Source organism: Aristolochia californica, unplaced genomic scaffold, assembly GCF_029961685.1.
Source record: "Aristolochia californica isolate CCGP_79_NKW_82.1479 unplaced genomic scaffold, dmAriCali1.0.hap1 SCAF_12, whole genome shotgun sequence".
Classification (NCBI taxonomy): Eukaryota; Viridiplantae; Streptophyta; class Magnoliopsida; order Piperales; family Aristolochiaceae; genus Aristolochia; species Aristolochia californica.
Genome location: NW_027181793.1, coordinates 18,703,220 through 18,773,168, shown reverse-complemented (window position 1 = coordinate 18,773,168; position 69,949 = coordinate 18,703,220). Strand labels below are relative to the sequence as shown.

Genomic DNA, 69,949 nt, shown 5'->3' with positions numbered 1-69,949 from the left:
CCTGCAACTTAAAATCACTTCAAAACAAAAATAAATTTAAAGAGTATCAAGAAACTTTGATGCATGAAAGCAGTTTTAGTGATGAGGTTTGTTGATAGGTTGGTGACAAGTTTTCTCACAGGAGATAATGGAGTCTCTTTCTTATGCTTTGTAATTGTTAATGCAAATCTTAAAATATTAAAAACAGAGATAGAAGTGGAACAGTTAAAAACAAAATGGAAAGCATTCTATCTTGTATAGAACTAGACTTTGCCTATTAAAAATAAACAAGATTCAAAATGGATGCCTATCTGAGGAGGAGGGAATTCAAAGGAGACATGGATTGGGAAGAAAGAGTTAATCTGGGGAGAGGTAGGGAAATAGGTTTCCTATTGCTATTGACAAAAAGATGGTGGTTGGGTGAGGAGTGAAGGAATTTGAGGGAGAGGAAATCCACAGAGGAGGGGTAGAGGGTTTTGGGTTGCCAATGACAAAGGGTGGTGATTGTATTGAGTGAAGGTTTCTGGTAACTGCTGATAGAGAAGGGAGCTGGGTGTGTAGGGGAGGGAACTGTTTCATTTTATAACCTTTTAGTGATGAAATCCAAGTTTTATTCCTAAATCCTTTTAGCATCAAAATTTGAGTTTTCTTGTGCCACTGTTGAAAGAAACAGTTCACAAGAAGCCACTTACCGTATCAGATGCAAGCACAAGGAAACTGATCCTGCTCAGTGAGAGAATTCAGGAATTGATATCACCCCATAGTCCTTTTAAACAAAAATCTCCGAAGGCCTTTGCCATTGCTAGTCCAGGGGCATCACTAATTCCCTTTTTTTGGGCTGAAAATTGAATTTTGCCATTAATTCCCCAAACCTTTTAGAAATGACATTCTGGTTTTATTGCTAATTTGTAATCTTTTAGTGATGAATATACGGAATTTGTCGTTCTAAGCGTGTTAAAATTAAACTTTGCAACAAAACAGTAATTCATCATTAACAAATTTCTTTGTTCTTCTTTTCCGGCCAATCATGAGTGAGACCCCGGAAGTTTTCTTCTAAAAAGAAAATAAAAAATTTCATGCATCAGGAGCCAGGAAGTTTTTGGGAGACCTGGGACCACGACTGCTGGTGATTGAAGACGACCTCTCTAGCAGCAGTTGCAGCTGCTGTAACTGTAACATTATAATGGCGAGAAATGACAGCAAGGTCTCGAAAATTCTTCATTCATTACCTCGTTTATGGAGACATGAAAAATCTTCATTTCAGACAGGTCCCAAAGGGCAGGGGCAACCATACAGGATGATCATTCAAACAGTCACTGAAGAAAAACAAATCGTCATATAACCACAAACGGGTTCAGAGGTTATCCCAAATTAAATCGTACATCGACAAGTCAGGACTTGTTTCAAACTTTTCTTTATATGGTTACACACTGGGATTACAAGAATTCAAAATACTTCAAAGGCTATCAAGTATGGTCCATCAAAAGGGAAAGAGGTCCACGAGAAGCTCCTTCTCAATACTCAATGGGCGTTGAATCAGGCCATCCTACTTTTCCTTCCATATTTTCCCAACATTCCAAGTCTTTGCACAGAGAGAAAGTGAAAGAGAAAGAGAGCAAACGAGGGAGAGGGAGGGAGAGAGGGTGAGAGAGATCCTACCTGCTCGTTCTGAATGCTTGGCTCTAATTTGGTTTAGGTGGAGGGGAGCTGCTGCGACTACTGTTGCTACTGCTTCTTCCCCTCCCTGGCCTAGACCGAAAAATATAACAAAAAATGAAAAAAAACAGTAAACAAAATGGAGTGTAAAATAAACTGGGAAGACAGGTAATTTATTTTTGGTATTCTACAGAAGTTTAAAAAAAAATAAAAAGTTAATATATGCAACAACAGAATTTCTGTGGTTACTGAAAAACAAGGTGAACTTGAAGTACCTTCTTGGACTACGGCTTTTAGAGAACTTCCTTGGCCCCTGCATGTAGAGTGTCAGATAGCGTGTAACAATATCATTCTAGCACCCACCCACCCACACAAACAACTGTACTGACCCTGCGAGTTGGTGATCCAGAATAAGAAGAGCTGGACCTCGCACGTCTTGGGGGTGGTAATCGGCCCCTGCAATACACAATTTATAGGTTAAAAGACCAACTAAATACAATTTTTATGCACAATTTAGCCACACCTACCATCATTTTATATGTATCTGTTCACTTGTCACAAAAAAATAGCCACAAGAAGCACCTTCGAGGAAGGAAAAATTAAAAAGCCCACATCGATTATTTAAGACCATCACTTTTTAGTTGAAGAGAATATACCTTTCTGTGATGCTTCTACTTGTTATGGTGGATTGCAGATGTTACTTTTGCACATTTTTATCATGTTTTAAGGTCTTGTCTCGCCATATAAAAAAAAGCTTAAATCATCCAGTTGTCTTAAACATCAATCCTTCCACTTGACTGAAGCTCAAAATTTCAATTCAAGCATTCTTTAAGCACCCAAAATATACTAAATGCAAACAAGGTCTCTTAAAAGATACACTAAGACTTCCGCAAAGGTATCATATTTATGCATGCATAAATTGTACAAGAAAGGGTTGCCAAAGCTGTAAGACTAGACTTCAGTATAGACAAAGGTGTTGCTAAAAAGAAGGGGCTGAACTGTTGGTCAGCCAAAGGCCAGCAAAGATTCCTAAAGGGTAAAGAAACAAGAAAATATCCTGCATTATTTTATCAGTCTTATGCATACATACGCTAACTTGCACAAGCAGTAAATTTGTAAAGAGCATTTTGAATAATTTGAACAAAATAGAACATTTCTCGTCACTTTTTTTTAACACTTTCTCATTATTATCTCCTAATCTGAGATCATGTAACAAATTGTAGTTAACATGTATATTCTCAAATGACCATTGAGACAGTTCCCAAAGAAATTATTTACTTCTTCATGAGACCTTACTATACCCTGTGCTTTCCTTTTGAAAACATCTGAGTAAGACTTTGAAAAAGACTGCACATCTGAGTACTTTAATGAGAATACAAAGCTGGCAGTAAAAATTCATACTGAACAAACCAGGGTAACAAAATATTTTCATGAAACTACAAACTAAAGAAGAATTGTGTAAAAAATGACCAAAAGCAAAAGCTAGAGGAAAGAGGAAACTTCAGGCTGCTGTAATAACATGGATTCAGAAAGCAACAAACACAATTTAGATACCAAAAAGCATATGTTCAGCATTGCTGGAGAACACACAACGCTTTTCTTTCATGTTTTTTATAAGCACAGGAAAGCATCAATACACAATTAACTTAGTATTACCAAACAGAAGCCAGTGCCAAGAACTATAAAACTAAAACTGAAGCAAAAATTGAAAATTTTAATTTGGCAAAAACTAATCATGAGCATTTTAACAAAAATATAGAAAGTATAAATCTTTATTTTTCTTTTTCTAAGAAGAACTCTAACTTTCTTATGTTGTCCAAATAACTCAAATTTAAATGTTAATACTTCCTTGTTAATCAGGATGTGAGAGAAAGAAAGGAAATAAATGAAACAATTTCTGTAAAACATTCAACTAAGGACAAAGAAGAAAGGAATGGCAACCACGTCAATGCATGCTATATCACCACGAACACTGAAAAACATTGAAAGTTACCTGCGAGGAGAGATTGATCTGGAACGTGAACGAAGGGGCCTACGAATAGGAGAGCGGCTACGTCTACGAGAGATCGGTGACCTCCTGGGAGGGCTACGAGCTCGTCTGGGAGGTGAACTGCACATAATGCAAACATATCAAGGTAAGATACATCAAGGAGAGAACCATATTCAGGCAGCTAATGAATGAGCTTGCTAACCACAAGCAGCCACATCATTCATCACTGAAGCACACAGCTGAAACATGTGTCAGATGCATTTCACATAAAATGGCTGCCCGTGATTGGCATTCCCACATTATGGAGCCACATGTACTTCATGACAACATACATTAGATTAGTCTATACAATACCTGCCTACTATCATAAAAAAAAAAATTCTCATATTTCCAAAGGGAACCACATGCTGCAATTTGCCCAGAAATGATGAAAATAAAACATGTAGGACTTTTGCATGAAAATTTGAACTCCAATAAAAAAATTTGACAGCTTTTACATGCAACTCCATATGACAGAGTTTAAAACTATGAAAAGCTAGTTCCACAGAGAACCAGACAACCAGCCAAACACCAGTAGGTAGCAAAAAAGAAGAAACTTCTTTTTTTGTTCTGAATGGATACAAAAGAGAAGAAACTTCAACCTATCAAACACACTTGATGAAAACTAAAGAAACAGAAATGGTTCGTCAGCAGTAAAATTAAAGCCCACAAAATGAATACTCCATGTTTCAATACACAACCATATAAGCCCAAGTGCCATAATTTGATAAGGTAAACAAATCAAATGGAAAAGAGTAGCAACAAGGATGACATTTCCCCCAACCTATCAAGAATAAAGACAAACAAGACTCTTCATTTAAAATAAATGATACTATTCAATCAAAAGAATAATTAGACACAAGGAAGTCCAAAATCTACTGTTAAATTAGAAATAAACAGAGAGAGAAAGAGATCAAGAGAGACTCTTCATTTAAAAAATTATACTATTCAATCAAAAGAAAAATTAGACACAACGAAGTCCAAAATCTACTGTTAAATTAGAAATAAACAGAGAGAGAAAGCGATGAAGAGAGACCGTCGCCTTGCAGGAATTGGTGAACGCTTGCGGATTGGGCTTCCACGTACCCTTCTTGGTGATACCCTGGTATACGTAAGACCATTAGCAAGAGAAAACAATGAGAAATGAGATAAAACTAACACATAAAAATGTGAAACCAACCGTGCTGGTGACCTATGCCTTCGGGGAGGAGGAGAGGGAGAACGCCTTCTAACTGGTGATCCTGGTCTCCTCCGGGGAGGTGAATCACCACGACGATAGGGTGATTCCCCTCGACGACGAACAGGGGACTCGACACGTCGCCGTGGTGGTGGAGAATTTGGCCGACGCATAGGGGATTCACCTCTCCGATGAACAAGAGGGGATCGCCTTCGTGGAGATGAAGGGGCAGCTTTTCTTCGTGGTGCTAATAAAGATAAAGGAAGAGATAAGATAAATTTACAACATAGAAAATCAAACTGCAAAAATATAGAAATTTTCCTGCCAAAAATATTTTCATTTCTGAAACCTTACTAAGAGGGTTAGAAAACCTTCAAAGAACAGTCTTCCTTTTCAACCTAGAAGTACAAAATACTTGTCTGGCCTTTCAAGCAACATCAATTACTGGAAATAGACGACCTTAAAATCCAAATACAGAAAAAACATACATTCTCTTTGTCGTGGTGGTCCATCCTTTTCACCGTCTGCACCAGCATTATCCCTCGGTGGAGCTTCTTTTTTCTGAGCAGCAAGAAGTGGCTTGGGAGGTGGAGAAGCTTTCTGACGGGCTGGTAGAGTGAACCTTGCTTGGACAACAGCACCATCAATTTGACCCTGCAGCAATACAGCCACTTAGACTAGTGAACAGGAGATATCAGTGTACATAATTAAGTTACACATGGAAGTTGTTGCTTACACCATCCATGTAAACAAGTGCTTTCTCTGCATCTGCTCTCGTCTTAAACTCAACATAACCATATCCTCTTGGAAGGTTAACCTGCAAAACATGAGAATACATTTTAGTGGTGTTTAAGCCAGATGTTTCTTCTTTAAGGTCATAGAGAGAAATAACAGCAAAAAAGTCAAACTTACACTACGATCCATTGTCAGCTCAACATTAACAACTTCTCCAAAGTTGCCTGAAAATTGCAAAATAAATTGCATTGTTAAGTAAGATAGGATCAAGCAAAAGAGTCAGCATTAAGCTGCAACTCATCTAAAACTAACTTTAAAAGCTTTATTATTTAGGGAATACTTATCCAAACAAAAGGAAAACCCTTACTAAAGATTTCTTTTAGGTGGCCTTCGTTGACATTCCTCGTGAGCTGGTCAATATGAAGAACAACGGACTCAGGGATTGGTGATGCTTTTCTGCAGAAATAGATTAAGAACAATATTATGGCACACAAAAAAGATGATAAAACTGCAACTACCAAAAGAATATTCAAACTGGACCAAAAGGTTGAAAGACAGATCAATTTTGTTACAAAAATTGACAAGAGCTCAGCTATTCAAGAATCAAAGTGGAACTAAAATTCCTAATTCCTAATTCCTACTCAAGTAACAGCTAGATATCCTCTAAATGCAATCCACTTCACAATTGATTTCATCATTGTTGTTACTAACTTTGACTATTGTTGGTGCTCTTTTCTACATCAATACTCTTAAGTACCAATGAAATGCACAGTGAATTATTGTTAAAAAAAATGCAGTGTCATATAGGGCTTATTCAGTTACCCATACCCATACTGCTTAGATCCTTAACTCTTTCTATACTTACCACTCCATTACCCACTAAATACAGATGAATAAAAGGTAGCCTACTATTTATCAGGTTTAAGTAAAACAAGGAAATTATTAAAAATCATAAAAAACTTGAAATAATATAAAATCACAAAATACTAAAACCTAGTAAAACCATTAAAAATGTTCACTAGGCCAAGAATTTAGTCATCTTTAACAAATTTGGCGTTCTTCAAATAGATTTGTGGTTTTTCTATGAACAATAAGAAGATAAGAAAATTACCTCCATATCCTGGTATACTTAATCAGGTTTGAGATGACCTTCACCCATATCTTTTCAATCCAGTAAAAGGTATGGGAACCCATTGGTAATCTTACCAAGTCCTTACACAGACACAGATAGAGAGGTAACATGGACTTGCCCCAATCCCACCCACTCCGCAATGGGACGGGGATCAGCCTCTCCCCCTTGTGCCAAGGTAGAGGTCTTTTACTCACAACGTCTTGGGGTGGGGATGGGTTTTGTTCCAATCGGCTAAAACCATAAAGCCCCATAATGTTTTTGAAAAGATAGGAAATTGTAATGTTTTAAAAAAACTTTAACAAGGTAAAAAAAAAAATAACAATTTTGGCCTAAAAATTGAGTGGCACTTCTACCCTTGTCTTTCAATGAAAAGTATGGAATAACACAGAAAAAAAAGAAGATAATTTAAAAAAAATTGGGATTTCAAAAAGGCCAAGGACCATCAAGGTAAAGGGCTGGGGACACCCAACCTTCATGGTTTTTCATGAGGGCAGGTTTCAATGTCAAGTTTGCATGGTGGGTTCCAGTTTCAAAAAAAGATCTCGAACCCTATAAGTGTACCCTAGTAGGTAACTGTAGTTTGGTAATACAGCCAACCATTATTAAACCATGAAGTACATGAAATGCGTTAATAAAGTGAACAGCCCAAATATGACCAAAAATGATTGCACTCACCTTGGAGGTGGAGAAGAACGTTTCGCTGGTGGTGGTGAGCGGCCTCGCCTGGCTGGCGCGGGAGGACTGTCAAGAGAGGATTTTATCTTAGAAATGCAATTGAATATACGATACCACCAACAGACAAATAAAACATGCCATGCATTTCAGTGAAAACGAAACTTTGGTAACAATGAAATAATTTTGAGTCCAGAACGTTCTCTCGCTTCCTTTTTTTTCCTTATTAAAAGGAGACTAGAACATTTTAGAATCATTCAAAGAGCACATTCCAATCATTTAGCTCAAATGTCCAGAAAGCCTGCTCGTACGTCCCAAGAGCGGGAAAAGAAAAGGCACATCAATTACTAAAAGAATTCCAAAAAAAAAAAAAAAGTTCCAAATTGTATGTCACAAAGCAATTAGTTGAAAGCAAAGCAACTGGATCGAACAAAAAAACTATCGCATAATAAAACGATAGTTTTAGAAGAATTATCAAAAATTAGTCAGAAACTTCGCAACCCCGCCCAAAAAGCCACTCAGAGAAAGAATGGTACAAAATCTCGAGAACAACAGCCAATCTCAAATCTAATGCGCATATATGAAAATGCAGATTAGGAGAACAAAGTTCCTTAAACAAAAAACCACCCATAGTACAAGCAGTGCACGCACAGGGGAAAAACACTGACGAAAGCTAACAGAGACGCATAGAAGCACAAACCTTCTCCTCGAGGGGGGTGGGCTGCGACTTCGGGAGCTGTCAGTCGCGGAAGGAGACGAAGAGGACGTGAAAGACTTGGAGCGCGAACGAGATCGAGAACGTGACCGAGACCTTGAGCGGGAGCGAGAGTCAGAGCCAGAGGTTGAACGTGACGGCGAAGAGGAAGCCGACCCTGAGCCAGACGGCGTGGCCGGTCGCCCGCGGCCAGGTTTCGGCATGGCTGAGCAGAAAGCGGACGAAGTAAAACCCTAGAAAAAACCCCGTGTGCGTCCCGGAGGAAAGCAGGAAGTAAAAAAAGCTTGGGTCGAGAAAGAGTTGTAGGCATCTGAAGGGACAGATATCTGTCGTTGTAAAGACAATATCACCCTTCATATTTTTTTGTAATTTTTCAAAAATATGTTTTTGGAAAATTCCACTTGGCATGTGTTATGGCTTCCAATAATAATGTAGGGTTACACATGGTCCCCTTCTAAGACAAAAAGTAAACTGCATATCAAATTAAGTCACATACAACTAATGTATTCTAGGTCACATGGTCTTTCTACCCTAATATGAACATATAGATGAGCTGGTCCACGAAATGGTGCAACCATTTACAGTAGAGATTACAAGCGATGTTCTGGGTCCTATCTCCACGACAAGTTTAGAACACTTTTGTAAAGGATGTCAGCTAGTTCGAATTTGATTCTTTAAGTAAAAATTTTTGCTTGATGTTTGGGCGAGAACTATCAGTTTTCCAACCAACCATTATATCTTCCAATATCAATACTATCACCTAGACTCAACACAAAGCCTAACATTGGGATCCATAGGTGTGTCAAATGGTTTACCACTAAGCATTCCAGTTTCTTTTAATAGATCAAAAACATACTTCATTTGAGATAAAATTATATTTAACTGGATTTAAGAACTTTTATACCTAAGAAATATTTGAGTAGTCCTAAGTCTTTGGTTTGAAACTCCTTATTCAAATCTTTCTTCACTTGTTGAATCCCCTCAGTGTTACTCCATGTGAAAATAATACCATCAATGTAGATAGTCATAAGAATCATACCTTTTGTAGTTGTTTTTATAAACACCGGGTGATCACTTTTACACCTTGATAACCAAGGTTAATAACAACTGTTGTAAACTTATCAAACTAACTTGTCATCTCTGAGGGTTGACCGTGTCAACTCACAAAACCTACTCCGATAGTATGTTAATTTTTTTATAACAGAGAAATATTTCGCTAACTTGATGTAATTTGAGAACAATGAGCCACTATTTATAATAGAGAAAACAACTAGAATCCAATTACAATTAGACTACCTTTATTTTAATTACACCCAAGTTAAACACTACAAGATAAGTCTTAGAATAATTGAACAACTGAACATAAATAGTAGACTAATATAACTAAAACAACTTTAATCAAGACTCTTCTATGAGACCTCCTCTTGTGAGATTCTTGTAAGACTCCACCATATTAATCTTGGCTTTGTGAAACTTCTTAATGAGAGAGTTATATAAGACTCTTTTTATATCTACTCTTCAACATTACCCAAATCGCACTCCAAGCAGGTAACAGGAGCTTCAAAATCTCCTTCATTTCTCCATCATGTCAACCTTCGACATCGCCAACTAATCCTTCGGTCTTACCAACATCTTTTTTTTTAACTAGGATTGACCTTTCTTTTGTATTACTTGTATATTTTTTTAGGTCTTATTTTTTTGCTTAGTGTACACATCTGATATATGAAATGAAACAGCCTTGAGCCATTCTTTTGTGTGCATCTCAAAATTGACTTATGAAAAGAAAAAGGGGAGAAAGAACAAAACTAAACTTAAAATTTAAAATTCCATGCATAAATTTGGGGGGAGTAATCATTCATGCCTTTAGGATAGTACTTTAGTTTTATGAAGTTCAGATTTATCGTCATATAAAAGGGATAGATTGTTGACCTAGGTTGACCTCCATCTGATAACAAAACTTAACTATGTGTCTACTAATATTTTTTATCAAGCATTTCAATGCAATTCCTTCAAGAGACACAATCATAAGGTTTGTATAAAGAGCCGACAAACTCAAGAGAAGACCTAGAACTTCATGACTTGTCGAGTTTTCTTGAAGAGGCACCCACAAATAAAGATTGAAAATTTGAGGACTAGAGTCTATGCTAGATAGAAATATCTCAAAAACTCTAGCCATGTAAGAGGACAACACCAAACTCTGATTTTAAAGTACACAAGAGCTTTGAAGCTTTCGAGTCTCAAAATCATGTCTAACTGATGCACTATAATGTTTTGAACTTGTAAAACCCCTTAACTACATCATCATCATGCTTAAAAACAATTTTCTAAATCTGACATAAAGCATTATTGAGCAAGACCTCATACAAAATGTAGTTTGGTAGAAGCACATCAAGCATAATCGATCTATGTAACGATTGATCAATCATACCAAGAACTGCCATATTGAACTATAAAGCCTGGTCAATTACACCTTGTTCTATGATCAATCATCTATAACACTACTTAATCAGTCTCATAAAGCATGATCAATTGACCTACTTGGATTGATTGATCAATCAACCATTTTTGAAAAGTTGAGAATTCGACTGATCGATGGCATGTTCGATCAACAAGCCTAGGGAACAAAAAAATATACCCTTACACATAGTTAATCAATCATAACTTTCCAATGATTGAGCAACACTTATTGCAGTTTTTTGAAAACGGGCAAAAAATGAGAGCCAACATCTCTTTTATGTAAAGTTTCAGCAAATAGAGAAATTACTGAAATTTTCTCGAGTGAAAGTTCTTGGACAATGACCACCAATAGGGAAACATTGATAACAATAATTCTTTGTTTTCTAATGTGGTTTGTGCTTCATTGGCTTTTAACTTTTCATATAACTACCTAGCATTTAATTATAAAATCTCAATTTACCCCCCTCTTGAGAGCCACCCGAGCCAACATCACGAAATGTAGAGCTACGATGGTGGAAACATTCTAGGTCATGGATAGGGGTGGGCACAACTCGGGTTAGGGTCAAGTTTTCGAAAACTCGAACTCAACCCCAACCTCAAAACCCGGACGCAAAAAATTAGAATTTGACCCATCTCTAACCCATCCCTACCCCATTTTATATCCTAGTCTCAACCTTGTTGGTCGGGTATGGGAAAACCCATCCTTGACCTGAAACCCAACAAGTTTTTTTCCTCGCTCCATGCCCGACCCACAGTGTGAAACTTGAACCCAAACCTGAGGTTTTCGGGTCAGATCAGGTTGGGTTCCATATGAAACCCGATCTCATGCCCACCCCTAGTCATGGATGAAGAGGATGCGATATGCTATGTCATACCGAACCAACTATTGAAGTTCGTCTGTGGAACTAGGATTAATACAAGCAAGGTTGCCAAATTTATCCCAGTAACTATCGTAAATAATTAAAAATAAAAATAATTCTTGAAGAAATTAGTGCACACATAGTGGATGCACTTCCGCTCACCATTCCCATCACTACGACTTCTTCCATGCCTAGATGCCTCATCATGCTCCACCCCAACCAAGTCCATAAGTTGTCTATGAGAGACTTTAAATGGTTGGATATTGACGGCAGGTTGGGTTCCTTGTGAAACCCGATCTCTTGCCCACCCCCAATCATGGATGAAGAGGATGCAATAAGCTATGTCATACCGAACCAACTGTTGAATTTCATATGTGAAACTAGGATTAATACTAACTACACCACTAGTAGATGAATCTCCACTCTTAGGAAAACTCGAGTTAGCCCAAGCAAGGTTTCCAAATTTATCCTAGTACCTATAGTAAATATTTAAAAAATAAAAATAGTTTCCTGAATAAATTAGTGCGCACATAGTGGATGCACTTCCGCTCACCACTCCCATCACTACGACTTCTTCCATGCCTAGATGTATCTCTGCCTCATCATGCTCCACCCCAACCAAGTCCATGAGTTGTCTTTGAGAGACTCCAAATGGTTGGATATTAACGCCAATCACTTTTGTCCCCTTGTTAGCCTTGTTGCTTTGAGGAATTACATCAAAAACTTCCTCGAGTGTAGGCATATATCTATAGTTAATTGAACACAAATTGCATCATATTCATGACCCAAATATTCAAAGAATTTAGCCACATGGAGTTGGTTTTGTTAGGTTTAAAGTTCAGTGTCTTTAGTGATGAGGATGATAAGTCTCAATCTCCAGCAAAACACTCTACAATTCACTGAAATAATTAATAACCGACCAATCTCCTCTCTTTAAGCCAAAGAACCTTGCATAAAATTTATAGATCCTTGATCGTGCAAAACTTCTAGTGACTTCCAAATTTCTTTTTGATGTCTAGCACATCATCACCTAGTTCCTAAGTTTTGACTCCATGATATTTAGTAGCTAAGTCATGACTTGGTTATCCTTTGATTCTCAGTCATCATTTATCAAGTCAAGAGGATTATCCCTTAAGTATTTTATCTTTCGCTTAGCCTTAAGATAAATCTAGAAAAAATTGGACCAACCCAAGTAATTTTATCCATTCAACTTATCTGTTATCATCACTAATATTATCCTTACCATCTACATTTACTAGACTCTTTGGCTATTATCTTCCGTCGTCAACTGACACTAGAATTCTCACAATAACCCACTCAAATACATTATCACAACAACCATAACTAAAAAACCACTAGAAAAGATTGTGTATGCATATGCATATGAGGTGGAGCCCACATGACACAAAAAGTTAGGGCACCAAAAGCACAATTGGTATTATCACAATATTACTATCTAGTAATATGAGAAAGCCAGTTGAAAAGGAAATCAGTTAGGGCAGTTGTCAAGTTTGAGGGTGATGATGTAGGCATTTACAAGTCTCCAAGACTTGCGTTAGCGCAATATTGGGAGAGAAGAACCCAAACAACTCTTTAGGGGTACAAAAACTTCATAAAGTTGTTCAATTCACAACACAAGTCATCAACCCTAAGGTCAAAGAATGAGAAAAAATCTAACCTTTAGTTTCAATCAGCAATAATTTTGAAAAATCCCCTTCCTAGAGAATTTATGGACTCGAGGAGAGGAATAATCTCATAAAAAAATAACAATAATCATATTATATGCTCTTATACCATGTTCAATATAAAAATTAAGGAGAAATGGAGGATGAAGGTAAGGGAAAAGTAGAAGAGAAGTAGTATCCATTAGAGTAAGGAATTGACCCTCAATTCACATATACACTCACTTAAGGAAAAATGTACGAAATAACATATATGTCCCTCTACATATAAAACATTATATCTCCCTAATTACAACTCAGAATGAAACAAAAATTCAAACATACAACTGTAGCATAAAGATAAGCTCGCTACTATCCTTTGAGGGACATATGACAATGGTAAATGACCAAAATACCTTTGTTAATAGATATTTTAAAAAGAGACATGAAGCACAATCTATTTAGCAAGGTTAGGCTTGGCTTCAGAATATATATGACAACAACTTTAATTACATTACCTTAATAATGAATCTTGAAATGGGTTTGAACCCTAACCTATGCATAATTATTCCAAACTTATCTCTCCATACTGAACGCTTATGAAGTATACGACGTTTTTCAGTAAATTGTTTCATACTTACACCTTTTCTAATATACAAGTAGATGAAATACAAATTAATTATATGAGCATAAAAAAGTCGAAATAACAATGGGGTCTACATACATAAAATAACTTAAAATCGTAGAAAAATTAGGAACAAAGAGAGAGAAAACAAGGAAAGAAAGGAACATACTCTGTTTCTTTTGAAAGTAAATAAGAACATGTTTTTGCTTAGTTTTTTCCATCAATTTTTTTATTGAGCACTAGATGGCATCTTGCCCTGTAAATTATTCAGAAACATTCAAAATTGTCTATATGTATCTAGGTGTGATATTTCTTAATAAATCATAACCATATACCATAACAAGACAAGGTTTATTATTAAATAGCTTTCTTGTATAGTTTTTCTTTGGTAAGAAGCTTCTTCAAAATTTCATCCTTTTTATAGAGCAATAGATGGCATATTACCCTGTAAATTATTCATAAAAATTCAAAACTATCCAAAAACACCTTGTTATTGTCTATGGTCTTTATGTAACTGGGTGTTATATTTCTTAATAAAGATCACCATATGCCTTGTGCTAGCACAAGAGAGAGAGAGAGAGAGGTATGTCCTTATTTTTCTTTGATAAGGGACACTCGTTCTCGCTCATATCAAGAAGAAACCATAATCTCCTCAACAGCCACAACCAAACGAACAATCCAATTCTTTCTTCTTCAAAAGCAAACTCCCGCAGCATCTACATCATGTAGTAGCGACTAGAAGAAAAATATTGCTTCTCAAATAACGCAAAATAACCAAAATCTTGGGCATTTCGTCTCTAATCCGTTCTCCCACAGAAACAATGGCACAACACATTGACAACAAAAAACAAAAAAGTTATTGGCCATCATCCTTCTTCTGTTTCTTAGGTTCCTGCAGCTTTCCCTCATGTTTCTTCTTAGATTCCCGGCGCTCCCTCTTGAGTCCTTTTGCATTGTTGGATAGTGCCATCTTTCCAACCTAAAGACAGAATATTGTGTGAGTAAACTCTACAAAAGCAGGGAAAAACAGAACACAGCAAAAGTACCATGGGTTCTCTTTTACCTCCTGTTCTGGAATATATACCCGCCCAATTGTCCCTTCTATTATGTCACCCTTCACATTTTTCATCTGCAACAAAACAAAGTTAACATAACTTCAACAGAAAGAAATATGGAGAATTGATGTTTACACTGGGCAGCATGGTTATCTGACCTTCTTCTTTGGCTGCTCCAAAGCAGTTTTCATAGCTTCCTTCTTCACATCTACATTTGGAAGCCTATGCCTCCGGATAACCAGATCCATAGAAGGTCCCACTTCTACCAGTTCCATGCGGGGGACAATTGTACCCGACTTTTTCAGGTGTATGGCACAGTGAGAGAAAAATACTCTGTCTGAAGATAAGGCTGCACATATAAACACACGATCTACCCCAGCAAGATTCAAATTTTCAACAACCTGCGGAAAAAAAATAAATCAATGGGTATAGTTTCTTGATATGGAAGTCATATCTATGTATAATAAAGGAGAGGGAAAGCCTTAAACACAAACCTCTTCATGGAAGAGATCAAGGAGGACTTCCTTCAAATGCTTAAGCTCTTCTACACTCTCAAAACCTTCACCAATAAAAGTAATGAAAGGTTTTGATCCCACTTTTGGAGCTAATTTCTTGTCATAAGAAAACGAGTCCACAGGTTTGAAATTTTCCACACCAACCTCAACCAAATCATAGATCTGGTTATCATAAGTCCGACCCAAAACTAAATTGTGAGGACGCTTCTTGGAATGAGAACCAAACTGCAAGGCAAAATTAAATGCACTTTCTTGAGTTGCTTAAAGAATAAACTATTATAAAATCATAAGGAACCAAAAATTTGACTCTCAAGTTGCTAGGTCTACAGATTCAACTGTAAATGTAAGATACTAACATTTCCCAATTGCAATTACACAACCCTATCATCTCACTAACCTACTGTGATAATTTCAAACTTTTTTAGTGTTCTCATAGAGATATTGAATAAGTTAGTCACCACATATGATGCCTGACCTAGAAGAAATGGTGAATACCACATAAATAACGGATATATCAACTCAGAGACAGACATTATATAATTCCAGTGCAGCAATATGATCTTCATTTTCCACTATACCATAGAGGAGCTTTGAGTACATGAGGCAAACACAAAAAGAGATGCTTAATTCTGAAGAAACCTAGGAAACATTTAATGTGTTGTGTATGTGGGCTGGTGTGTGTGTGTGTCTGAAAAGAGAGAGAGAGACCAAGGAGCTAAGTATTCTTTATAACTGTAATTAGGGACTTCAGGGTAGTTTAATGTAATAAAAAAGATAAAACAGTAATTAGGAGAAAAAAAAGGTGTTGACTTGAAAGTATGCATGTCCTAGTCTATGTAAGAGTTATAGATACAGTTCAGGTTATAGAATAAAAATGGGTGTTGAGTTAGAGCAAAAATAGATTTTAGAGTTAAGAGTTGGATTTCTTTCAAAAGAACTTTGATCAATGTAAGATTTTTAATCTATCAATTGAAGAGCTAGCAAGGGCAAGTGACATGCTTAGACCAAAACCCTCTTTTTGTGTCTTAATTTTTTTTTCCTTTTTGCTCTCTAGTAAGGACAATCCCAAACAATGATATCAGAGCCGACTTTCCTCGGATTTCTTTCCATCAAATATACTATCTTTCTAACAAATTAAGCCTTTCTGAAAAACCCTTTGAATCTACTTTTTAATGCAAAAAACATCTCATCAATCCGATTTTTCTACAAGGAAAAATAGATAATGGAAGCACGGAAGGTCAGGCAGAGAGAACTTTGTGAGCTGCAAAACAAAGCTTCAAATCTGCCAACAGCTTGCACCATCAAAAACAAAACTTCAAATCATAAAGTCTACTTTCTAGCACAAAAAGTGGTTTCTCAATTTGATTTTCTAAGGGAAGAAATCGATTTTAGAAGAAGTAAAGGTCACGTGAGACAACATGAGTTATCTCAACCTTGGGCGATTTGAAAATGATAGGTTAGGGTTCACAAAAATAGGAATGCACAGAAGTTCTTCCTACTGATCCATACCACTTCAAGGTACTCCAATAGTTCCAAAATGAGATGATAGATCAGTCAAGTGATAAAAAAGACAACTTCTCTTGCACTCAAAAGCATCTTCAAGTCAGGTCCTTGCATTTGAGAACTTCCACTTAGCCTCACCATTAATAGGGATTGTCCAATCAAAGGTCCTCAAGGTTTGTTCTGTGTCACCCTGTTAGCCGAAGTTAATGCGATGACCCCGACTAAGCCTGAAGATAGCCAATATACAACTTCTGGGACACTTCAAAGACACTGAGCTTGCTTTTTTATGACCCCATTTACACACTTGATGAGGAACCCACCAATTCGCATTATGTATTTGGGCCATTTTTCAGTCCTTCACTAGACCATGTGTGCCTACAAGCCAATAGACGAATGCTTCAAGGTTGGTTTGAAAGTAGAGCTTCACCAACCCAATGATAGTCAAAAGATATTGCTGTCCTCTTTTCATCTAGAAGGGGAGGCACCACTTTTGCACTTGCACACCAAAGATGCCAGTGACGACTACTTACCAAGGACCAGTGAGCATTTCGATGTTCGGTTGAGAGGAGACATCTACAAAATTGCAAGATCATGGGATAATGGATGACAAAAACAGCATTACACACAATTGAACCTTGTGGACAAGGTTCTTGAAGTGGGAATAATATTAGGAAAACAGGGGGTAAAATAATCTTTATAATTGTACTAGGAATTTAGGGTATTTTAATTTAATCAAAACAGAAAAATAGTAATTAGGAGAGAAAATAGGTGTTGACTTGAATTTGGGAACACTCAGGTCTCTATATGAGTCATAGTAGTAGTCAAAGTTAGAGTTAGAATGAAAGCAGGAATTAGAGTTGGAATAAAAGTAGGAATTACAGTTGGAATAAAAGAAGGTTTTTGAGTTGGATTTCTCTCAAAGGAAACCTTAAGAAGAAGGTAAGACTTTTAATTTATAAGATAACACAGGTAAGGATATGCTCAGATCCAACCCTATATTTATTACCATTGTTGTGAGTGTGAGACTTTCTCTCACTTTTTTCTGTCCAGTTATGACAAGTTCCTAAACATTCACACAAGGAGAAATAATATATATAGAGAGAGAGAACAAATGTTTGAAACTATGCAATGTTTTAACTTCAAAAGGGAAAGAAAAATAAAAGTAAAGATAAATATGTTTTACTGTTCAGCTGCTTACCACTAGTAGACTACAATCAGTTTTGTGAGAAAAGAATTCCAAAGAAGTTTCGCCACCACTTTCAAAGGGTCTGATGTTGTCATTCTTTCTTGTATATCTGATACAATTGCTTCTCTTAAGGTGAAAAATTTCCGTCAAAACAGCATTCAAGATGCCGCTGGTCTTTGTGCCTTGAAGAATGAGTGTCTTCTTAGCATTCTCAACCTGCATATAAATACAAATGCTACTTCATATAACCAGAATAGAGGGTCATGCATACTCTATAGAAGTAGCTTTTTGCACATAAGTAATCAGTAAAAGAAAAAGATAAGCAGTTCTAAAGAGATTACAAGTTTTGGAGCACGCTTCTCTAGCACCCTTGCAACTCGTTTGCTCTTTGGAGCCTTTGCTTTCTGAGGATCTGCTACTATCATGGTTAGCTACACAGAAAAATAAAGAGCTGTCAAACATATGCAAGAACCAATTATATGGTCTTTTAAAAAAGTAACTACATGAACAAAAACTATAACATTGTCCAAGAGATGGGGCCATTCAAATCAAACATGAAAAAGGACATACTCTAATTTCTAACACATATTCTCTATAAATAAATAGTCAATTATTTGAAACACAGATTTAGAACTAAGTGCCTACTTAGATCTATCCCAACGACAGAGTTAAAATCTTAAGATTAATAAAAATAATAAGTTCTGCATTTGTTTAATTTAAATTGTCATTGTCTTGTCTCTTTCATCTTCACAGACACTAAATAACTCAAATGTTGCACTTCAGAAAAGAAATTCCAAAATAAATGAGTTTCTCATTAGGAATCAAAAGTTACTTATTTTTAACAGCATTAAGCAAATGTTACCAATAAGCTCTCTTGTTTACAATTCATACGATTGAGTACTCAAAGGCTTGGACCACAAAAAGATTACACAAAGACCACTATCTGAATCAGGTATTTGATATTTCTACCCCAAATTTTGAGGATTGAACCTTTTTTGAAAAGTGAAATTCCGTGAATTAAATGTAACTGAACCTAAAAGAACAGAAAACATATAAAAAATTTGGAAAAGTATGCAATTCAAACAACATTTCAGGAAACTATGGAACAACATTCCAAGAAAACATTTTAATCTTTGAAGTGGAAAAATCCATAACAGAAAATTCGAGTATAATAGGAACTCATACAGCATATCAATACCAAGAATACGCAAAACTTACAGCGTAGGAAATCTAATATCAACAAAAATACTTTATAAAGATTAAGATGAGAAAAAATGAAAGAGTAGACAAGGAACATGACAGCTAAGGCTTTAATAATGAATCTTCACTCATACCCACAACAATGGGTAACCAGGACCAGGCTGAATGATTGAGCTGGCCTTGACTAGACCCTTTCACCCATCTGGATATAACATATTAGAAGCCCTTAGAAACCCGAGGATGGGTAAAAACCAGTGCACTGCAAAAAAATAGTCTGGATCAGACCAGTTTGCCTCTCTCTCTTTGACTATGCAAGTGCACTGGCGTCTATGTCCAGTCAAATGGAAAAGAGTGGGAGAGGCCCTTGCCCTCCCTGCCAATGAATGGAGGTTCTGCACTCCAGACCCTCCTTTACCAGAAAAAAAATGAGCCTCCCCCCTTCCACTTTTCTTCCAATGGCAAAGGGGACAGGGCAGAGCTCCCCCATCTCCCTGACTACATCATCGGCTTTAATCCACCCTCATCCTCACTTCATGCTGAGGGTAAAAGGGCTGGCGTCCTCATGGTCAACATGCAGAACAGACAGGGTTGATGATGGCCCCTACCCTGCCACCCCTCCATTGTCCCAATCGGGGGAGAAACGCCCGCCCCCCCCAGTTGTCCCTATCAAGAGAGAAATTTCTCCCTCAATCTTTCTCTCTTTATTTGAAATTTTTTATAAAACAAAAATGACATCATATGATGTTATTCCAAGGCAAACAGTGATCAGACCTTGTTGATCCGGATTCAACCGAACCTGGTCACCTCATTAATGTTGGTGCCTGGTCGGTTTTTATAATATTGCTCATGACCAGTATAAATGTTGAAATTGAACAGTGGCAGTGGTGGTGGAAGGAAGATAATGATTTGCCACAAATTTCTGGTAAAACTTTCTCGAGAAAAAACTTAATAACAGACTCCCTCAAACAGCCATGTCGAGCATAACAAAGCGTTTCAGAACTAGCAGGTGTACCAGCAACCAGAGACAGCGAGTGACAAGAGTCGAGGGAGGGTTTAGGGTTTAAGGAAAAAAAAACATTAACTTTGCTATGTCGAAGAGAGAAGAGAGGAGTTACCTGGAAGAACCCCGACGGTAAGAAGATGGAACGGTCAGCTACAAGCTTGAAGGAGCAGATGCGGCGACGCTCGGAATTGGGGTTTAGGCTTTTGGGAGGAGAGGCTGCTGACATAGCAGATTATATGATGATCGCTGGTGGCTTCGAACCGAGTCGGCTCGCGAGCGGCTCGAGTTCGGTTCGGTGCCGGCTCGGTTCGATTCGGTATCTCAAGCTCAAGCCAAACTCGACCGAATCAAGGTTTAGCTCGAAAGCTCGCGGGATCGAGAGCGAGACCTGGGGGGGGGGGGGGGGGGGGGACGCTGCGCCCTCCTGTACGCCGGGCCACCTCTGTCGAGGTCGACAGCTCCTCGCCGACCACTACATCCCCTCCGATTTCTTCCTCTTCCTTCGATTTCTTTACCTCCTATGTTTCCGTCGCCGATGACAGGTGTTCGCCAGCACATCGCAAAAAAAAACTCTGTCCCTTTCCTCATCATAGCTCTTGAAGAAATTTTTTGATAAAAACTTTGTCCATTCCTCATGGCTCTTGAAGAAATTGAAATGATATTTTAGTAGAAATACGTTTTCTAGAGACTATTAGTGGTTTTTTCAATAAAAGTTGAAAAAATATTTTTAGTAGACATATCGGGACCATTAGTGCCTCATGTTTTTTGAAAATATTTTTCTAATTATAAATTCTTGTTAAAAAATTATATAATTTTCTAAGTAAAATTTTCTTGCCAAGATGAGCTAGAAAATCATATAGAAAAATTTTTAAATAAGTATTTGACAGTTTATGATATAATACTCTTAGCATGAGGCAATTTTCATAGCAATTTTGTGTTTAACATTTTATTTGATTAAAAATTGATCGATAAGTATAGTAATATATTAGATTAATTATTAATTTTTATTTATTTCCTTAGAAGAGGCAATAAGAGGTCCATTTAATTTTCCTAAGAAAAATTTAAAATATTTCTTGTAATTTTCTGGTAAGTCTCTAATAATAATAGGATTTTATTTAAAGGATTTATAGTTTTTATTTGGGTGACTGTAAATTGATAGTGATATTTCATTTAATTTTGTTGTGTTTGATTATTGTATGGAGTTTATTCATAATGTTATGCAGTGTATGGAGTGTTTAAACTATTTTATGGAGTGTATAAACAATTTCATGGAGTGTTTATAGAATTTATAGACAATTTTATGGAGTATTTATGCAGGTATTATGTATATAGATTATGCCCAATTTTACGTAGAGGTCATGCTGAATTTTATATAGGTATTATATATATAGATTATGCTCAATTTTAAGTAGAGGTCATACCCAATCTTATACATGTATTATATATATAGGTTATGTCCAATTTTATGTAGATGTTATGCCCAATTTTATGTAAAATGTATGCATAATTTTATATATATATTTTTTGAAAAGTTTTAAATGTATGTTGAAGCTCGAGCTCGGCTCGAACTAGGTTAAAATTTTTGGGCTCGAGCTCGATAACAATTTTAGGCTTGAGACGAAGTTCGGCTCGAAATATTTAAATCAAGCTCAGCTCGAACATAGGCCGGTTCGGGCGAGTCGTTGCATGGGCCCCGTTAGTGCCTTGTTGGAACCAAGAAGGGTGTGGATGCTTGGGTTAGAAACCTTACAAAATTAGCCAAATTATTATTTATTAGTGTAAATAAAAAATAAAAATAATTTATATATAAAAAAAAGGATGATTTAATTGATAGAATATTTAGTTAACTATGACTAAATTATGTATTTAATTAATATTTTTATTAAATTTATAATATTTTATGTTATTTATTAAACTTAATAATCTATTTTTTTATTAATTTTTCTCTTCCATTTATTGACTTATTTATCCTAATTGGGTAAATAAATGGGCAATGAAACACCCATTTATTCACTGCTTAAGAATGAAGTCAATAATGGAATAGGCCCTAGATAATAAGATAGGGAGACAAAACACCCCTTATTTGTTTCCTTTTTTTTTTTACCTGTTGCCACTATATGAGATATAATATATGTTATATTAATATAATATATAACTATTCACTATACTATAATTATTTTTAACATTAAAATGAATTTACTCCATCAATTGTTGAGAGTCCTCACCTAGCAGAGTTTAAAGTGAAGGGAAGTTGTGGGCTCTTTGAACCAGTTAAATGGACTTTGAATATAATTTAATTCAAGGTGACTAACCCCTATTCAAGGGATTCTATTCCCCTATTGCTTCCAAGCTCCGCCACCGCCTCTCTTCCTCTTCCCCTACCAATAATGAGAAACAAGTAGAATAAAATATGCCAACAATTACAAAAAGCTTACAAGAACATCGATATTGCAAAAGTACCTTCCAAAGCTCCGTTTGGTGCACACGTATTTTTCAAAAAAAGAACAATGGAAGCATGAGGTTATGCATCGACTATCGGGCATTGAACAAGGTGACAATAAAGAACAAGTATATGATTCCCCTCATTGTGGACTTGTTTGATTAACTCCATCATGCTCGTGTTTTAGTAAACTTGATTTGAAGTCAGGTTGTTATCAGGTTCGAATCACCGAAGGAGATGAGAAGAAGACCACATGCGTAACGAGGTATGGTTCATACGAGTTTTTTGTCATGTCATTTGGCTTGACGAATGCACTGGTTACTTTTTGCACTCTTATGAACAAACTTTTCCAGGGTTTTTTTTTAATCAATTTGTGGTCGTCTATTTGGAAAACATTGTGGTGTATAGTATGGATGTGGAGGAGCATTTACATCACTTGAAGAAGGTGTTCGAGGTGTAACAAAAAATTTGTCTTTTCATAGAAAGGGAGAAGTGCTGATTTGCCCTATCAGAGGTGTCATTTTTGGGATATTAGATCAGAGGAGGATGGCTACGGATGGACAAAAAAAGGTGCAAGTAATTGCTGAATGGTGCCTTCCAACCAAAGTATCGGAGTTGCATAGGTTCCTTGGGCTTGTGAACTACTATCAGAGATTTATTAAGGGATATTTTAGCCTTATCGGCTCCCTTGATGGATCTTTTAAAGAAGAAGCAACAATGGCATTGGTAAAGCAAATGCCAAAAAGTGTATGAGTCCCTCAAAGATGTAGTCACCAAACCAATCCTACAGCTTATTGATTTCAGTAAGCATTTCGAGGTAGCTACTGATGCCTCTAACTTTGCAATTGGTGGTGTTTTAGAATAGGATGGACATCCAATTGCTTTTGAGAGTCGAAAGCTTAATGAGACGGAGCAACGAGATATAGTTCAAGAACGATAAATGACGGCCATTATGCACTCTTTACACAATTCGGCAAGACTCACAAGCTCGCAATTTGATGGAGGCCAATGTTCTTGAAGGTACGCATCGATTTTGGCTGAATGAGGGACTTTTGTGCACAATAGGGGGACACCTTTTTGTTCCAAAACACGATAATCTTTTATATGAATTGTTGCAGGAATGTCATAACAAAAAATGGGTGAGACATCCTAGACAAAGGCATACGCTTACTCTATTAAAAGTGTTGATTTTCAGGACTCTATGAATTTAGCTCATGGAGAAAAATGGAGAGAAACTCATAGGGAGAAAACTACTAGTGGAAGAAGGGTTATGGACTTGATTTTTCTAACCCTCCCCCTGAAACTCTATTTATAGATTTATGAAACTACTGTATTACAATAATACCCCTAAACTTAGGGTTTAGGGTTTTAACCCTGGAACTTTAACTTAAATTACATCAATGCCATCTATATGAGATGACCCTTTATTTACCATCCTGCCATCATTGTATGTGGGCCTATGGGCCTTCTCTTTGATTTGTGGGCCTTGAGCCCGTCTTCTATATCTCTTGGATGTATAGGTCTTCCTTGGTCTTATGGGCTTGGGCCCATCTTCTAATACACTTGGATATGTGGGTCTTCCTTGGTCGTGTGCGTTTAGGCCTATTTTCTAACACTCCCCCTCAAGCTGGGGTTAAGAGAACAACATGAACTCCCAGTTTGCTACAAATGATGTATAAAATTTTTTTTGTATAAAATGTCACGTCTTCCAATATGCCTTCATCTTCCAATACTCCCCCTCATTCTGGTGCTCTCGTTCATGAGGCCCAGCTGGCATAATATCAATAAGAGAAAATCACTCATAGCCGCTAAGACATTGCTCCATGCTCCAGTCTTAACTCATGCTGGATGTAGGGCACACTCCGTCTTCTGTAGATAGTGTGTCTATCGGCATTGCTTTGATGTGTCCACCTCCACCACCGTGTCCCTCCACAGGACAACGACTCTCAAGTAGTAGAGTAATATATGACATTAATAAGGGGAAGTAACATAAATGTAATAATAATAAGTTCCTCTGTCATGGACTTCCAACCACAAATATTTTTGATATTTTTGACAGGGATGAAGTTCCTCCGCCATGGACTTCCAACCATAAATATTTTTTATATTTTTGACGGGGATGAAGTTCTTTCGTCATGGACTCCCAACCACAAATAATTTTGATATTTTTTACGGGGATGAAGTTCCTCCGTCATGGACTCCCAACCACAAATATTTTTTATGGAAACAAATAAATAATGGTATGAGGCTACCTCTTCTTCAATAATAATGTCTCATCAAAAGAGACACAATAGCAGCAACTGAAATGGGTTTGGGCCCATTTAACACAGAACCAAATAATCCTTGTAAAATGACCCATGAAATAATCCAATGCACATATATGTTATAAATAATATGTTGACCAAGGAATAATTTGTCAATGCTTCAAAAATAATAATCCAGCTAGAGAAAAAATTTATCGAGTCGCGTCGAAATATGTATAAACCTTGGGCATGTATACCGAGGCAAAAAATAAGTGGCCCGAGTCAGGTTGACCCGGACCCAAGTTGACCAGACCGGGTTCTGGATCGAGTTGGTTTGGAATGGAGCAAGATGTGAAAGAGTATGTTCACACTTGTCTTATTCGCCAACAAGATAAGGTGGAACAACGGAAACCCACGGATTTGCTCGAGCCCCTACCTATTTCAGAAAGACCATGGGAGTCTATCTCTATGAACTTTATTTATGAACTTAGAAAAGTCGAAGACCTTGATTCCATTATGGTGGTAGTGGACCGATTTTTGAAGTATGGTATGTTCATGGTCGTACCAGGTGATTGTACGGTAGAGGAGGCGACAAAATGTGGTGAAACATTGGGGGGGTGCCGAGCACAATTATAAGTAATCGAGATCCTCAATTCACAGGTAAGTTTTGGACCAAACTCTTCAAAAACTTTGGAACTACCCTTAACATTTCTACAAGTTTCCATCCTCAAATTGATGGGCAGACAAAGCGGATCAATGCCATATTGGAGGAATATTTATGATGTTTTGTAAATTTTAATCAGAATAGCTGGTCAGAGCTACTTGATTGGGCCCAATTCTCATACAACTTGTAGAAAAGTGAATTCATCGGCATCCGTTTGAATAGACGATCAAACAATAATACTCATACCTTAGAGCATACTTCCGAGCAAGTCTGGGAGGAACCCAATAGCGTTGCAACTCGCCAAAAGGTGGAAGGAATGTACCAATCTTGCTCGCGCTTTATTACATAAAGCAACAAGTGATTGAAGAAATACATGGTCCAGAGAAGACGCCCTTTGGAGTTCAAGGTCAGGGGCCTTGTGCTCGTGAAAATCTGCCCTGATCAGCTCCGTTGGTTATAGACAAGGAACAAGGGCTTGATAAAAATATATGAAGGACCATTTCCTATCATTAGAAGGGTCTAAAAAGTCGTTTATCGGTTGCAATTACTTACCCGCTTGCACATCCACAATGTGTTTCATGTAAGTAACTTGAAGCCTTAAAATGAAGATCCCTCAAACCCTTCACGCACCATCAGACTTTGAGCTCCCATAAATGTGTCAACCACATTTTCTCACAAGGTGGGCTACATCATTGCTGATCGACGGGTACGACGCAGGGCATGCCGCATTATAAGGAATACTTGGTGAAATCGTGAGGCTTATTGAAGAGTGAAATCACATGGCAGGTGGATGCTGAGATATGGCAATTTGAAGAGGAGGTTATAGCTTATTTGAAGGGCAATACGACAAGGCCATATGTGTTATGGTTGTGGGAGCATGGTACGCGATCGAAAATGCCACAGACGAAGAAGCACACCCGGGAGCAACAACACCTTCACAGGGCCTAAAAATATGAATATAGCACGAAACAGCCAAAGGCTACAGCAGTAGGGGGCAGGGGTGTGAGCAGCTGCTGCCCAAGCAATGGTGCAAGCAGCAAGGTGCATGGGGCGCACAAGCGGCATCGCTTAGTGTGAGCAACGCCCAACTAGTAGCAGCTAGATGGCAATTTGCTTTGAAATTCAAAATTTGAGTTCTACCTTCCCAAATGGGAATGGGATAGGGTCGTTTGAGACAAATAAGGACACATGGGATATGGCACCTTTAAATTTGAATAAAAGAGGGTCTGTCTTGCTTATGTGGTGAATTCTCATAGATTTATATAAGATATGGGATACGAGTGGTTTATTCCTTATTTGCCTATAAATAGGCCTTGTAAACTTGATATATTCATCTCAAAATTCATGCATAGAATACCCCATTTCTTGCAAAGCTCATTTCTCTTCATTTTGGTTTAATTTCGTCTTAAAACAAAGGCTTACTAACCTATTTTTCATCCAAAGTAAGTTAGGTCGCACATCGTAACTTTAGGATTGATACCTTGCCAAATAACAAGTAAACACGTAGACGAAGACAATTATTTGTGCATGTCAATAATCAAGTAAACACGTAGACGAAGACTAATTTATTTTTCATCCAAAGTAAGTTAGGTCGCACGTCGTAACTTTAGGATTGATACCAAGACAGTTTTTTGTGCATGTCAATAATCAAAGCACAACTAGACCTAACTTAGCTAGATAAAGAGGAAGCAAAGCTATACTTGAACAAAGCAATGAAAGAAATTGAGAACCTGTCATGCTTTCTATGAAACAAAAGGCAAAAGCAAATTGAAAATAGTGGGTATTCCACTCGATCAGAAAGTCGGATGCTGGGATAGTTTTAAAATTTTTATAAGCTCCCATTTTGTCTCATGTCTCATTTGTTCCAAAGCTAATGGAAAGTGAATACTAGAATTAAAGCTCTTGTGCACTCAACGGAGCCAAACAAAGAGGAGACAGAGAAGCTATATTTAGGACGAAGTAGAGAAAGAAATTGGGTGTCTTCATGGTAACACAGCTTTTTAAGGCAAAAAAAAAAAAAAAAAAAATCAATTTAACTCTTTAAGCATAAAAATTTAAAAGAAAGGAAAGAAAGAAAAAGTCTGTATCTTACTCTTGCAAGCTGCAGCGATGACTTACAGTTCCAAGATTCCTTGTTCAAAACTCAGGTCTAGAAATTATCCAAACCAGAAATTATCAAAATGTATTAAATCGTAAAAAACTATTATTCTAAGAAAAATTAGAATATCACTGGGAAATGGAGATTTCAAACTTTTCCTAATTGGGTTTGCTAATCTGTCGGCAGTCCTACTCACAACTTCAAAGAAAAGGCTGTCTTTCAGTATCCAAATGAACCCCATAACCCTCAGCTTCCATTTCTCTAATGCTTCACCATTTCTTGTTCATGCAAGTTCCAAAAAACTCACAAACAAGCTATGCATCTCTATACCTCTGCAGCTTCAAGGCTCTCAACTTTTCTCTTTCTAGTTTTGAATTTTTGACATAGAGGATACGATCAAACACAAGGAAATTTACCCAAAAGATACAAACCTGTTCAAATGCTTAAAGAATGGCACAACGATGTTCAATAAGAACAAACACCTGGATTGCAAAAACAGTTTTTTTTTTCTTTCTCATTGAAGCTCTTGGAATGGAAACCTTGGTACCAGAGAGGAATGGAAGCCGCATATTTTTTAAAACCTATATCAATGATTTTTAACAAACACAAACCGACCAGAGTTAGCCAAGTCCAATTCCTTGAAGGTTGGCACGTCGTTCACCAGAGTTTGTCTCTGCGCGTTTTCTCTTCAAATTACAGATATTCAGAGCTGACATTCCCCAAGGAGAAGGTATAGCTATCCGAGATCAAAATCGTTTGTGGCGCCTCAAGGGAAACTCCCCATTGCGAGATCTTCAGTCGAGGGAAGACAAGTTTTCAGGGGTATGTGAATTACTGATGACGTTTTGATGAGAAGATTTGTGGGTGAGGAAGAAGCAACGATGCAAGTTGGGAGGAGGAACCAGATCGGAAGCTATCAGGGGCAGAAGCATGCTTCGAGGAAAGTTATCATCTTCTCCATCTGTTTGCTTCAATGGGGTTTTCCTGTTTTGCGTTTTTTCTCATGTCTAAATTATTTTCCGAGGGATTGTCAAAGTGGGAGTAGCTGGAAACAAAATGGGTTCAACTCCGTTTCTTTTGAGCAAGAAAAGGGAGAAGCTCGAGCAATTTGCTGAATTCCCTGGTTTTCCGTTACCGGGAACGCATCTTCACCGGCGGCAAAACATCTTAAAATTCGTATCGTATAGAAGAGTTTCCTCAATAAATCAGTAGTGTGGTCAGTTTCATGTAAATGAAAACTACCCACCGTGTTTTTTATTAGTATCAAGTTCGTGGGAACAATGGCATTGGTAATGAACTGCTTTGGCAGATTCGGACACCAAACATTGCCACCAAGTACCTAGTTCCAGCATTGAAAAACTAAATCCAAGATCAAAACAGAAGGTAGATTTGATAATGAGAACAGAGCAGGTAAAAAAAATAGAACCGAATCGCATCACATCTTTAGCAGCTCAGGTTTCTCAAAACTCCAAACGAAAAAGTTAATTTCTGAGAAACATATATTGGATGTACCTGGGGTAGTGCATCTAGAACAAACCTAATGTATTGGATAATTCTCCATTCATGAAGCAGCTCTAATGTACATAACCCAAAATAAAAATAGCATTTAGACAGCTTTAATGTACATAAGATTTTGACCGGATCATAGCAACTAATAATTTACCCGTTCTAGTTCTTTCAAGATATACTTCAGCATGTCCAGAATCAATGTTTCCCCAACAATGGGGTAACAAGATTGAGCTGAAGGCATCCCCCTCAAATTTACCAACTCTCATCAATATACTGTGCAATTGAAGCAAGTGAATAATTCCACCTCTTATTTGTCAAATTTCCACACCCTCGTGTATTTTTCATTATGTGTGGTCACAACCTTCTTCATGCCAACAGCCACGCAAGTAATTGACGGCCGCATTTGTCTTGGTATGTCATCTATAAGCGTGTCTTCTGTGAGTTTTCTGCACTGCTTCCTTCCCATGACACCCAATTTGTCATTAGAACAAGATGATGAAATGGAGCTTGTTTCTGCAACATAACTGGCCAGAAGTTCACCAGTTTTTTTATCAAGAATCCGTAAGATGCCATCAATTCCCCCAACAACTAAAGCTGATTTGTCACCATCCATATGATGCACAGAATATACAACATTTGGACTGACACGCTTCTCCCATAAGGGCTTCATTGTCCTGACAGAAAAATAAAATGTTAAATTGTCTGAGGCTTTCTTTTGTAACTCCGACCCTGTCATCAAGAAGCTACAACTTTTATTTATTAATTTATTTAGTTTGAGATCACCAAGATAATCTATAGAGAACCCACAATGAAAATAGTGCCAATTATACTCGCATGCATGATGGAGGTTGCACCACCAGGCCCTGGATTTAATATCTGTAACTGTTCTCTTCGCTTAGACTCTCGGCCACATTTACAGGACTAACATTCAGCAGGCCAAGTAATAGCACAGTCCAACAAAGCTGCAAGTCAAACAGACAACTATACTTAAGCAGTAAATGGACCAGTTTGCTTGGCTACATAGTGTTGTCAACCGTGGCAATGGTCAGGAATAGTTGCATTCCTTGGAGAACTGATGCCATCAATTCATTGAAGTTTTATGAGTCTTATAGACAAAGCACAAGACATCTAAGGCATTGTAGACACTCAAGGAGGCATACCGAGAGAGTAGGGGCCTCTTTACAAATAATATAGGAGGATTTCAAAGACTTAAAGAACCTATCCCTCCATGAGAATGTCAAGCACTTGTATGGAAGCAATTGAAGCATATGGACCTTCTCAACAACCAGGTGACGCATTCACGGCATTAATATTAGAGATTTACAACATGAGTCCGAAGAAACTGTTCCACTTCATTGAGAGATTTCAACTAAGGATAAAGCAATAGCTGCATGACACCAAGTCAAAGATATGGAATCAACCTTAGCACTCAGCTGAATGGTTAAGAGAGTTCAATCACAGGAGAAGGTAGAAGATACGGAATCAAGCCTCAGCATTCAGCTGAATGGTTGAGAGAGTTCAATCACAGAAGTAGAAGATACGGAATCAAGCCTCAGCATTCAGCTGACTGGTTGAGATAGTTCAATCACAGAAGTAGAAGATACGGAATCAAGCCTCAGCATTCAGCTGAATGGTTGAGAGAGTTCAGTCATAGGAGAAGTGCAGTACATGACTCACTGGTGGAAGAAGAAAGTCAACCAGAACAATTAAAGATATGTAAAAGAATGAAGGGAAAAAAGGACAACAGACTGAAGTAAAGCTGTTTCTATTTTGGAAAATTGTTGTTTTAGGAAAGAAGAAGACTTAGTTATTATATCCCCTTTTATCATTCACTTAATTGAAGTTATAGTACAATGATAGTATCACTCCTCAACACTAAACACCACTTTAACTCCCAAATTACATGTTATAAGAAGATGAAAACTGAATTAACTAACTACCACATAAAGCAGAATACTTTCTCCTCTAAGAGGGATAATAAACAGAAGATAAAAGGACCATGACACCTTTTGTTAAAGAATAGTCCCACATAGATTAGTGAGTACAAAGATCTTGAGTTTATTAGTTGGTAAAGAGGTTTCCTTAGTTGGCTAGTCATTTTGGGATGGGGCCTTGGACCCAATTTAACATAGTATCAGAGCAAGTACTCATATGTGGGCCTACACCTAAACTGCCTACTCTTAAATTATCCACTCTTAGAGCCACAAAAGATGGTCTACACGTGAGGGGGAGTGGTAAGGAATAGTCACACATAGATTAGTGAGTACAAAGATCTTGAGTTTATTAGTTGGTAAAGAGGTTTCCTAAGTTGGCTAGTCATTTTGGGATAGGCCCTTGGACCCAATTTAACACCTTTTATACATATAATTCAACGTTTTTACTTGATTTCCACAGATTATAGAAAAGAGAATGATATCGACAGCATCTCATTCGTGGAGAAGTGGTTGGAGAAGAAAAAACAGAAAAGAGCAAGAGAGAAAGCTTTGTGAAGTTATTGTGAAGAAAGGACACTGCTTGTTAGGAGTTAAAATCACCCCCTAACACTATTTATATCACTTAAATAAAAGTACATGGACCAAAACAACCCTCTCGCTAGTTATACAATAAAGGGTGCTGGCAAATATGAATTAACTCCAATACAACGTAAACTTGAAATGTTGGAAGATATGGTAGACTGCCATTTATTGCACCAAGTGTTGTTAGATAATAAAAAAATCAAACAATCTCCCATTTGCTCATCCTTCATACTTCTCCTTCTATTCTCCTTTGGCTAATATAACCATTGACTCTTCCAATATTGATATCTCCATCTAAAAAACTCAGAATGAGAATTGGTTGAATAGGTCAGAAAATAGATTTATAGATGTTTCTTTTCATATATAATTCTCCATACAAAATCTCATTCTTGATGCCATAAGACAGCTCGAAAGTTGAAGCTTTCTACTGCTATACAAAACTTTTCTGCTCCTTGAGCTTTGCGGCTTCAGATGTGGATTTTTCTTTCTAAAAAAATATGATCTCAATGATTCTGGAAACTAGACTCGAATGTCTTTCCATTGGTATATAATTTTTTATATGAAAAATACGGCAAGAGAGTGAAACATCCAATGAAATATAAAATTTGAGAAATAATACTTCAGGAAAAACGAGAAACACCACTTTTTTCTTTTCCTTTTCTTCTTCTTCTCTTTCTTCTCCATCTTCTTCTCCTTTTATAGAGTCTAAAATCTATCAGATTATTTATTTCCAAAGAAGTATATTTTATGAAGAAAAGTTATACTTGGTTGAAAGGTATTTAAGTCTAGTTTCAGAATGAGAATATTTCATGTCAATCTGATCCATATTAAGGAGTTATTCGCATTGGAAGAATCAAATGTCATGTGCGTATATTGTTGCAAGCGAAGATTCGGATTTAAGCCGAATTTTTTGCTTAAACTTTTTGAGTTACTATTATTGATCAACAATATCCGGAAAGTATCTCGTGATCTACCTTGGAAAGTTTCCGTTTGTTAACTAACAATATCTGGAAACTTTTCTTGATTTCTTTGTCAAAGATTGCCTTGCCTAAAAATTTCAAAAAAAACCGGCAAGGAAAGGTGTCTTCTTTGATTGCTAAGTTGGCACCAATTGAAGGAGGAAACTACCTTATTTAGAATATTTTTCCAGCCATGAATTTTGTGATATTTTATTGGTATTTTGAAATATTACAAAGAATTTGATTTGGTATCCTTGCCAAAAAAATTAAATAAAAAAAAGAAATATTTGACTTGGCCTAAGTTACTTAGTTTACAATATTTGAGCTAGCTTCTTTTACTTGATCATACAAGAGGTTGATTAGAACCCACACACCTAAAATTATCCACTTGTAGAGCCACAAAAGAGGGCCTACACGTTAGGGGAAGTGTTAAGGAATGGTCCCATACGGATTAGTATCTTGAGTTTATTAGTTGGGAAAGAGGCTTCCTAAGTTGGCTAGTCATTTTGGGATGGGCCTTGTGTTAAGTTGTGGAGCCTAATCAACGTCCTACGCTGAGTCGATACGCGGATCGACCTTCGCGATAAGGTCGCCATGGGGGTTAGAAGGGGGGCAAAGCCCCTGCCAAATCCACGATATATTGACTACTATTTCATTAAGGGTAGTTTGGGGATTTCATACTTGTAATCCAGTTGCCCTAATTTTCTCTTTATATTTGAGGGCGTCGCTCTTAGGGTTTTATCATCCGAGGAGCATCAATTGCAACCCGAGAGAGGTTAGAGAAAACACCTGTAAGTGTGTGCGATTTCTCTTGTAAACTATTTCATCTTTATAGTGAATTACTGCAACGACAAAGATAGGACGTAATCTCACCTTAAGGCGAACCTGTATAAATCTTGTGTGGGTTCTTCGTGCTTGCTTTTTTCCTTCTTCTGCGTTTATTATTATTGCTCTCGTTAGTTTGAAATTAGGGCGTCTAATTCCTAACACCTTGGACACAGCTTCACATGGTATCAGAGCGGGTACTCATATGTGGGCCTACACCTAAATTATCTACTTGTAGAGCCACAAAAGAGGATCTACACCTAAATTATCCACTTGTAGAGCCACAAAAAGAGGGCCTACACCTAAATTATCTACTTGTAGAGCCATAAAAGAGGGCCTACACCTAAATTATCCACTTGAAGAATCACAAAATAGGGCCTACACTTAAATTATCTAATTGTAGAGCCACAAAAGAGGGCCTACACCTAAATTATCCACTTGTAGAGTCACAAAAGAGGGCGCACACCTAAATTATCCACTTGTAGAGCCACAAAAGAGGGCCTAGATGTGAGGGGGAGTATTAAGGAATAGTCCCACATAGATTAGTGAGTACAAAGATCTTGAGTTTATTAGTTGGGAAAAAGGTTTCCTAAGTTGGCTAGTCATTTTGGGATAGGCCTTGGACCCAACTTTACAACAGGTACTAAGAGAGAGGGAACCCACCTATCTAATACAACCATAATGTGAAAAACAAAAATACCCTTTAGAGATATAATCTAACAATTCTACCACCTTTTTCTCTACATATTATGTTTTTCATGACCTCTAGATAAAACAGGCAATTGGTGGCGTCCATGAGCATGGAGGCCTACACTATCTAAATTTATATCCTTTTACAGTAGCAATTGTTCACAAAATCATTGCATTACAATGCACAACAAGCTTGGGCATTCATTCCAACCTTCAACCATCAGGTTGCGTCCTTGAAGTCTTTGTCTACTTTAAAGTGCATAAACATCATAGAGTATCCTTTTCACTACGGGATAGGGAAAGGAATTTGATTTTTGTTCACTTTAGTGCATTTTTATGTCTAGAGTCCAGTGCATGTATCAAATATTTCTCAATATCAATACTTCGTTACTTTTGTGAATGATTACACTCATGAACCATTGAAAATTGTTTTCAATTTTTCAATCATTTAGTCCAATTATGTTTCTAAATTTGATACTCAAATAAGGTTTTCAGATTTGGTAATGCCAGGGATTGTCTACCCTCAAATTTCTTATCATTCTGTTATAAAAGGAGCACTATACACAAACTTCATGCACATATTCACCATAACAAGAGATGTAGTCAAAGGAAAAATAGACATTTTTAAAAATTGCAAAGACTTTATTAATCTCCATGAATGTCACTCATATTATTTGGCCCTATGTTGTTCTCATGGCATCTTATCCTATAAACAGAATGTCATCGGGCATCCTCAACAGTGAGATGCCTTTCTCAATACTATTCCCTAGTGAGAATCCATTTCCATTGATACCACGTGTATTTCAATGTGTTTCCTTTGTATATTACCTGTCTCTGGAGAAAATAAACAAGATGCGCATGAGCTAATGAAGAAAATAAACATGACGCACTTGCACTTAGATGTTTTAATTCTGGGATACTCAAAGAGTCAAAAAGGTTATGCTTGCAATCGTCCCACTCTAGAAAAAAATTGTTCACTTGTGCAGATGTTAAGTTTTTTTAAGATATTTCTTTTTGTACTGCAGGTACATCACCATCAGTGACAAATTCTTTAGATATTTGGCCCATTGATCAAACAGGTACATCTCCTCTGTTGAAGACTCATGTTTGGGGAGACAAGCAGCAGAATCAACCATCTGCCATGGAGAAGGTAGAGACCACTGCTAACCAGACAGCTCCATTGCCTGAGTCATCTGCAGATCCTTTTTGAGGTGGTACTCTTAACAATGAGAGCATAGAAAGCCTATAACTTCATTATGCATCTCCACCACATGCACAACCCAATCAAATCAAGTGCCATCAAGTACAAACTAAGTAGCAAGGGCCCAATCAAGCCTGCCTCCCATAAGGGATGAGCTCAAAAAGTATCTAATATCCCAAAGATTAGCAGAAATTGTAATCTAACCGATACATGTCTTAAAAAATATTTACTCACCGAAGATCCCAGCAATGACAGTATCCATTTGTAGATCCAGCATATACTGAATATGAACTTTGATTAAAAGAAAGGGTCCTTATTCCTGTTGAAGAGAAACTATGCCACCATTAGCTAAGTACTACTTGCACAAGATGGAAATTGAAATTCTTACAACAACAAGGCACAGCATTTTTAATAGAAGTGAATTGGAATAATTAAGGCACAAAAAAAAATAAAATAATGGCACTGCTGTAAATAATTATGTTTCATGCCTCAGGTAAAAGAAATCCACCAAAGAAATTATTTTAAAAAGGTATCTAGTTTACCTATAAAATATGTACCCTTTACAATGATATTAGTTAAATTTTAAGGATACAATGACTAGCTAAAGATAGATGTCTCTTCTAACTAATAAGCTGTTAAGATCCTCCTTTACATGCAAAGAGAACAGGAGCTTGCTCAGATGGTTGGGATGTTTTAGACATTATGCATGTAGTTAAAGAGCTAGGTTTTACTTAGGTCAGGAGGAGAAGGGTGGCTGTGATAGGGGCTAAAGGGATTTAGTGTTTCCCAGGGTTCAGGTAAGTTGTAATGCAAGAGAGGGAAGGTGTTGGACTAGTTTATTAGTTGGGGTGTCAACTTGAGAGAGTTAAGGTTGAGAGAGACTCTCTCTCTCTCTCTCTCTCTCTCTCTCCCTCAACTTCCCTAACCTTCAAGTCTTTTGTTAAAATACAGATGCAAGGGTAGTTTGGTCGTTTTACCAAAACTCATGTGGAGGTCATATGATTTCAGCATGTTAGGTTACTTGTCTTTATGTTATGTATCGAGCTTGATATAATTCTGTTATGTATTAAAGAAGTTAGGATATTGTACATAGGGGCATTATTGTCCTTATACGTCAAGCCCCTTAAGTGACGTTATAAAGAGGGGACTGGCTCGAATTTTGAGCCTAATCTCAACGCAGCTCTTGCTGCTTTTCCCAAGACTCTCTTCTCTTCTCAATTTCTTCAATCTCTCTCTTCTAAATTCTTATTTTTATGGTACCAGAGTAGTAGAAGACATTCTCGGGCAGATTTCCTATAGCCGAGGCTTCAATTTCCACATCGATCAATCTTATTGAAGGTCCTCTCCACCAATTTTTGGACTGGTAGGTTAAAAATAAAAATAAAAATTCTTCTTCTTCTCCCTGCCATAACCATTTGGTTGATGGTTTCTACTGCCTATTGAGCAGTCCTATGATCTACTGCCCTTAAAAGGTCCCTAACTGAAACGTTAGCCCCTTTCTTACCTGTGCACTCCTCCCAAGACCCGCGTCATCACCTCTTGCCTGCGTCATCATACCAAGTACCCACTAAACTGATTTTTCTCAAGTTTAATTGCTGATTTGGAGAGTGTGCCATTACCCATCAGATTGTAACTTGAGTTTCCTGATTATGCCCTAATTTTGACTTGTGCGGCCCACTTAAGCTGCACAGGGTTCTTTTGTTGTAGTAATTGGAATTTTTTTGGAGTAAAAGGGCTTGATTTGGATAGAATTGTGGTGTGTTTGATAGGATAAATGGTAGAATCCAATAATCTTCAATCATTTTGCTGAACTTAAACCTATTGAGAGTTCAGACAGCAAATACTCTCAATCTTTCTAGATTACTTTAGTCAGATTGAATGGATCTAATTATGTTAATTGGTCCAGGTCGGTACTTATGTTCTTGAAGGCCAAAAGAACAATCAAGTATATCAGAGATGATCCCCCTATCCCTATAAATGAAGACTAGGAAGTGGAAGACCACCAGGTAATAGCATGGTTCGTGAAAAGTATGGAGTTACATTTCAGTAACCAGATTTTAAGCTGTGGGACGGCTAAGGAGATGTGGACCACACTGGCCTCTATTTTATCTTAAGAAAGCCATCTGTCTCATATTTATGAACTATATGTTAGATACTTCAACATGCAAAAGGGTGACAAGTCAGTTACCAATTACTTCACTGTGATGAGGAGTGTTCTACAGGAAATCAGCACCTTTCATCCGTTTACTACAAATACTGATGATATACAGAAAGAGAAAAACCAGATTCAAGTTGCCAAATTTCTAGGTAACTTAGGATCTGATTATGATGCTATTAGGGCACAACTGTTGGCCAATGATGAAGTCACCTCTCTTGAACAAGTCTTTCACAGAGTTATTTGAGCAGAAGTAGTGGCTGGTAAACCTAAGAAGGATACTCGTTTTTCAAACGCAACTGCTCTCAACCTCCACTCAATATCTAGTAAGTTTAAGGCAGGATGTCATGAGAGCTGTACTAGAGGTAGAGGTAGAGATTCCTCTTTTCGAGGTCGTGGTTGGAGTGATAGAAGGGATCAAAAGTGTATTCACAGTGGTCGGACCAACCACTTTTCTAATAAATGTTAGGAGAAATTTGGCAAGCTAACATGGGCAAAATTTGTTAAGACAGTTGTTTCTACAACACACTCTGCTAGCATAGGTACGCCATCATTGAATGTGTCCCATTCACCTTCCCAAATCATTGATACAGGAACCTCTACCCACATGTCAAGTACCGCGTCCTTGTTTCATTCTATTCACTCCTCTCGATCATATAGTCATGTTACCTTCATGGATGGGTCTATCTCTCCTATTCAGGGGGAGGGTTCTTTTCATACAACACATGATATATCTTTGAATTTTGTTCTTTTTGCTCCTAATTTTCCTATTAATTTTCTATGTGTAAGTCACATAACAAAGTCTCTGAATTGTTCTATAACTTTTTCTCCTACCTCTTGTGTGTATCAAGACTTGAAGACAAAGGGGATGATTTGTTTAGGATGTGAAAAGGGTAGGTTCTATTTGATGGAGAATGCTCCTACTCAACAGACTGTGGCACTAAAGGCCAAAGAATCTCCGCTTCTACGGCATTTGCATTTAGGGCACCCATCACTAGCCAAACTCCGACCTTCTTACCCTTTCTTTGCCAGTTCATGTTTCCTTTGATTGTGAATCCTGTCAACTGAGAAAGCATCATAGATCTAATTTCCCAGTTAGTTCTAGTCATAGGCTTCATTCAGATGTGGGGTCCATGTTGAGCCCCTAGTCCATTTGGATTCAAGTATTTTGTGTCATTTATAGATGACTTTAGTAGAGTCATATGGTTGTATCAACTTCCAAAGAAGTCTAAAGTCGTTGATGTATTTGTGAAATTCTTTAATGAAATTACAAATCAATTTGACGCACGTATTAATATCTTTCTTATTGATAATGGACTTCAATTTCTCACAAATTTGCATTATTCTAAGCACTATGAGGTATTACTCATCAAACATCTTGTGTTTATTCTCCCCAACAAAATGGAGTGGTTGAACGTAAAAACAGGCACATTGTGGAAGTGTCTCTTACATTAATGTTTCACATGAACGTTCCTATGTCATTTTAGGGAGATGTTGTGTTAACTTCATGTTACTTGATTAATCGCATGTCTTCATCTATTTTAAAAAGACAAGTTCCTATGCAGGTTTTAAAACCCAATTGTAAGTTATTTGATGTTGTTCCTCGTGTTTTTTTGTCTACTTGCTTCATTCACTTGTGTGGTCCACCTACAGGTAAATTATCTCCTCGTGCAGTTAAATATATTTTTTTGAGTTATTCACGTCATCAGAAAGGATACGAATGTTATGATCTAGTTAAGAGAAAGTCTTATGTATCCTCTGATGCTACATTTTTTTAAAACACTCCTTACTTTGCTCCTTCTATAGAGTCTCATTCATCATGTGAGTTCTCATTGAAGTTACGGATGCATCCAATGCGGGTTCTACTCCACCACTCCAGGTATACAGTTGGCGATCTCGTCATCTTCTGCCTGCGCCAGTGCCCACTGAGGCTCCAATAGATAAGCTCGCCCCTCAAGACAAGCCATCTTCCTTTTTGCCTACATGTTCGATTTTATCTGATTTGGTAATGTACCTCTCATCTTATCTCTTGATATGTTTGCTTTGATTTATGTCACATTTCTATAAATCTTTTGTTATGTCTTGGTTTGTGTCTTCTATACCTCGTTCAGTGCAAGATGTTATTGCTTCACATGAATAGAAATGAGCAATGGATGAGGAGATGATGCTTGGGTATCTAGGGGCACAAGGAGTCTCTGTGATCCTGCTTCTAGGGCAACTATTGTGGGGTGTCACTGGGTCTACACCATTAAATATAAAACTGATAGAACTATTGATCGATATAAAGCTAGATTGGTAACCAAAGGCTATACCTAGACATACAAACTTGACATATTGGAAACATTTTCTCCTGTGGCTAGACTCACTTCGGTTCGTATTTTGGTTTTTGTAGCAGTTAACTGAGGTTGGCCATTATTTTAGTTGGATGTCAAAAATGCATTTTTGTATGGCGAATTCAAAGAGGAAGTATATATGGAGCAACTTCCTAAGTATGTGGCTCAAAGGGAGACAGTGAAAGTGTGTTGGTTGAAGAAAGCTATCAAAGGGCTTAAACAAAGTCCTTGAGCATGGTTCAAAAAATTCAGCAATGCAGTGATGAATTTTGGATTCCATAGAAGTCATTGTGATCATTCTATTTTTTATGCTGCAAAGGAAATTGGTATTGTTGTATTTAGTCGCGTATGTTGATGATATTGTGTTATCTGGGAGTAACTTAGAAGGAAATTGAGGAAGCAAAAACAGATTTGTCCACACACTTTCAAACTAAAGATTTGGGACAATTGAGATATTTTCTGGGTATTGAAATAGCTCAAAGCAAGAAAGGTGTTATTCGATGTCAAAAGAAGTATGATGTAGATATGTTGCTAGAGTATGGTCTCTTGGGAGCTAAGCCTGTGAATACTCCTATGGAAGTAAATGTTGAACTTTATGACTCTCACACTCCTATTCCCAAGGACAAGACCCAGTATAGACTCCTAGTTGGGAAATTGATTTATGCAAAAGTTATTAGGCTAGATATATCCTATGCCATAGTAGTAAGCCAATTCACTGAAAACCCAAAATTGGTACATTTAGAGGCAACTCAAAGAATTTTGAAATATTTGAAAGGTGCTCCTAGAAGACTTACTATATTGGGATATTACGATGTAGATTACGCTGAGTGTAAAATAGATAGAAGATCTTCTACTGGTTACTGCTGTTTTGTTGGAGGTAACCTAGTGAGTTGGAAGAGCAAGAAACAGGCCGTAGGGGCTAAAGCTCAGGCAAAATATAGTTTTTTTTTTTTTTTTTAAATTCTAGAGGAAGAAGGATGAGAGGAACCCCCTTAGCATTAAAAGGAAGTAAGAGTGGTGACTTCTAACCCAGCTCATTGAGTTACTAAAATGTTGAATAAGATCAATATTCAGTGCTTTTTTTTTTTTTTAAATGATACGACGGCTCATATAGTTAGTGAGCTTATGTGGGTGAAATTTGTTCTTGTTGAGTTTGGGTTTCCTGCTTTAGAACCTATGGTTATGAAATGTGATAATCAAGTTGCTATTTTCATAGCCAGTAACCCGGTGTTCCATGAAAGGACGAAGCATATAGAAGTAGATTACCACTTCATTAGAGATATCGACAGGTAAAGGAAAGTGGTCACCCCATATGTGAAGTCCTCATAACAACTTGGAGATGTGTTTACAAAACCTCTTGGAAGGCGTGAACACCTTGCACTTTGTGACAAGTTGGGACTATTGGATATTTACTCTCTAGCTTGAGGAGGGAGAGTGTTAAAATACTGATGCAGGGGTAGTTTGGCAATTTTACCAAACTCATGTGGAGGTCATAAGATTCCAGCATGTCAAGTTACTTGTCTGTATGTTATGTTTCAAGTTTGGCATAATTCTGTTGTGTATTAAAGAAGTAATAAGGGATATTGTACATAGGGGCATTATTGTCCTGATGCATCAAGCCACCTGAGTGATACAATAAAGAGGGGACTGGCTCGAATTTTGAGCCTAATCTCTACAGCAAGTAGACTCAAAGCAGCTCTTTCTGTTTTTCCCAAGACTCTTCTCTTCTCAATTTCTTCTCTCTCTCTCTTCTAAATCTCTCCAAGATTCTTTTTTTTCACCTTTAAGTGCATAAACTTGCCTGCAAGAGCAGTCGATGTCCTTAGGTAACCCACCCGTTGATCAAATGAGAGACCAGCAACAGTTATACTTCCAAGGGAAGAACCACTGACAATCATTTGATCATCAGTTAAAGCCAAGCACGTTATAGACCCTGAATGCATCCTACAAAAACAAATATAACAGATCAATGAAATCATCAACAGGAAAACAGAAGACGGGAAGACAGGAATCCACAGAGTCGAAAATCGACTAGAGTAACATTGTTCTGCATGAAAAAGATGCTATACAGCTTCACAGGAACCAGATAACACAAATATACAAAACCTAGCTAACAGTGTATTAGAAAGGTAATCACAGATAGCCTATTATGTAGTGATTAAACATCATGATAACATTTTGTTTTTTATGGCTCAAAAAGAAAAAGAAAAAAAGGAGCAGGAAACACCCCAAAAAGATACAGAAGAAAGAAAATAAGAATACAAATAAAACCTAGGATATAAATTCCCAAAAAGACATTGGTGTGAAGCTCACTTTTTGGCAAACATATCTGTTTAAATATGTATTCAGGGACATAATGGTAATTTTACTTCACATGCGTCCCTCATAGGTTAGATGTCTTTATGTTTTTATTCGAACATATTGGTTAATTCTGATATATAAAGAGTGATAAGGTGTTTAGGAATGAGGTGTAATGTTGTTCTTGTATATAATTATCTTTAAGTGACTGAATAAAAGAGGGTCAGGGTCTAGTTCTGATCCCAACAGCTGTTGCTCTCTTATGTGCAGCTTCCTCTCTATCTATCCTTCTTCTTTCTCCTCTCCTCTCCACTTCACACTTTTGAGTTTTTACAATATCCACTATGGAACTCACCAAGTAAAAGAAGTGATTCCAAGTGATTCCCAGCTGATCACAAATGTCAACATTCCCCCTAAGAGATAACAACATTTGAATCTCCCTCCATGATCAAAGGTTAAGAAGTTATCATTATGTATATGCAGTATAAGTCCTTGTAAGTAGCCCTAACTTCCACTCAAGTAGAATCCACTTCACCAAGAGTGAATGAGAAAGAAGGAAGAATGATCCCAACCCATTTGCTGATCTGAAAACATGATGCCAAGATATTGAAATACAACTAGAAAGGACCATAATCTGCTAAAAAAAGAAATAAAATCTCCAGGAGAAATTGCCATTTCTGCTATACCCGCAAAAAACTATGAGAGTCCTTCAACCATCAGCGAGCTAGAAGAGAAGTACTGCTTGAATATTTTTAATCCAGTTAGGATCAATCAGATTTCCACTTCCTTGGAGTCCACAACCCCAAGATGGATAGAGTAAGAGACCATAACCTGCCCAAGGAGTTTTGGAACACACCCCAACATCCCAAAAGGCCAGGGTTGCCAAAGGTGCTCCCTTCGAAATTCAGCTTGATGGTCTTTAGTGGAGGAGGCAACCAAACTAAGCTAGTAGAAGAGCGGCAGTGCGAAAGGCCAGCAAAGGAAGTGTAGTCTCTTCTATGGATGTCAACCAGAATTTCAGAAAAGTCTTTGACAATTTGCAACTGAAAGATAACATCCCGCATAACCCTAGCTTTCAAAGCTGAGTGGGAGGAGAGGAGCACTTATCGGAGAAGACTATTTGTTGAAGAGCAAGTATGGAAGAGTCTTATATGACTCCCGTAGAAAGAAGCCTCGCAGAGCAATAATTAATATGGCGGAATCTTACAGGAGTTTTATGGGAGGAAATCTCATATAAGTATGTCAGTTAGAGGAGCTTTCATTATGTTAGTCTTCTATTTATGTTCTGTTATTTAATTGTTTTAGGACTTATAATGTTTGACTTTGGGTGTAACTGGGACATGACTATTTTAATTGTAATCTAATTCCACTTGTTTCCTCAATTATAAATAGAAACTTATTGTCCTCAGTTATAATCAAGCCAATGAATTATTTTTCTTTTCCAGAAATTCAACACTATCTAATTTATCTCTTTCTAGATAATTCATGGTACGAGGATGCTACTGGCTTTTTCAACATATCACAACCAAGACCCAGACCCAAGAATCAAACCCTAGAAGGTGGCTGGGATACAGATGCTCAACCAAACAGAGAGAGAACCAAGTTTTGCACTGGAGAGAGAGCAGTGCAGCAGGTGGTCTACAGATTTATTTTCAACCTTTCATAATCTGCATATGAGAGAAAGGCCAGTCGAACGTCTTCTGGTGAGAGGTGAGACTGTCAGTGGTTGTAATCTTTCCATGAAGCAAGCTCCAGGTGAAAAAAAGGACCTTAGGGGAACCAAGCAGCTTCCAAGTGAGAGGCAAGGCAACTAGATGGAGACAGGCTATTGAGGAGGACATTGCAGCATGAAGAAATCAGAAACTTACACTCAAAACCCACATCCAGATAAGGGTGTCCACCTTGTCACTAATGCAGAAAAATTATCAAGCAAGGCAAGAAGGTCGCTAATTCTAGTGCTTGCCCTCAATCATATGTCTTCTAAAATCGAAGTTCCGGCTAAGCTTGCAGGCATTTGTGGACAAGAGGTTACCAATAGATGCATCGGGGTTTCTTGCTACTTAGAAGAGTCTAGGGAAGGAGGTCATGAGGGGAAAGGCACAAACCCAAAAGTCCTTACAGAAGTTACCACTGTAGCCTTTCACCACTTTGAATCCAATACACTCCACAAGTCTTTAAACTTGCTTATTTGCTAGGAAACAATAGTAGCTTCAAATCTTCTAATGAAGGATTTTCCATACTTCAGCAGAAAAAGGACAAAATAGGAGGTAGTGTGATTCCATTGAAGTGGAGCTGTGAGTGTTCTTCGGATGGGGACTTTGTGTGATCTTTCTCCACTGTGGTTATGGAAGAAAATTCGGCCACGCTTATAAGTTGGTTCTCTTTAAGAAAGAAGACTGCTAGATGCCTCCTTGGTAAAAATAAAGAGATTCAAGATTTATCTGCTTTTATCAGCCATGTTTCTTTTTATAACAAACTGCGCCTTCTTGATATAGATGTTCCAGCTGGAGGGGGCATTAAATTGTCTGATGAAGGTATTTATGTAATTTTTTCATGTAGGTAGTATAAGTATTTCAGTATTTGTTCCTCCTTCCTTGCATCATCTTTTTATATGTCTATTTTTAGTTATTTTAGTCAGAATCTTGATTTTTATGTAATATAGGAGAGGAGGGGCAATATTGTTAATTGGCCTTGTCTTACATTTGAGGGATATAAATAAGAAGCTAGGGGTCGAACTTGACCCCTAAGAAAGAGTCTTCCAGACTCTTTTGTGAACTCCTTGTTCTTTGGACACTCTTTTCTTTTCTCACCCTCGTACCTCTTTAATCTCTTAATCCCACATTTTCACAACTTTTATGCTTCAAACAGGGTAAGCAGATATTCACAGCAAAAGAGATATGTATATGTGTGTATATATATATTGTACCTGATAATTCGAGAGCAACTCTGACTATACATATCAAAAACACGAACAGTCCCATCCCCACACCCAACTGCAGCCTCAGGATCTATGTATCTGAAACAAGATGTAAATGAATAAATGAAAAATAGATGGATGACCACAAAGAAGAAGAGTACACTATTAACTTGGTTCACTTAAAATACCCTAGGGTTTCATTATTTAGAGTGGAAAAAATAAGGTTTCCAGCAAGAGGAGTGTTGCTGGGGCTTCGAATTAGAGTAGAGTGAAGATGAAGAAAAACAGCAAGTAGAGAAAGAGAAGAATGGGTGTGTGAGATAGAGAGAGAAAGAGAGAAAGTTTAGGCCAGCAAGAAATAACGAAGAGAGTGTAACAGTTCTCCAAGACTCAACCTTGTCCTCTTTCATTTATAGTACTGCACAATCATGTCAAAATGCCCATAGACACTGATGCAATAAACTGCAAACATACATAACATGGGGAAAAAAGAATTATAAACCAGTATTTATGAAAAAGAGATTTTTTTGAATGTTGATTAACACATTACACCTCATATCTAGGTGAAACTTGAACCCAAGACCTTCAATTTTAGGTTCTTCAGAAAATTCTTCTCCTCTTTTCTCCTTTTCTCTCAATTTTCTTCTCTTCCTTCACCCAAATCTTGATTTTTACATGGTATCAAAGCTCTAGATCGTTACTGGGAATATTCTACTACAAATTCTTGCCATTTTTAGGACCAATTGGAAGGAGAAAAACTACAGGTTTTTTATGTTGGTTCATAAAAGTAAAGTCTTTTTCTTTTTTTTTCTGCCATAACCCTAGGGTTACTGGTTTTATGAATAATTGAAGCTCTACACTTTGATTGCCCTAATCGGGATCCTAATTGGTTTTTTTGAGATCCACATCACCCAATCCAGTGTAGGATGCTTGCGTCATCATCCAATTGATGATGTCAACCCTAATTGCTACTACTTTTGCACAATATTGGTTGAAATAGCTGTGAATTACTGGTTATTAGATTGCTGAAGTGCGCATATCCTATTGTTGTGCCCTAACCCTAAATTGTGAGTGGGGCCCACTTTTGTGATATATTTGAAAATTATCTGGAAGCTTAAATTGGTTTTTTTTTAATCATACATCAGTATTATGGCTGAATAGAAAAAGTTTATACCCCGGCTAGAGAAAATTTTGGGTCTGATGGGAAAGATAGCATCATGATTACTTCAGAAAAATTAACAAAGCCTAATATCTTAATTGGGCTAAGTCTGTCAAAATGTATCTTAAGGGTAGAAAGAAGATGAAGTTTATCCGAGATTATCCCCCAATGCCTCCAAGTGATGATTGGGAGGCAGAGGACAGGTTATAAGCTGGATTGTCAATAGTATTGATTCTACTCTGAGAAATCAGGTGATGAATTATGAGACAACAAAGACAATGTGACTGTCTCTAGAATTTTAATATGCACAGGAGAGTAATCTCTCTCGAGTTTGTGAGTAGTATATAGACTTTTTTGGGTTGAAAAGAGGAAATCAAACTGTTACAAAGTATTATAGTGAATTCCTTGGCATATGACAGGATATCAATGTATATCATCCATTTACTACGGATGAGAATGAGTTGAGAAAACAACAAAATCAGCTGCTTGGTGCAAAAAAATTGGATGGTTTAGGTGCTGAATTTGATGCTATTAAAGCCCAATTGTGAACTTCAGATGAAATTTCTACTCTCTCTACCACTTTAAATCGTATTATGCGGGCTGAGAAGACTATTGTAACTGGAGCAGGTAAAGGAGGTAAGATAATGGAAGTCATTGCTCTTAACGCTTCCAACACCACATCAGCTCCTACAGATTCCTCTAGAGGTAGAGCTAGAGGCAGAGGTAGTGGCAAAGGTAGAGGTACAGAGGGCTCAGGTAGAGGTAGAGGACGTCGTGATGGTAAATCAGAAAATAAGTGTGTTCATTGTGGCAGATATAATCATTATTTTGATAGATGTTGGGTTAAGTTTGGGAAATTTGCATGGGCTAATTCTACAACTCCTAATAGTGGAAGTGGGAGTTTAGATTCTTCTAAGTCGATTACACCGGGTGCTCCAAATGAGATGCAACAATTGATACAACAACAACAGTAGATTGTTCAGCGCATGGCTCAAATCTTTGCTGCCTCGACATCAACATCTGTAGCTCATGCTTCCATCCCAGTTCCTAGTTCTACCAGTGTTGACTCAAGTATGGCAACTTATCATGTTCACTTGTCACTGTCCTAGGTTCTTGACTCCGGAGCCTCCAGACACATGTCAGGTATGTCGTCATTGTTCTCGATTTAAAGAGTCTATGTGTCAAACATGTTAATCTTGCATATGGTTTTACCTCTCCTGCTAGAAGAGTAAGCAATATTGCTCCTACTTCCTTTCTGTCTACTCAATCAACGCTTTTTATTCCCAAGTTTCCTTTAAATTTGTTGTCAGTTAGTCAGCTAGCCAAGTTTTAATTGTTCTCTCACATTTTATCAAACTCATTGTGTTTTTTAGGATCTCGCGACGAGGAAGACGATTAGTTCCACTCGTGAGAGAGATGGGCAATACTACTTGGAGAACCATCAACAGAATAATATTCAAGCGTTACATACCGCAAATTTTCCTTTACAGTGGCACTTGCGGCTAGGTCATCTATCTACAACAAAACTGACTCGTCTTTCCAGACATTCCTTCTGTTCTTCTTTTCAGTGCTAGTCGTGTCAACTGGACAAGCATCACAAAAGTTCGTTTCTAGTCTAATCTCATAAAACCAGCCATCTATTTGAGATTATACACTCAAACATTTAGGGTCCTTGTCCTGTGACTAGTCAATTTGGTCAGAGTTATTTTATTTCCTTTATCGATGATTTTAGTAGGTGTACTTGAATTTACCTTCTTAAGGAAACATCTGAAGCCTTTGATGTATTCAAACTTTTCTTTAATGAAATAAAAAAATCAGTTTGTTGCTTCGCTTCATATCTTGTGTACTGATAATGGCCTGGAGTTCATGAGTCATAAATTCCAAGTCTTTTGTCAAGAACAGAGAAATATTCATCAGACATCATGTGTCTTTACCCCTCAACAATATGGTGTAGCTGAACGTAAGAATCGCTATTTACTGAAGGTGTCTAATACAATGATGATACATATGCATGTGCCCAAGTCTTATTGGGGCGATGTCGTTCATACAACCTATTTCTTGGTTAATAGAATGTCTTCGTCTGTGTTAGAAGGAAAAATACCTATGTAAGTTCTTTTGCCATTCAAGCCATTATTTCCTATTTCTCTTTGAGTGTTTGGATGTGTCTGTTTTGCACATGCATTTGGATCTTCCAAGGATAAGTTGTCTCCTCAAGCAGTCAAGTGTGTATTTTTTGGGTACTCTCACACACAGAAGGGGTACAAATGTTTTTTGACCTATCCACTAGAAAAATATTTTTATCTGTTGATGTTACTTTCTTTGAGGATGTGTCGTTCTTTTCCATTATGTCCTTACCTTCTGATCTTGTTGCCTCACCTGAACTGGCAGCAGTTATCCTTTTATCAGTTGATGAGCCTGTTGGACCATCATAAGCTATCACTGTCAAGAAACCATTGTATATAAACGCCGGAAAGAAGTATCACCACCGACTCTCTCACAGGACCATGACTCTAACTCATCTCAAGATCCTGGAGGTAATAATCTACATCTTCCTATTGCACTCGGGAAGGGTGTTAAGAAAGGAAAAGGTACGCGGTATCCGTTATCTCAATTTGTGTCTTTTTGTTCCTCATTTGACTCCTATACAAAATTTGCTTTGTCCATTTCTACTTGCACTATCCCTTCTTCAATGCAGGAGGCTCTCTCATCTCCTAATTGGAAGCAAGCTATGGATGTTTTGATAGATTGGGGCACTTGGCAACTGTGTGATCTACCATCACAAGCCAAAGTTGTTAGTAGTCGTTGGATTTATACTATCAAGTATAATGTAGACGGTACTATAGAGCGGCATAAAACTCGATTGGTTACAAAGGGGTATACTCAAACATTTGGTATTGATGTGTTTGAAACCTTTTTGTTTGTTGCTTGTTTATTGTTTGTTCGTATTTTGATCTCAGTTGTAGTGAATCAGGGGTGGTCCCGACGTCAATTGGACATTAAAAAGGCCTTATTATATGGTGATTTGGAAGAAAAAGTATATGGGGGAAACCTCCAGGATATGTTGCTCAAGGGGAGACACATAAAGTATGCAGAATTAAGAAGGCGATTTATGGGCTGAAGCAGAGTCTACGTGCTTGGTTTGAAAAATTCAGTCAGGTTGTGGTATCTATGGGGTTCTCGAGGAGTCATTATGATCACTCCTTGTTTGTGATGAAGAGATCCTCTGGAATTGTGCTGCTTTTGGTTTATGTAGATGACATTATATTATCTGGGAGTGATATTTCTGGTATAGAGGATACCAAGTCTAGTTGGTCTGCACATTTTCAAACTAAAGACTTGGGACCGTTGAAATACTTTCTAGGCATTAAAGTGGTGAAAAGTAAAGAAGGTGTTGTGATGACCCAATGTAAGTATGTCATAGATATGCTTCAAGAGTATGGTTTGGTGGGAGCCAAGCCAGCCGATACCCCAATGGAAGTGAGACATGACCTCCATGATGAGCAGAATGATGAATTAAATGACAGAACACAGTATCGGAGGTTAGTGGGAAAGTTAATTTATGCAACAATTATTAGACTTGACATTTCTTTTGCAGTAAGTATAGTGAACCAGTTTATGGAACGTCCTCGAAAAATCCACTTAGAAGCTACAAAAAAAATTTTAAGGTATTTAAAATTAGTACAAGGAAAAGGTCTTTTCTTTAGACCCAACAATCATATGAAGATAGAGGTTTTCTCTTATGCAAATTATGCAGGATCCAAACTGGACAAAAAGTCAACTTCTGGATATGGTGTATTCCTAGGAAGAAATTTGGTTTGTTGGAGAAGTAAAAAACAGAATGTTGAAGCCCAGTCTAGTGCAGAAGCTGAATACATGGTGATGGCTCACACATTGAGCGAGTTGATGTGGGTTAGGTCAATCTTACAAGAGTTGGGTTTCAACCAAGATGAGCCGATGAACATGTTTTGTGATAATGAGGTTGCAATCTTTATTGCAGTAACCCAATTTTCCATGAGATGACTAAACATATTGAAGTGGATTGTCACTTCATTCGAGATGCATTAATGAAAAAGGAGGTAGTAACTTTGTTTGTTCGGTCTGGGGATCAATTGGGAGATGTCTTCACCAAGGCCCTTGGCAAGCGAGAATTTATATCATTTTGCAACAATTGGGACTCCCAGATATATACACTCCAGCTTGAGGGGGAGTGTTAGAAAATACATCCAGGGGTATTTTGATCATTTTACTACTTCAAGGGTTAATTTTCTTTATGTAATCTTATTCCGCACGTTAAATTATATCAGTAGGTAAATTTTCAAGTACATAAGATGAGTAGTTATGGAGATATAAGGAGATTAGGTCACACTTAATAATTGCTATTTTTTTTAAGAAGAAGGTGAGCTTTATTAATAAGCACAAAGAGAATAAAAAAATGACATGAGCGATTTGGATACAACAACGGATTGTAAGGAAGACCCATTTTTAGTAAGAGAATCTACCAATGGAATATGAGTCCAAAAACAAGTAAAAAAGGAGGATATGTCCTGGATCTTAATAGTTACTATTACTCTATTAGTACTTATAAGTATTACATTAGTACTTGTTAGTTATTACTTCTATTAATTTATAGTATAATTATACATTTATTCTAATTAATTATAATTATTATTAGCTATTACTATCAATAATTATTGCTCTAAATTATTGATTAATCCTTTCTTTTACAATAGATTAAAATATAATCTATAATCATCTAATAATTAATTAGTTAATATGTGATTAGCTAAACTTTGAGTCCCCAAGTGAGGGCACATGGTCCAAGTTAGGATATTAGCAAACACTATTAAAAGACACATTAAACAACTAACAATATAAAAACATGATTAAAATAGTAATTTGTAATTATTAATTTATTTTTTTATGAAAGTGCGTATATTGATAACAAGAGGGGAAATAAAAACCTAGCTTTGGGGGCCTGACTCCACAACAAAGTGTTAGAGAGACACACCCGCCTTAGCTTGAGAGTCTGCTAAGTGATTAGCTGAGTGAGGAATGTGGTTCCATATACAGTTTAATTCATTAAATAAATTATAAATTTCATTGAACATATCCCAATGACGCCACGAGGGATGACCATGGTTAGCACACCAATTGATGACTACTTTTGAATCGCCTTCAATAAAAAAGGGGCCAGAGAGGTGGCTAGAGAAGACCTTGAGCCCATGCAAAAGGCCAGAGAGTTCTGTAGTAGTAGAATCTGAGTTGCCGAGGGGACCTGCATATGAGAAGAGGAGATCGCCATTTTCATTGTGGATAACACCACCAAATCCTGCAGGACCTGGGCAGCCTAAAGCACTGCCATCAAAGTTGAGTTTTGTGTACCCAGGTGGAGGGGGGATCCACGTGGTCATGGTAGGGGGGCGAGAGGGTAGGGACATCCCAGCAATAGATTGCCAATTTCCTCTGAAGTTCGAGTCACTGAACTTTTTGAATTCTTTTTTGTTTAAGAGCCAGACAGAGACTTCACTAGAGATCTACTCAGTTAAAATCTCAATAGGACAAGATTTGAGTTGGAATTTCCTTCTGTTGCACTCTTTCCAGAGAGCCCAGATAATGTGACCAATAAATCAAGATAAGATCATTTTTCCTAATTTTGGGAGTTTTGTACTGACTAAGGAGAGGATAGTGTCAGCAATGTTTCCAGAGGCACATAATTGAAGGCCAATTTTGTTTAAAAGGGAAGTCCAGACAAGGTAGGCAAACTGACATGAGAGAAGGACATGTGTTGTTTCTGGGGTATTTATGCAAAAGGGGCAGTGAGGGTCCAAGACAGAGGTGCCCCTACGAATTAAAGCATCAGAGGTTAAGATTTTGTTTCTGCAGGCAAACCAAATGAAGAACTTAGCACGTGGGGGGGCGAGCAGATCCCAGGCATACGCAGCAGGGTGTTTTGGGAGGGCTGAGAGATTGTTTAAATATGTATAGGCAGAAGATGTGGAGAAAGACCCCTTGGGACAGGGGGTCCAGATTAGAGTATCATTATTGGGAGAGTGAGAAGGAGTTGGGATGCAAGGAGGGCTTCAGTATCAGTGAGATGTCTTCTAAGGTTTAGATTCTAGTCCCCATTTTCAGACCAACTATACGAGATATTGATCTCTAAGTTACCTGAGAGGCCAAAAATTTTGGGAAAGTTATTTTTGTAATTATTATTTAAGCAGCAAAAGAAACAACTAGCAAAGGTAAAGGTAATAGTCGCTGAAACCTACACACTGAAGTTCTTGTATAGTGGGATCAAGCCTCACATGAAAAATTCACTTAGGAAGTTGAGGACGAGTTCTTTTATGTGATTTCCAGATTTTGAACCTTGAGGACAAGGTTTTCTTAGGGGGTAAGAGTATTTGCACACAAGGGTAAAGGTAATTTCAACTATTAATGGGTAGTTCAGTCCTTTCACTACCATAATTGGATTAGAAAGTTAAGGGTAGAAGTGGAAGAAGATTTGGTGCAAAGGAAGTATAGCTAGCATCCCTAGTTCCCTTGCCTAGAATAATAGTTTTCTAGTTAATTACTTTCTGAGATTAGAACCACAAGTCTAATTCAAACTCTATGTATCACTAATGTAATCTATTTAAAAACTTGAATTGGACGAGTTCAGCATCTCAACCCAAGCTCTTCTTTTAATTGTCAGTCTTTTTTCCATGATTAGCTCCTCTTCCTTTTTTCTCTTAGTCGAGTTGTAGTTCCCTCTTTTTCCCTTGTTAGAAGCTAAGGGTCTTATCAAATTTCTTCTCCACTTGAATAGCAACATCATTTCAAGAAGTCCAATCGGATAGGGCTCGAGGCTCATTGAAAGAACCAATAGGCCCAAAGAAAAAAAAAATAAGTAAAGACAAAATATAAAGGAAAGGCAAAAGGCAAACAATCAGAGAGGGGGAACCCTTACAGTTCAAATGCACCTTTTCTCAAAATAAAAAATATAAAGGAAAGGTAGGGTAAAGAAAAAGGAGTGAAACAAAAAAAGTAAAATTCTTAATCAACAAAAACATAAAAAATGATTGCAAATCACAAAAAATGATAACATCTTTTTTATAATAAAGATACATATTTATTATTATGTAGAAAGACTTGATCAGGTAATATAGGTACAATTATATCTCAGTCATAGTCTATAACCACAAGAAGAATCAGTTCATAAATCCCATAAGAAAGAGACTAAAATAAGGAACTCAAAATAAGGAGACTAAAAAGAAGAAGAAGAAGAAGAAGAAGAAAGGAAGAAAGAGAGAAGAAAAAAAGTAACTCATTGAAAATGTAGAGAATAACTTCGAGTACAATTGCCAAATATAAAATCATTTAAAAGCATGTAAAACCACACTGAAGCACAGGGACAACAGCTCATGATCAGAGAACAAAAATATGGCATTCTTGATTAGCAAGAGTTGCATACATCCCATCATCTCTGTGAATTATATATTTTTATTTATGCATGCAAAGAAAGGAAAAATACAAACACAAAAAAAGACGCAAGCAAATAAAGCACAAGGGAGAAAAAAGTCAAATGTTTAAGGTGCGGTAGCTTAGATCCATGGCAAAATATACATGACAGTACTGTAAATCACAAGTAACAAGCGATCACCAATGTAGTATATTTAAAAATACTGTGAAAAGTAAAGAACATGAGCATTCAAATACCCACCGCATGCATAAGCCACGTGAAAATGTACCTTCCTTTGAAGGAAATATACTTCTTTTCCCTTGACGCCTCCAAATGCATAAATGACCTTCAATTAGACCAACAATCTAGGAAGAAAAACCAGGTTAAAATATTAATACTTATATTATGCTTAAAAGTACCACCAAGTGAACTTCATTTTGTTCAAACAAATAGAAAACTTAAAGTGCATAGCATGATGATGCATCAATAACCAAATTCCTACATAAAAAAACTAGATAGTAACTAGTGCACATTTCTAGTGCTAGTTATACCTTACTTTCATCAAAGTCGAAGTCAATTAATGGGCTCATACGTGGCACAGAATATTCTCCCAAACATTTATAGCTTTCTGAGGACCACAAGCGAACTACCTGGAACCACCATGAGGAAAGACCAGTAATAGAATGGTATGATTGATACAAATGACTATTACAAAAAAAAGGCTGAAAATTCAAGTTATATGGGAGAATAGATGGAGCAAGAAAAGCGAATGATGTGATTACAAGACAATAGGAACAAAGGAAATTCAATGGAAATGGTTGAAAAACCAGTACAGGGGCATTTTGGTCATTTCACCTTATCCTCATATTTATATTCTGATGTAATCTTGTTCTCTATGTTGAATTAGGTCTATAGTCCAAGATCCAAGTACATAGGACATATAGAATGGGAGATATAAGGAGATTAGGGTTTCACTTAAGTGAGGAGTAATTTTGTAAATTCAGCAAGATCTCTTAATTAAATAGATTGGGGGTGTTGTGCACGACTCCCAATGCAGCTCATTCTTGAACCCTTTTCTCACTCTTCTCTCTTTCTCTCTCTTCTCTTACTATTTTTTCAGAAATATGATGCCAATCTAAAGAGATGAACGTCATACTTTGGTTCGTAAATGAGGTATTATATAGACGTCATATTTTTATATGATGGCTTGCTATTAAGCTATTGGTGAAGGTTATTGATAAACGACCAGTTATCAGAGTGGCTTGTATGTTCTTGGCAAGTTTCACTCCCACACTCTAGGTGGCAACTCCTGAAAAACGGAAGATTATCTAGGACAGGCAATCGTTATAGATTCAGTATAGAGGAGATTGACGAGGAATCGTACCACCATGTTTCAGAAATGAGGAAGGAAATGAGAATTGAATCGATACACTTACTTGGGACCTCATCAAGTTGGAAACGGTTGATTGGACATTTGGAGAGTTTGAGTAAAATGATGGCCACTTTATCACCCTTAACATTGCAGAAGAGGTTGTAAACCAAGGAACACTTTCATATTGTGCCTTCATTTTCCTAATCTTTCAAGAATGTTCTTCAAAACATTGGACATTCAATGCCCTAACCCTATTGAAATGTCACAGTTTCATGGTAGACTGATGCTCACCATTGACCCAAGCTACATACTAGAGAGTAAACAAGCTTTAAGAAGGTGCCTCATTGTTGTGTCCTCAAAGTGTAGCTCCAAAGACTCTTCGATTTCTGCTTGGGTCAAGAAAACATGGACACTTCCTTTTTCAACCCCCCATCACGTTTTGGGGGAAATACAAATAGATTCTTGACTTGCAGCCTGAAGTGGAGAAGGATAGAATCCTTTTGCAGGGTACAAATGCTTTGGATGATAAAATAGCCAACATAAGGGAACGGGCTCCTCAAGTTCAATTTATGAAGGCTCATTATTAAGGGTGGGCATGAGTCGGGTCAGGGGCAAGTTTATCAAAACCTGAACCCAAACCCGAACCCAATTCCCAACCTCGAAACCCAATCCCGCAAAAAACCTGAATCATCAAACCTAACCTCAACCCGATCAACATCCTCGTAACCCCGTCTGCACCCCGTCCTCGAAAACTCGACTTAAACCTGACCCGTCCCTGCCACCATCCCCGTAAACCCGACCCATCTCAACCTCATTTTATATCTCCATCTCATGTGTGAGTCGAGTAAGGGTCAAGTTCAGGCTAGGTTTGGGAAAATCTATCCCCAACTAAAAACCCGACAGTTTTTTTTCCCTACCCCGACCCACAGGATGAAATTAGAAACCCAAATCCAAGTTTTTCAGGTCGGGTTCCCCGTAAAACCCTACCTGATGCCCACCCCTACTCAATATGGATTACCATCAAGGGCATTCCTCTGCACCTATAGAGAAAAGTAATATTTCAAGCCCTAATTACTCTAGCTGGAACCCCCCTCCAATTCAATGTTGAAAACTTAAATTACTCCAGAGTAGACCAAGTAAAAGTTCAGATCTCACCTCATTCTTACATTAAGTTCTCCTTTAGATGTTATCATATAGATGTTATCATAGTCATGGAGGAAGAATATGTCATAAATATCAAGGAAGACATTTCTTTTCTGGCAACGATCACAACTCTCTAGCTGTTGAGCAGTTGAACGATGATAGGTTGCAGATTTCGAGGAAGTCGTTAACTGCCTAACCTCAGCAATTCCAAATTTGAAGTGGGAGTTGTTGAGGATTTCTTGCCAAGGCCTTCAGCAATTCCATGATTTGAGCCTTCAGTTAAGTGTTTGAAGAAGGTTTGCTGGTTTTGAAATCCACTTAGGAGAGGGGGGCAGGGAGTGAGAGACAGACAAAAAGAGAGAGAAAGAGAGAGAGAAGGAGATTTCAGATGCTTAGAGGATATGGGCATTAGACATCCAAATTATTCATCATTATTGGAGGATTAGCTAGCTAATACAAGGGGAAAGAGTACCCAAATGCACATCTTGCGGCTCTTCTGAAGAAAGAATATCCCAAAATGATATCTTGACATCATTAGAGATATGCATGAAGGTGCATTGAATGAGGTGACAATAGTAGGAGAGGACAAATGTGTGTTTTCTGAGACTTCTTGGATTTCACTGATTAGCTTTAAGCCAATAAGATCTTCCATCATCATGGATGAGCTAACAGTCCATATAAAATGGCTCTCTGTGTAATTGTCAATGGAAAATAGTGTCGATTAACAAACAAAAAGACGATCTGGACTTAGAGATGGAATGATAATTGTATCTAGCCTCAGAAGCAAGACACAGTGACTCTTGTTGCACTGCCAAATCTTTGTGGATTCTGCAATATGCAAGACTATGCATGTCACACCATGTCAGAAGCATAAAATTTCATTGTAAGGTTTGGCAAAAATGGGACACATGCTATGGCTAGATGTGGGCAAAAGAAGTGCAAGTGGATCAGGGACTTGAATAATTAATTAGTTGAAACAGGTCAATGATATTCTATTTGTTTTGGAATGGGCGCCAGTTTTAATTCAGTGATTGAAACTACAACAAAAATAGGCAAAAATGACAAATATATAAGAAGAAGAATGATATCAAGAGACGTACCTTATCTCCTCCACCAGTAACAATCAAGCCCGTCTTCATACGACATTGATTGATCCTGACCAGGTAATGACTTAGAATATATATAAGATTTACCGTTCACAAATACCTCAGTATCATTTTTGCCTTTTTTTTTTAACAAATGCATTCACTTGATTACTGATGCATAGCACAACCATGGATATGGAGATGGATATGATAGAAGGCAAAAATCAAAGAATCACCTTGTTTAGTTACATTTAAAACTTCAAAAAAGGTATCAACATTTGCATCAGACCTAAATCAGAAACTAACATGCACCTGAAGATTAAATAGAATTTCACAGGCGAAATAGAATAATAAGACCAGACAGAATTTTACTGTCCTGGAGCTTTTTCAGTATTAACCTATCTTCTTTCAGCTCAGTGATCCAAGGAATGAACGGTTAAAAGATAACTAAAATGAGATGTATCAATAAACTTAATTTTAGATTTATAAAACATACCCGACAGAATGTGTCTTCCATCGATGAACCTCAACAGAGCCACTAACTAATGCTACTTTATGTTGCTCCATAGCAAGGTCCTCAAAGTACTCTTTCAATAATTTGTCCGAAGGGACTGAAATGGTTGGACCCAAGCTCTGTTTGAAGTATAGTTCTTTGAATAAATTGGAGGAATTGATAATTTTGTGCCTACGAATAGAAGGAAATGAACATGGATATGTTAGGAAGCATCCAAAGGAAAACATGTAGAAATTTCTTCAAGCAATAAAGTAAACAAGTGAGCTGAGAGAAGTAGTATCCCTTTGTGCTCTTTTAAGCGTGGAAGAAACACCTAATACCACAGAATTAACTGATTTTTATTACCTAACTTGATTAAACTACAAACGGAGAAGTCTTCTACCGCGCATTAAGCTTTCTTCACTAAATACTGTAAGCTAAACCCACATTCAAGATACACAATAAACTGAGATTTAAAATTTTAAACATTAAAAAGATGAACATTGTGGAGAAGAAGAAAAAAAGACCATGATTTACAGACAGCGGAACACCGGACAAGATCAAAATGGTTAAGACTGGCGAAGATGGAGCACAGTAACTCTGGTCCCAAGAAATGAATGGGAGTAGCGGGAACGGTAGCAGAATTCAGTCTTCTGGATTTCCCTTCCATCTCCTTTTGTTCTCCTTCCCTCTCGTTTTTGTTCTCGAATCTCAAAAGCTTGGAGGAGGGCTCTCTGGTACTTTTATTAGGTAATTATTAAATACGACTTTTTTATACGAGAGATATACAGTACGAAAGCAGTTTCTACAGAAGCACGACCATCTCGGCCGTATCGCGCCATGTATGCAATGTCATGTTACAGATTGATACACGGAAAATATTTTAGTACTAAAGCATAATATTATTTCAAAAACTAGGCACAATCATTAGGTAAATGGCTTTAAATTTTGTCTGAATGCTCTTAGACAAATGTTTCCCCAGCTAGTGCTACCATATCATATTAAGGGTTCTTTTCCATATGTGGTAAAATAAATATGGTAGCTTTAAACATTGGCCAAAATGAATTCTTTAGATTTTAATGATAAATTAGTTATGAAATATTATAAATATTAATATTTCTTAAAAATAAAAACTAATAATGTGTTGTTTAAGAAAAATTGCATAGGATATATCAGGTAGGGTTGTTAAATGATTCAGCGGCACCAGTCTCGAGCTCCACTTAACACAGTGCACATACTTCAGAAGGGTGACAATAGAAGGAGACTTCATGAATAATTTTTTGAAAATGAAAGAGGAGACAGGATGAAGAGGAAACTAGAGAAGAAGGAGACCAATGGTCTTTGGTCAGAAATATATTTATTGGATTCATTAGCGCGCCATTTTTCCAAGGAATGCATACCTGCTTGAAAATTCTTACTTGAAAAATTGAATGATTTTTCATGCAAGGTTTTCCGGCCATGATAGGCAAAAATTACTAGCTAATAAAACTTTGGGACATAATTTTTGCTCGATCTAATTCTTCCTACGACGTTTTCTTCCTCTCCAAACAATGCAACATTGTCTTATCCCAACGTTGTCTCCTCTCAACAATATCTCTTCCTGTTCTCGATCTACATGTAATAGTCCTCTTTCGCTCTCCTCCCTTTCCGCTAACTCTTACTTCATGATGCATAGATTTCACGAAAAAGGCATCTTTGCCATTGATTGTGTTAGTACCTTAAGACCTCTCTCTTTTTAATAGGAATAGATTTACATACCTCCCTTCTTCTCAATAATCATAATGAGTTATTAATCCTCCACAACGGTATACCCTTTCATTGATATAGTCTACCAATATTCTTTAGTCCCCTCAATTTTACATTATTTGTGCCTTATCAAGTTTGTTGGAGATTTTCTGACTTCGTGTGGGATGTAGTGCTATAATTCAATGGCAAACAACTTATCATGCACGACAAGCCATCAACACATTATTACAATGATTCTTCGGCCCCGAACTTAATAGGTTAAGACATTTGCATTTTTCCTCCAATTATTAACTGAAATACTACTTCCATTTTTTTTGTTTAGTTTTGTGGAAAGTCAAGAAGGGTGGTTAATGTTGACATAGATATGTTTGCAAATTACTGACTCTTTATATCTTTGTCACTTTCAATTATAGAGAATGGAATTAGTAGTGATGATACATACACATTACTGGGACTAAGTGGTTGAATAAAAATACTACTATTCCATGTGATTTGGTGATAGGGAATACTATTAAGGAATAATATTAAGCTAATGTACAGAGTTATCATGGTGTTGAGAAATAGGGCATTTTAGAGGAATTTACCCTAAACCGGATAAAAGGGTGAAAAGTTTTCACTACTTCTAATTGAGTATATTTGATAAAGATAGTGCTCATTGTCAAAGAAACCTTTGAATAGAATAATGTGTGTCAAAGAATTGTGCTATTTTAAGACTGTGTTAATGCGCTGATGGGAATATCTAATGCATGGTATAGTATTAACAAATGAGTTAGTGAACTGTTATGGTTTCTGATCATGGAAGTGAATACCAGGAAGTTGTTCCAGTTGTTGCCATTGTTCAGCTTGTGTATCCTGCACCTCTTTGATTATGCTTCTCAATTCTTCATTGTTGGATGTATCCCTCATGCTACCCTACTCTGATACCACATTTTTATGGTCTCTAGTCATGGATCGAGTAACTCGGAGTGGGATTGGTGAATCCAGCGTTGTAAGAGAGTTGTTGCTCTTGGTAAGGAGGAAGAGAGTCTCTTTTTTTTCAGCTTGGCTGCTGTTCTCAGTAAGGGTTGAGAAAGCCTTGCCGCTCTCGAACAGGAAGGGGATAACTAGTCAGTTAGTTATTGAGTCCTCAACATGAACATAAAGCATATTTCACCAAAAAAAATGTAGCACTAAGGTGGAACTTTGGTATGAAATACTTGTCCTGTGATTGCAAGTGTTTTTAGAAACTAGATCAGACTAGTACTCAATTCTTGAGCGCCTTCCTTTTTGTTTGGTTTTGCTCAACAAAAATAAACCATAATCAGAGGATTCATTGTTTCACCTGGAGAAAAATACCGATTTTCCTAATTCTAGTATTGTTTTATTTGTTTATGTTTCTAGTATTCTAGATTATGTTCTCTTATAAAAGTCTTTGTTTGGAGTTAATTGCACACATAACCTAATGACTAGTTCAAATGAAGTCGAATGAGAAAGAGAATCTAAAGAAGATCAAGCAACCGAGTAAGAGATGAATTGATGATGCATTCTACAAAAGTCATGGAACAAGTTGGAAGGCTTCAATTCAAAGAAGTAGGTATCTAAAATCTATGAATGAACTATCCATGTGATTAACAACTCATTACAAATTTTCTAAATATTTTAACCTAAATTTTAAGGAAGATTTAGTCAATATTTGCAAAGGACGAAACTTTGTTTTTGAATTGTAAATTTGAAGTAGTGGGTGCGATGATTTGAAGTTTGTTGGGGCAATAAAAAGGGGTTGCTACTTATAATTGATTAGGTATTAGTTTTCTAAATTCAAGTTTTATTGCACTCAATTTTCAAAATAAAAGTTTTATTGCCCTAATATTTTGAAATATTTTGATTGAACTTGGTCTAGCAAGTCTCAATACAAAAATTCAAATCCTTGACTAGTGTGCTTTTATTGTAAAATCATATGTTAGTTGAACTGCTTGAGTAACAATCCCATTGATACAACCACTCCTTTTTATCGAGCTTAAACTTTAAAATCTGGTCAATCAAGGACCTTTGAGCTTCTATTTACATTGAATAGGTGCTAGGGATTGATGCGCCTATTTATTATGCATGAATTGTGAAGTCTGCCTATTAAGTGGCATTGATTGGCCTGGAGTAAAAGCAATAAGCTCTTGCTCATTTGGTCACACATTGGCAAGGCATGACCGTTTTCCCACCTCAAGTGAATTTAGAGAAGGAAGAGGTTGGTAAGCCTTATTTGTTATTGTTGCGAGTTATATGTCCTTGTAAACGTAGGCATTTCTAGTGTGGGTTTAGGCATTGTGTGCCTACTGAGCTGCTACTAAAAGTTTCCAGTTTGGGTCTGGGATGGATTGCTCAGTGGATCATTGAAAATACCATTGTTTGTTCTAGGTTGGAAGCCTAGTGTGTCGGATTAGACTAACTGATTGTATGCTATTTTAAACTGGTTGTTATGGTCAATTGATCGGTATAAGTCCCTATGTGGGTAGTATTGTAATTTACCTTAGAGCCGATTTACTATAGATGTCGTAGGACAACCCAAACTTAGTGGAACTCCTAATTGTAAAAACACTTTAGGAGTGGACTAGAAATGTGTGAACCACTATAAATTATGTGTGTATTTTTTTTTATATTGCTTCATACTTATTTTGATCATGCATGCACATACCTTGATTGTAAAATTACATGTGCACATACACATATAGAATTGAGTTAAAAAGGAACAAAATTAGGTGCAAACACCTTGGGAGCGCATGTGGAAATCCATGATAGAGTTGTGAACCACTAAATTTTCTATGTTGAGTATAGATTGCTTGACTTCTTTGCTTCAATGAAGAAAAAGACAGCAAAGTCACTTATTCACTTTCACAACTTATATATCTGTTTCAGGAGTTCTGCCTTTCATTACAGACTTGTCTCTGGTTTATGGAATTAAGCACAAGGCTATGACATATGATTGAAGAGCAATCTATTGACCATTATTGTCTACCAACTTGGATATAAATCAGACAGCAAAACCCCCTACCTTGTACATCAACAGATTTTGATAAATTCAGGTTCTAGGCCATCCAAGTAGAGCAAAAATCAGGCCGAAGAAGTCCCCAGAGAGCAGAGCCTTCAAAACAGCTTTCTTTTTGGGTGTAAATGGTGGGTACCTTGCAGAAGCATCTGCCGCAAAACCTCGATGGAGGACGGCCTTCTTGTGACTAAAAGCATCGAATGAAAATTTACCGTGGTAATTTCCCATTCCACTCTCTCCAACTCCTCCAAATGGCAGGCTGTGAAGTGTGAGCTGAATCATACAGCAAAAGAAAGACGAAATATATCAGGATGCAAGGAGAACATGATTACAATACTTTCAAAATGTTCATAAACATTTTGGTGCTCAACCTAATTGCCTATGGAAAAGCTGTTGATTGGATGACAGATTTGTTGAACAGAATTGTACTTTTGGAAATCGAATGGCCCTGGTTTCATATAAAAGTTAAAAATGATGATTCTTTTGATTTCACATGCAACTAAAAATACGAGGCCCACCCACTCTTAAACCTGATTGAACCAATTTGAACAGAAAACAACCAGGCCTTCTGGTTGGCTTCACAACTTTGAGACAGAAGAGAGAGAGAGAGAGATTACATGAAGTGCAGTGTCATTGATAAGCATGCCCCCAGCCGAGATTGTTCCAATGAATCTCTGCTCTAGCTTCTTGTCCTTAGTGAAGAGATAGGCAGCAAGAGGTTTGGGTCTTGAGTTAATCAGATCAAAACTCTCCTCTATATCATCAACCTTGCCAATTCAGAGTAGTGTAAGCCTCGAAATATGATTCAATATTACAACTACCACCAAAAGTTTAATCAATTTTTAAAATCTAATTCCAGGAACAAACCGTGATAATGGGGAGTAAGGGTCCGAATATTTCCTCCTTCATTATTAGAGAGTCTTGTGGAACATCCAGAAAGATGGTGGGAGAAATCTGTCTATGATGGCAAAAATTAACTCCTCAAGACATGTCATTTGTCTTAAATTCCAAAGGCTTATGACAATTGAAGCATTGTACTGATTATATACTTACAGGCGGCTTTCATCTCTTTGACCTCCATGGACAATTTTGTCAGAAACTTTATCTTCATCCAGAAGCCCAGTCAAGCGGTTATAATGTTTAGAGTTGACAACACGTGACAAATCTTTCGAGTCAAGGGGATCCTTCCCGTAGAACGTCTCCAATCTATGTTTGAATTCTTCTATCTGTCAAAATGGCAGAAAGATGGAATATAGAAAACTTTAGTCTCAGAAGGATCTCACATCCCACAGAAATGTAACATTCAACCATACAAACTTCTTTGTAGTTTATGGCTGTAGGGTATTTTTATCAGCATTAGACAACCAAGTCATCTTGAAAATTTTCTTCAGGAAACCATATTTTTATAATAATACCCAAAAAATTTCAGGAGTTTGATATCATTGAGCACCACATCATATTTCCTAAGTTTCAATATTTCTAGAACATTCATCTATTTTATCATTTTAAGATTTTTTTTACTCAAATTTTCTCACTTCTCCATAAATAGAAATTACCCAGAATTTTCTTCAAGTTTTATCGATTCTTTTCTTACTCTTAGAGAGTCCACCTCAATATACATCTCAAATTTCTTTTTAAGTAGACTAATGGAGCCCATTGAGTTTAAGTATTTAAACTAAATGAATTTTCAATTAACTTGAATATATGAATCTTTCTTAGATTCACTTATGTCAATTTTATTTTTGTCTGTTATAAAGAGAAGCTTTATCTTGTGGAATTGCATCTCATTCATCAGACAGGAGTGGTTGCTAATGTAACTAAAAAAATTTAGTTCTCCAAAGAAATAAACAATGAGAATTTCTAGAGCTTGATCCAGGACTTGTTACCAACCAATTTTGGTGCAAATGATTTTGTTGTAATTATATAATCTGGGGAAACACAAGTTTGTCCATTATTGCAACCCCATTTCCCTGAAATAATCCGCTTCACAGTAACCTAGGAACATCAAAACAAAGACACAGTTAGGCTTTAAATCGGATGCAATATAGTTTAGAATGGTTTGTTGGTATCGATAACAAACAGAATTGTACCTCTAAATTGGTATTTGGATCGACAACCGTAGGAGACTTTCCTCCTAGCTCCAACACTACTGGTGTAAGATGCTTTGCAGCTGCTGACAACACAATTTGTCCAATTCTTGCACTACCTGTACCAAATGTAAGATCAGCCAATTACAAATACAAAACCTTATGTAGGAGATCCAAAAGTATTTCATTCAATGTGATGGCATAATTCATTGTGAGATATTTAGCTCTAAAAGGGGCCAGGTGGTATCAGAAGTGTTATTAGAAATTGATGGCCATGTGCTTCTCTCGTTCTTGGCAACCATTGGTGAGGCTGAATCTACTTTGACTGAAGTTAGTGCTGCTCCTCAGGGTATTCAGATTTTTAGGGAGAATTTCTCTCTTCCTTTAATAATTGAAGGGAATTCTTAAGTTGTTGTTTCTTAGAAAAAGGGTATTTTCAGAGCCTCCTAGGAAATTTGAAGCCTTTTCCATTGCATTGATAAGCTGACCTCTTCATTGCAATCCTCTTAGGAGCATGTTCCTTGCTCAGCCAATTCAAAAGTAGATTCTCTAGCTAAGGGGAATATTTATCATCAACATCTTGCTGTTAACAACGGCTAGCCAATACACCCAACAGACCGATCTGTTAGGTGCAGAAAGCTACCGCCTACAAGAGTGGACGGAACCACTCTGACACCCACCCCGCCCATTCTTGACAGCCTCTCACGGGATTCGAACGCGGGAGGCATGCCCAGCTCTGATACCATGACAGCGGCTAGCCAATACTACCCAACAGACCGATCTGTTAGGTGCGGAAAGCTACCGCCTACAAGAGTGGACGGAACCACTCTGACAACTGTTACAATGAAGCCCTCCCCTATAGGCTTTGTATTTTCTTGTTTCTTCTGTATTTCCTTTTTCTCTTGTTTGAGGCCTTGGTCCCTTTTTTTTTCTTATTTTGTTGTTTTTTCCTATAATAAAATTTCCCATCAGTCAAAAATATATTTTGCACTACAAGCATTTTGCCATTGTACAGCTGCATGATACCTACATTACATTAAGTACTTCCATATTCCAGACACAAAGAGAGGAAAAAGGGCAAAAAATGCATGACATCAAACGGTCACACATTTTCCAACTCTCTAACTTTAGAACTCAAGAACTGAACCACATCTTTTTTAAAGGGAATAATGCTCTATGCATAGCATGATTTTATTTATCTCTTATAACAAGACATCTTATGCAGAAGACAATTCTAAGACAAGCAAAAAGTTATGAAAGGAAATGAAAAGCTAAAAGAATTTACAGTTGTTTATTTTTATCACATCTTAGGCCATAAAAGAACCTATGAAAGAGTAAAGGTAAATGAGAATTAGACCAGAACCTGTATAGATTATCTTATCCCAACGCTGATCCAGAAGAAGAGAAGTTTCCGCTCCAGACCCCTCAACCACTCGAATGGCAGAGCTGTCAACATATTTTGGCAAAATTCTTGCAAGAAATGAGGATGTAGCAGGCGAAACTTCTGATGGTTTTAAGACGACAGTATTACCAGCTGCAATAGCTCCAATGACTGGATCAAGAGACAACACTGGAAAGAAAATAAAGGTAAGTATGTATCTTTGCTGGAGAAAGAACCATCCTTTCATAGAACCACTTTTTTAGCTTGAGCTTGCATAACAAAATGAAATAGAACATAATCAATCTCAATATTGAGTCCAGATCCACCCCACAAAAAAATTGAAAAAATCAGGAAATCTCTTCCCAACTATTAAGCATGAAATCTTTCAATCCAAACCAATCTCAATATTGAGTCCAGATCCACCCCACAAAAAAATTGAAAAAATCAGGAAACCTCTTCCCAACTATTAAGCATGAAATCTTTCAATCCAAACCAATATGGCACTATTCTCCTTAAAAAAAAACTCACAAGTCTCACACAATTAAACTGAAACATGGAGCACATCTGTAAGTACAGACTGGAGGTGTCTTTTAACCAAGAAGTGTTTCCCAAGGATCAAACCCACAAGAATAAAAGAAAGGATTCAGTCATATGAAGCAAGTTTTATTTCACAACAAAAAGGCTCTGCTTTGAGGAGGATAACTGGTTCAAAAATTCCAATATAAAAGGGTTCTCCTGACAGAAAAAAGATAGCAATCCAGAATGTCCTTGAGCAAAGGGTCTGGAACTTCTTTGAGAATTTAGCAGAAAAATCTCCGTGATTTCTTCGGCAGCCTTGAAGGCCATGAATCCAGTAAACCAGGTCCCTCTAAAATAAGGAACAGTATACTTGTCTAAACAAAATCCTTCTCCTGACTGTTTCATTCTTGATTAAATTCATCATGAAGCCCTTCATGTTCTTAGTTCAAATTGCTCTATATTATAATGCTTTTGATGCAACCCAAATAACTATATAAACACAACATTTTGTTTGTTAAAGTTGCTAAAATTTGTATCTTTTCACTCAATCATCACATGGGGGTTTCAAGTGTGAGGTCTTGAGTTTAACTCTCACCAGCTATGTGTACATAATCACCATTAAAAAAAAAAAATTAAAAGAAGTTATTGGGTTTTCACATACAGATGGGATAATTCCATGTTGAAATGATCAAGACAACACCCAATGGTTCAGAAACTATTTCTGCTGATGCCGGATAGACTGTCAATGGAGTTTTCGCCTGCAAACAGGTCTACAAGTTTATCACACTGGATCTACTAACCACCATCACATGGTCATAGCCCTCAAATACATGAGAAAAGGAAACTAAAAGATTGTAATCACCTTTTCAGGTTTCATCCAATGTTTCAATTCTTTGAGCATTGTTTGGCAGGAGGATTTAGTCAAAGAAATCTGCAAAATGAACCATAATTAGGTATGGGTTTAGAATAATTGGTATAATCACCAAAAATAGAAAAAAAAATTTAGCTACAAATTCTTCAGCACAGGTTAATTCCCCATAGGCAAATATCTTCGAAATTTATTATTTGTTTTGTGACAGTTTATTATAAGAAAATTCTCATTGTTATCAGCAAGAAAAAGCTTCTGCTTTCATAAGTAAAGGAAAACTAGTCCAATCAACATCTTATTTCTTCAGGTCGAGTTTTAACGATTATGATATTTAACTGACCATAATGGTCACTTCCAAAAGCATTCTAGTATAGTGCATAAAGAAGATATCTACTTGAAGAAAACCATTTCTCAGCACATAGATAAACTTATATAATTCAACGACTGAGTATGTTAAGGACAGCAGGAGTTTCTTTAGAGATCTGAGTAGAAGATGTAGTTTAAATTATAAGAAACTTATCCATAATTTGGGACAAGCAAAAAAAGAACGAAATAAAAGACTAATGGAATAAAAAGCAACACCACTCATACAATTGAAAAAAATACCACTCGTACAACTAAAGATTCTTCTCAATATCGTTGCAATGGTCTCTCCTCCTCTTCCTTCTTCTAACGAGGTGCTTGATTGCGGTTATGAGAGGTTAACCAAATAAAAATAGCCTCTTTTGTTTTGAGGAAATCCTGCTTGTCGTTGTTGCTGAAATATTGCAGACAACAAAGATATCGAGTGCCTATAGTGCAGGGGATGAAGAAGATGCCCAGCATAACCCCAGAGAGTTTCATAAGCAAATCACAGGTGGGTCCATGTTTAAACCACTTTTCTTGTGCCTAACTGTGAGAAATAATTCTAGATTGTGAAAATATCATGGAGTAATTATAAACAGCACAAAGATGTTGCTTGCTCCTTTAATATCCTTGGAAGGTAATCAGTGAGAACTAACCGACGCTGGTTAAGTAACACACATTAAGATGAAAAACGCAGCACATTTATTTTGAATATTTGCTTAACAAAAACTGTTTGGGAAATCACTCAAAACTTCGCAGCTGTCTCATACTTTGTTGGCAAAAGTATACGTGATAACTTGCTCCAAATCAATCTAAAGTTGTAAAATTTCTCTTTAAGAACAAGAAAAGGAGGACAAATGTGGTAAAGTTTCTCATTGGGAAGAAGAAAAACAGGACATGATCTTCACTATAGTTTACCATGTGGAAAACAATAAAGCAAATTCATATATTAATCAAATTTCAGCAATACTTCGTCAACCGCCCAAAACTATTGGACGGATATTAAGGCTAGAGCGGCTTAACAGCTAGCCTCATCCAAAAAGCGGACACAGCCACGCAAAAACAAACGACTGGAGTATGATTTATTCCAAAAAACACTTATCTCAACACAAAAATGAAACCGCCGAACGCGAAGTTTCCATCCACTGGCCGGTTAGAATTATATAATTTCAAAACTAAATATTTTTTTTATTTTTTCCCAACGCAGACTTCTAATTAACAAATACAAATCGAATGCGTATCGTCAAAATTTGTCGATCACAAAACAACACAAGAACTCAAAACAGATATAGAAACAAAGCGACTAACTACTACTAATCCAGTACCCACTAAAAGAAAAAGTGTATACTATACTGACCTCGTGAACAAAGGATTCAATCTCAGGCTTGTTCAAGTCCTGGCGGAGCGCCTCCAAGATCTCCTTCTCACGCTCTGTCACCAACTTCTCCATCATCCTCAACTGCGAGACTCTCCATCCGTAGTCCCTGGTCTTCCCGGATGCATAGATCTTCCGGAGGTCACGCACCAGCGAGGACGCCGCATCGGAGTCGAACTTCTGAACTGCGTTTTCACCCACCTCCGGCTTCATGGCTCGCAGTCGCAGTCAACGAAGAACCAGCAAAAATGGGTGGTATTGAGAAGACCCACAAGAAGAATTTGGATATAAATGCATCTGCGAGGCGTGCGGGCGATTAAATTTATGTAAGAGTATGAAAGCGAGATTGCTGGAGATGGGATGACTATGAATTCGACTGAATTTTCTACATCCGATGGCGGATTGATTGATGCATACAATTTGACAGCTCTCTGCCTCCTTCTGCAAGTAAAATGTCTACAAAAACGGTAATCATTAACTCACACACGACAAAAGCAATTTTTTACATCCTGGGTTTGTTGCGGTCGGGCCGAGTTGGCTGCTTTCCGGTTCAATGGTTTCTCACTTTTCACCAACTAATAATGATGACGATGAGGATGACGATGACGATGACGATGAGAAATATAAGATCTCTCGTTTTGTTCTCTTAGTCTTTATTTGTCTTAGCACCCATTTATGTAATAATCTAAGTTTAGTTATTATCCGCCAGTATTTTGTCTGTCTTTTTTTTCTCTCTATCTAATGTTATTGTTGCATAAAATAAATCAACACTCTTTCTTCAAGCTGCATCTTTCACTTCCCTTCCATTTTAGTGTACTCCTACCAAGAGATGAACTTCATGGCATGCATATGAGCAACATCAAGAAGTCTAGGAATTGAAACCTCCATGTCCTTCTTTCACAAATATTCTAAACCGA

General features: G+C 37.2%; 4 protein-coding genes across 6 annotated transcripts; all 4 read right to left on the bottom strand.

Annotated features, from left to right (window-relative positions):
* Positions 1 to 1,573: 1,573 nt before the first annotated feature.
* LOC137946205 (serine/arginine-rich splicing factor SR45) lies at positions 1,574 to 8,381 on the bottom strand. 2 transcript variants are annotated; one of them, XM_068792418.1, is made up of 12 exons: positions 8,081 to 8,378; positions 7,384 to 7,449; positions 5,944 to 6,032; positions 5,754 to 5,800; positions 5,578 to 5,658; positions 5,330 to 5,495; positions 4,845 to 5,088; positions 4,701 to 4,766; positions 3,629 to 3,745; positions 2,025 to 2,091; positions 1,911 to 1,948; positions 1,574 to 1,728 (listed from the first exon to the last, which is right to left on the bottom strand). In XM_068792418.1, the coding sequence occupies exons 1-12, from the start codon at positions 8,296 to 8,298 to the stop codon at positions 1,662 to 1,664; spliced, it is 1,266 nt and encodes a 421-aa protein (XP_068648519.1). In that variant the 5' UTR covers positions 8,299 to 8,378; the 3' UTR covers positions 1,574 to 1,661. The 2 variants fall into 2 exon arrangements, with proteins under 2 accessions (XP_068648519.1, XP_068648520.1); XM_068792419.1 differs by having other exon boundaries at positions 1,618 to 1,723; positions 8,081 to 8,381.
* Positions 8,382 to 14,429: 6,048 nt separating this feature from the next.
* LOC137945973 (ribosome production factor 2 homolog) lies at positions 14,430 to 20,361 on the bottom strand. The gene is made up of 7 exons (XM_068792097.1): positions 20,273 to 20,361; positions 18,299 to 18,388; positions 17,970 to 18,173; positions 15,248 to 15,493; positions 14,912 to 15,154; positions 14,762 to 14,827; positions 14,430 to 14,677 (listed from the first exon to the last, which is right to left on the bottom strand). The coding sequence occupies exons 2-7, from the start codon at positions 18,380 to 18,382 to the stop codon at positions 14,555 to 14,557; spliced, it is 966 nt and encodes a 321-aa protein (XP_068648198.1). The 5' UTR covers positions 18,383 to 18,388; positions 20,273 to 20,361; the 3' UTR covers positions 14,430 to 14,554.
* Positions 20,362 to 29,035: 8,674 nt separating this feature from the next.
* LOC137945590 (F-box/WD-40 repeat-containing protein At3g52030) lies at positions 29,036 to 58,396 on the bottom strand. 2 transcript variants are annotated; one of them, XM_068791530.1, is made up of 9 exons: positions 58,223 to 58,396; positions 57,699 to 57,887; positions 57,218 to 57,272; positions 54,154 to 54,252; positions 53,864 to 53,967; positions 45,018 to 45,107; positions 41,595 to 41,737; positions 35,540 to 35,624; positions 29,036 to 29,788 (listed from the first exon to the last, which is right to left on the bottom strand). In XM_068791530.1, exons 1-9 carry the CDS (start codon positions 58,363 to 58,365, stop codon positions 29,422 to 29,424), a joined length of 1,275 nt encoding a protein of 424 aa, XP_068647631.1. In that variant the 5' UTR covers positions 58,366 to 58,396; the 3' UTR covers positions 29,036 to 29,421. The 2 variants fall into 2 exon arrangements, with proteins under 2 accessions (XP_068647631.1, XP_068647632.1); XM_068791531.1 differs by lacking the exon at positions 45,018 to 45,107.
* Positions 58,397 to 62,241: 3,845 nt separating this feature from the next.
* On the bottom strand, positions 62,242 to 69,420 carry LOC137945619 (aldehyde dehydrogenase family 3 member H1-like). The gene is made up of 10 exons (XM_068791564.1): positions 69,015 to 69,420; positions 67,307 to 67,375; positions 67,106 to 67,202; positions 65,908 to 66,114; positions 64,548 to 64,663; positions 64,348 to 64,452; positions 63,511 to 63,683; positions 63,325 to 63,415; positions 63,075 to 63,224; positions 62,242 to 62,730 (listed from the first exon to the last, which is right to left on the bottom strand). The coding sequence occupies exons 1-10, from the start codon at positions 69,243 to 69,245 to the stop codon at positions 62,491 to 62,493; spliced, it is 1,479 nt and encodes a 492-aa protein (XP_068647665.1). The 5' UTR covers positions 69,246 to 69,420; the 3' UTR covers positions 62,242 to 62,490.
* Between the last annotated feature and the right edge of the window lie 529 nt (positions 69,421 to 69,949).

Bases quoted from the DNA above. Each gene is read 5' to 3' on its own strand.
- LOC137946205 (XM_068792418.1), bottom strand. From the start codon at position 8,298: ATGCCGAAACCTGGCCGCGGGCGACCGGCCACGCCGTCTGGCTCAGGG. The intron at 5,801-5,943 runs GTAAGGGTTTTC...TGCAATTTTCAG, and splicing joins CCACCTAAAAGAAATCTTTA to GCAACTTTGGAGAAGTTGTT. The intron at 5,659-5,753 runs GTAAGTTTGACT...CATGTTTTGCAG, and splicing joins AGCTGACAATGGATCGTAGT to GTTAACCTTCCAAGAGGATA.
- LOC137945619 (XM_068791564.1), bottom strand. From the start codon at position 69,245: ATGAAGCCGGAGGTGGGTGAAAACGCAGTTCAGAAGTTCGACTCCGAT. The intron at 67,376-69,014 runs GTCAGTATAGTA...TTCATTTTGCAG, and splicing joins TTGAATCCTTTGTTCACGAG to ATTTCTTTGACTAAATCCTC. The intron at 64,664-65,907 runs GTTCTGGTCTAA...CATTTGGTACAG, and splicing joins GGATAAGATAATCTATACAG to GTAGTGCAAGAATTGGACAA.
- LOC137945590 (XM_068791530.1), bottom strand. From the start codon at position 58,365: ATGGAAGGGAAATCCAGAAGACTGAATTCTGCTACCGTTCCCGCTACT. The intron at 57,273-57,698 runs GTATGTTTTATA...TTACCTGGTCAG, and splicing joins TGGAAGACACATTCTGTCGG to GATCAATCAATGTCGTATGA. The intron at 54,253-57,217 runs GTACGTCTCTTG...TGGTGGTTCCAG, and splicing joins TTACTGGTGGAGGAGATAAG to GTAGTTCGCTTGTGGTCCTC.
- LOC137945973 (XM_068792097.1), bottom strand. From the start codon at position 18,382: ATGATAGTAGCAGATCCTCAGAAAGCAAAGGCTCCAAAGAGCAAACGA. The intron at 18,174-18,298 runs GTAATCTCTTTA...ATTTATATGCAG, and splicing joins AGAAGCGTGCTCCAAAACTT to GTTGAGAATGCTAAGAAGAC. The intron at 14,828-14,911 runs GTCAGATAACCA...GTTTTGTTGCAG, and splicing joins TGGAGCAGCCAAAGAAGAAG to ATGAAAAATGTGAAGGGTGA.